Below are 72,089 nucleotides of genomic sequence, written 5' to 3'. Positions count from 1 at the left end.
ACCTTGCATCTTTATGAAATGAAGTATTAGATGTAATCTTCAGGATCTAGGACTATCTACACTATGTTGAAAGGAAAAGATCAGACACATTCAACAAGACGGAAGTAAGTAGCAAGGCAACAATATTTCAAGGCATCATTTAAGATATTGAAAATTCTATTCAGACCATTGAAAAATCCTTTCTTTATCAATAAGAACAATACCATTACCTATTTTTGAAAGATTTAACAGACTAGACAAAGGCTGACTCAAACTTAACTTTATACCTCCAGATCTTACAGCTCACCTTCTACTAGCTGGTCCAAGGAGGAAATCTTCTTGGAGCCATCAATTGTGTAGATTGTTCTCACTCCCTGGGGCAGGTTCACATTGTCGGACAGAGTTCGGGTCAGATCAGCCAGGAGAGCTTCAAAGGACCTAAACCGGTCAGGGGAGATGGCATAAACAATCCCTTTGAAATACCGGTCTCCATTACGATAGAAACGAACTTTCTTGGCTTTCTTCTCAGAACTCAGGGTCTGTAGAGTACGGGTTCGGTAAAAGCTGCAGTGGGCACTGTGAGTAGGGCTGGGTAAACCATTCACCCGGGACCCTCTACCATATCGCTGCGCTTTATCACGCTCATCAAAATGCTCCAGCTCCATATCTCTCCCAAGGGACATCTTGAAGTTCAACCTAAGGAATGCACAAGAGGAGAGAAAAAGCTTAAGAAACTTAGAAGTTTTAAGGGAGCTCAATTTAAGACTTCCTGTTCTATACAAGGCCCATACAGAGGATTACTTTCTAGGTTAAGAAAAATGTTTGAATAAAACCATGCTACATTCATATGGTCATTTTACACATAAGCCTCTTGCCATGCCTTAAGGACTGCATTTAAGTTAGACATCACAACAATGTCACTCATGAACCCAAATGCTAACGATATGCAAGCACTGAGAAGTGTTCGTTCAAATTCAGTAACTTGGAAACTGAGGTGACAAAGCTGACCTACTGGAAAAAAGGAGCAAATGCATCAGCTTTCTACTTTTTCTCATGTTATATTCAGGTGCTATTTGAGTCTCATCTACCTTCTAGACTGTTTGCCCCCACCAAACTCTTGGTTCCCACTGTGATCTCAAGACCTGTTGTTTCAGAAGGGCAGCCAGTCGCCAACAACTAAGCAATTAAGAAATCTTCAGAGGAATAGATCTGGCAGGTTGGCCTGAGAATCAGGACTATCACACCTAGTGGGTCAATTCCAACGTTAAAAACTCCCTGCATGTTACAATTACTGGTTTCCTCGTGGCCTAAGCTTTGTAATAAATTACTTTAGTTGTAAATGCCTTACATACTCTTAACCAACAAAAGGGCTCAAATGGCATGAAGTTAAATAAAAAATATATTAGAGGGAGACAGTGTTTTTCAATGAAAAAGTTACTTCAGTGCTCTGTAAGACTTGCAAGATATATTATTGATATCCTAGCCTAATATTCAAATTGGTTAAGGCCAACAGCTTTTTTTGCCATCTCCAAAGGAGTGATAAAATCAGTCTCATTGAGCAAATCAGCAATTGGTGTCTCCCATGCTTGACAGTGAGAAAAACCTGTCAACCCTGACCAAAACAATCCAGGTTGTTCAATACAGTTTACATAAACAGAAGTTCACATGTTCTGAAATAAAACCAAGGACGCAAATATTTCTGTTCCTTTTTACAACCAACACAAGACTAAACACTACAAAGTACACATTAATCTTCACAAACAGAAGACACAAAAATACAAAAAAAGTAGAATGATCAAAAGAGCATTATGTTCAAAACATACTCATTTTAATTTAGGAGCCACCTAGATTTGCAGTTGTCTGCAGAATAGTAAAACACAGTAAGTTTATTTATAGCACAGATACACAGACCTAATTTAGAAGTGGCCTCTCTCATTGATTTCCAATAAAAAGACAAAAACCAGCAAGCACTAGCTTTGCTTCAACCACTCATAATGATGTGACCATTAAGGAAAAAAATGTATTCAGACCAGCTGAAGAACAGTGGGAGGACATAGAGAAAAACTTGCAGATGCTCTTTGGCTTGCAGAAGTCTGTATTAAACCAATGATTATACAGCTGGACCCTGATGCTGCAAAGCTGTAGGTGATGCACTCAGCAACTTCTCAGAGCAGTTCATGTGCTGGGCTAGCACAAGCACCTAAGGCAAATGTGGGGCCCTAGCGGAAATTATTTACTCTACTTTGGTTACAGCTCACAACTGACTTTGTTACATTGACACAGGATCATATGCTTATGTATTAATGCAGGATTTATACTTGTAAATCCTGTAAAGGTACCTACACAGAGCGCAATATACATGTGTGTGTTTTCTTACATACATATATAAGAAAAAGACTAATCTCTGCTTTTCCCATGCACACTACATCCCACTTCAGGGAAATGAACAAGAACACTTGCTGTGGCATTTCACTGATGCTTCTCTATAGGTTAAACGCAAATTATAGCTTAGTGGCCACATCTTAGGATTGAGAACACACCACCACTGCTTCCATGTTAAAAAAATTATGTCAGTTATTTTAATTCACATCCAATTCCAGTGAGAACCTGCTATTCAGATTTAAACAATCCCAGAATGCACAATTCAGAAACGGTATCTCTGAAGCAATTCCTGTGCCAAGAAAAATCCATTTTTCTTAGGTCTGCTGTTTTCTTTGCTGAAACCATCTCAAATACACACACACACACAAAATAAAAGTTTAAGCAAAGATATACTTTTTAAAGAGTCTTTCAGCTTTATTAATTTTGGATGAGAGGAGGAAGAAGTGTGAGTCACTGTCCTTTCTTCCACACGTATATGCTTTTATCAATAACGTCTGAAATTCCCAATTATGTCCTTAAAACCGAAATAGATCTCCCCTTTAGTTCCACAGTCCTGGTATGTATAGAAAAGCGTGTTTAAACCACAAGGTCAGAGCAGACAAAGAAACCCTAAACAATTTGATCCGACATTTCCGTTTGTGTGTATAAATATATAGTCTTATACAGGCAGATACGGGAAAAACGAATGGACACGCCCCTGAAAAACCACCGTGCCAACACTTCGCACCCTAACATCTGTTAAAGAATTATTAATAATACAGGTGTGGGTGAGCATTTCCATGAAAAAAACCACACATGCTAAAAAAACAAAAAAACCCCAAAAAAACCAAAAAAAAACAAACCAGAAAAACACATCACGGCGCGATGTGACTGGGACGCAGGGCAGATCATAGGGCGACTAAGCAGCAGGATGACCACTAGTCACCGGGGAGGGCGGGGGTTTTGGTGGGGGAACACGGATACATGCAGCAGCATGCTCACGAAAAGATGGGGTTGATTCTGCTGGGGTGGGGGAAACGCGTGTGAAACATCCCCGTTCCGCTGCAGGTGCCACCGGGCGCCCCAGCCAGCCCCCCGCGGGACCCGCAGGGTGCCCGAGCCCGCCCCCGGGGCCGCACCGCGCTCCCGCAGCCCGGACTCGCTCCGCACCCGCGGAGGCCGCCGCCCCGCACAATGGGCACAGGTGCATCGCTCCGCGCCGCGCCCCGGCGGCCCCGCACGCCGCAGCCCCCGCGCAGGGCAGCGCAGGGCAGGGCAGGGAAGGGCAGGGCAGGGCAGGAGCGGCCCCGGCGCTTACCTGCTCTCCGCAGCCTGGCGGGCACCTCCTCACTCAGACCTGCCGGCCGGGCGCGGAGGGAAGGCGGCGGCTCGGAATGGGAAGCGGCCAAAGAGCGGCGGCTCCCGCCCTCCCCCCCGCGACCACCCGGCTGCAGTCGCAGTAGTTGCCGCAGAAAGCGGCTCTGCTGCCTTTGTTACGCCTCCCCTGGCTGGAGCGCGCTGCTGGGGAGCCCAGGCTGCAGCTGCTTCGCCTTTCTTCTGCTGCTGCCGGTTGCAGTGATTTGCATTAGCCCGGCCCTCATTGAAATGCGGCTCTTCACACCAGCCTCTCCCAGGCGCTCTCCAGAGGGCGGCGCCGCCGCCGCTGTCTCCCCCTCTCTCCCTCCCGTTGCGGGCCCGCTCTGCCATCGGCGCTGCGGGAATGCCGCCGCCGGAGCCGCTCCGGGCAGCGCGCCCTGCCCGGGCAGCGCCGGGTGCCAGCCAAGCCCTGCCGGGACCATGGGTCACCATCCTGGCCGGCTCTCCCTGGGCTACATCCCGGCCGCACCGCGGGTCGCTGCCCGCCCGGCGCCTCCCTCCGCCCTGGCCGGTGAGACGTGCCCGGTCGGGACCTGCCTGTGCCCGGGGCAGGGCCGTGCCTGGCGAGGGGTGCAGCTGGCCCGAGTCCGAAAAACGCCTTGAGAAGTAATTTTAGCACATGTGTCTGTTGGCGTTTCCAGGAGGTTCGCCTGGTCGCGAAGTACTGAAATCCCACCGAGTCTCCAAAGCCCCATGACACAGTTTGGGTGCTGAAGGTGGGATTGATGTGGAATTTAGGTATTAAAAGCAGTGGAGCCATGCTTATTCACACCACTCGCTTAGTTACAGCTGATCTTGGAGGTGACTAACTTCCATAGATGCTACAGTTTTAGGCTGAAATTTCTCAGAACATGTATTTGGCCAAAGGCATCTCAGGCTTCATCTGACTGAGTCACTCAACGCCTGAGCCCATCAGGTCTCGGAGCGTGTTTGCTAAGTGAACCTCCACACAAAAATTCAGCCATACTTGATGCTTTCTCCTCATAGGCTTGGTTATTCTTCACTTTAATGTAAAAATTTCAGTGGCGAGATCCTTCTCGAGGTGAAGGATCTGGTTTACTCTCTTTGTGCAACAAAGACTTCAACTCTCTTCTGCTTGTCAGGTAAACAGCCTATGGTCCAGGGGGACATGGAAGGGAAGAAAATACAGTCTGCCCCCTCTGTTGGAGCTGCTCCACTTTGAAAGAATTAAAAATGCATTAGATCAGAGAGAGGGAATTAGTCCGTAACCTCGTGGTTATGGCACTCATTTGGGAAGGACAAAAGATGGCTTTGTGTGTCTGTATTACGGACAATTTATGTGTTTTATATCCATAAATCCAGAGACAATCAGTGGAGCAGGGACTTAAGCCCACGGTGCCCTGCTCCCATTGATAGACCTTTAATCAGAATAGAGGCTCCTGCTTAATCTGTCAGAAGGCAAACCAAGCCTTCAGTCTACAAAGCATGTAAGAGGCTCTAAAGAAGAAGGGGATGGAGCACTCCCTTTCTTTTCTTTTCCCCTAGAGAAGTCCATATGCAGGGTCTTAGGAGACAGGAGATTCCCTAAAGGAGAAAAAGTAATTGTTGCCCTGTCTTCATCATCCTGGAAGAGTTTCTTAATCACTACAGTATAGAGCAGACAGGAGTCTTCTGGCTACACTTTTTTCCTTAGTTTTTGAAAGAGAAATGAGCACCTAAAGCCTTCAGAAAAATTTCTGCTCAAATGAGTAATAGTATTAAAATACCTGAACATCAGAAAGATTCAGAATTCAATGTACAGTTGTGTCTGCAGCACACTCTTACCACCTAGCTTAGCTTTCGTGGATCTTGTTCTAATGCACTTAATTCTTCCCCTATGGGCAGTGAGGTGCAGAGTCACTTTACTATAAAAACTGTTGTTTTTCAGGTGCAAGTTCCTAAAAAATGAGCACCTCCACACTGAGTATTTCACCAGCTTTTTATTCTGTTGGGTTTGCAAATGTCTTGGTCTGTGCTTAGACAAAAGAGATACCAGTGATATTGGTAATTTTGGTATACTTGGGGGGAGAATTGAAACTAATATTAATAAAGAATTCTGGTAGTCTTGCAACAAAACTTTATTCTTTAAACCACTTCTTTTGTAGGTCAAAAATCAAAATATTCATGACAGTCTTAAATGATAAGAAAAAATGGGAGATCACAAAGATTAGGGATGGAAAATACCATTATGGTCTTGACAAAGGAGTGTTCTTTAGCATTCTTCAGTGCTATTTTGTCCAGTTCATTTTAAATGTCTCATTTAAATGTCTTGGGACTTCTGCTCCCCAAAGGAAACAGCTCTTCAAAGTTGAATTCCTCCATTTATAAGGTTTGGGGCTTTTTTTTCTGATGATCAGGTTAATGGAAGTTTCTTACGTTTCAACTCATTACTTTAGCTATAGTGCCCTGTGTTCACGTACATAATTTATTTCTCCCATTGGTGTTTACATCTCTCTGACATGTATTATTTACATCTAGCCTAAGTGTGCAAAATATTCCACAGATGTTCAAGAAAGACCTTCACTCTGACTATATTAAAAAAAAAGGTAAAAAGAAAAGAATACAATATAAATCAAGGCAAAAGTATAAACCCAGTAGGAAAGTATCTTTTAAAATGCATTGTTTTGTTCATTTGAAGTTTTGTTTCTAACATGAAGACAACACAATAATGTAGTCTGTTTTCCTTTGTCAAGCATGCTTACCATGCTTTTATTTTAAAACACTTTAAAATACTCTTTTTCTTTACCTTTCTTTCTTGTTTGTTCTCCATTTGAATTAAAACAATGCAATTCCAAATAGAAACAAAGCCTGAATAAGACGGTTCAACAGTTATAGAATCATATTGTTTTCGTAATACAAAATTCTCTTTCCTTGTTGGACAGACTTTGAAATATTGCCTTTTTCTAAGACCCCTGTGAATGCATCTTTATAAATCACAATACAGTCATTTCTTAATCTCACTTCAGATAAAATAAGTAACTTTGACTTCTCGTGTCTGTTAATGTTGATCAAGATTTTCAGATCTAAGAGTCTTCCAACAGTTTCAGCTTTTCTGAACATTTGTAATTTTTAAGCACCTTTGTCAAAGTAGAATTGGATACAGTTATGTCACCACCCAACACTCCTGCATCTGAAGGCTGTACCAAATGCCTTGGAACATTGTTCTGGGAGCTTCTCTTTAGTTGGCTAACCACTGTGACCCCTAAATCCTTTTCAGAGTCACCGCTTTCCAGGACACAGTCTCCAGTCTTCTAAACGTGACCTACATTCTTTGTTCCTGATGAATGACCTTGCATTCAGCTGTCTCAAAAAGCATGTTCAAATGATCCTGGCTTTCTAAAGGATGTCAATTTCCCTACAGAAAAACTGGTTTTTCTTTGCATTATTTAGTGCTTTATGCATTTTATGTCATTTGAAAATGTTACCATTAATGTTGTTAAACATTTCTTCAGATCACTCATAAATTTATGTAGTAGCAGAGGACAGCATTTTCTGACATGCGGGGCTCAATCCCCCAAGGCAGTGGTGTCAAGGGTGTGTTTACAGCTCGTTCCACTTCTCGTCAGAGAGGCACTCAGCTCTCGGGATGCCAGGCCAGGCCAAGGGAACTGGTGCTAAGGCTGCCACATATGCCCAGTGCATCAAACAGCCTGTGCCAGCTCCCAGCAGTGATCTGAGCAGCTGGAGTGGCACCAGCCAGCTGGGCACTGCAGAGCCGGGGGCTGCGCTGGGCTGGGCTGGCCTGGGAGTCCTGGCACCAGCCACATGTCGGGAAAAACTCACTTAGGAAAAACGGCAGAACTCTATAAATTCCTCAGGAATTACCCAAGGGATGATGATTAGCTGTTTATACTTACTTTCGTAGGTCTGCCATTTAGCCATTTCACAATTAATTATTATGTGTTACACTGATTTTGTACAATGCTAATCACTTAATTAGCTTGATATACTGCTGTATGTCTGTTGCTTTACAGAAGCGTATGTCAATGCAGTCATCTTTATCAATCATATCTGACAGTGTCACCCAGAAAACTGCCCAATTTGATATGCTCATTGTCACTAATTACACAATCATTTTCTGTATTGATCATGTCAGGTATCAGGACTCCATTTGTTTTACCTTCAAGTGATTCTGGCATAGACACAATTATATAATCAAGGTTGTATTTTTTATGTTGTCCAAATGTAACCCTGGCTTTATCCATGTTTTTATTACATCCTAGAATTCCTTGAATAGCAACATTAATTGTTCAGGAAGACGAGTAATAATTTCTGTTTAAACTACTCATGTATTAAAATTTATTTCCATATTATTTTAGGTAAAAACATATGGCATTCATGACTGGGATGGGACCATATTATGAAGACATTCAATGTTAGTTGAATATTCCTGTCTGTTCTGCATTGTTATTGAGAATTTCTCCTGTTTCCTTTTAATAACAGTCCTCTGATTTTGCTAGGATTAATTTTTTTCAAAGTAATTTTTTTTTAATACCTCTTTCTCCTTAGTATTTCTGGTTGTAAAATTTCTCTGATAATTTCTTCTATGTTTGTTGTTGCTACTTCACTTGTCCAGACTTAAAATAACGGGCAAAAGAAAAGTTGTTGCTTTATTATCTGTCCTTCTGTATTTCTCTTCATTGAGGCTGACAAAAACACAATATTCTCTCTAACTGCACAACTGGATTTTTGAATCTGGTAAAATCATTCACTGTTACACACTTCTTTCCTCATTTATTTACTTATAACTGACTTCTTCAAGAAATTCATCTTTTTAAACTGCAGACCAATAGTTAATTCTCTTTGCATCGAGCAGATGTAATTACCTGCTGGTCATTGGATAAAATATTCTTAAAGTTATTTCTACATCTTTGTCCAATGAAAAGAGGTCCCATTTTAAAGCAAACATATTCAGTACTGGAAAGTTATCTTATTTCATTTTCTGATATTCCATGAATGCTTTAACTATGTCAAAAACAAAGACCTTCAGCATGGCTTGTCAGACTTCTCTCTCTTGTTTTTCTCTCAGATATTACTATTTCAGGTAGGATTAAGGACATGTTGAAAGAGCTGTTTTGCTGATTTGATTTGCTGGTCTTTGGTTTAAACTAGTTAAAGGGAACTGATATTATTTTCTGACTGGTAACCTTTAGCAGAAGCATTTTAAATAATTTAGAATATGTATGTTAACAATAACCTCGACTCAGTCTCAGTGGTATTCACATGCTCTAGGCTGAAGATTTCAGGACTGTCTTTTTCATTTGGAGAGACAGCTGGAATGTTTTATGAATATAAATGCACGAACTGGTTTTTTTTTTGAACAACCTAAGAACAGCATATGTGGTAGTTTTTTTCACCAGCATTTTAAAAATAAGTCTGAGGGGCTAGGGTTGGGATACAATTTTACAAACATTACTTTTAAAAAGGAGCTGCTTCCCAAAAGAATTTAGTGTGAAATTCTTCACCAACTATCATCACTTTTGAAGTAAATCCCCAAAAAATATATTTTTGCCAAGTGGGTCTTGTCAATCAGAAGAGGGTTGGAACATCACAGTAGCTGAGGTGGGATTTTATGAGAAGAGGGAAGAGTAGAGGGAAGCTCATCCTCAGGTAGGTAATCAATCAGCCAGTGTGTGTCCCAAGTCACTAAGGGATGTCTGAGGGTCATAAACAGGAAACACCAGGGAAGATCTCAGGCCATTCAAAGAGGAGAAATGAAGTGGGAAGACTTTAGTGACCTAGGAAGTGTCTCAAATTTTCACTGCATAGGAGTAGTTTTTTACCTTCTAGATACTGTTTTTTGTGACCCACAGGCCACATGAGGTTGCCAAGCAGTGTCTCCTGGGTTCCACAGCTCCTGTTAACAACCTGAATCAGATCCTTTGGGCTTTTTTCTGAGTGAAGATTTGGATGCCATCCCCTCCCACAGTCCATTCCCAGGTTAGAGGTGTAAGACAAAGCTGTTGCTGTAACTAGGCTACCACTTCTCTCCTTGAGCGGGTTGTGTACTGTGGGGGGATGCTGGTCTGCTGCTTACATGGTCTGCACTGATGGGCCTTCCACTCAACCACCACAGGAAAAAGAGCTTCAGCAGGTAGAATTAATTCCATTTTCTTTCATTAAAGATTTATCTGCACTATTGCTGAAAGTAAAATTCTGATTAATTTAGACGAGATTCAACCCTCAAACTATCATGGTAATCTTAGAGATTTCAGCCTGTCTAATATCATCAGTGCATGCATAAATAGTAAGTATTATTTTAAGATGCTGAGCAGGAAATAATTTTATCTCCAAATTATCCAAAATATAAGGTCTAGAGAAATGCTTTTTAATAATATCTCTGGTGATGCTAATTTAGCCATTCTTAGCTACCATAAGGTCGAGTACTTCTGGAAGGTTCATCAGGTAAAAGACAAACAAAATGACCACAGGTATCAATCCTAAATATTGCTAAAAAAACCTAAGGTAATATGCAGGCAGTAAAAGTTTTATGTCTGACAGAGTGGACTGGTTTAATTAGCGGTGTTTTAATGAAGGAGTAATTGTGACTCTTGTGGTAACATGGCTCAAGGTAAAACCAGATCGAAGTATAATATTCCACAGTCATAATAGATTGTGTGAGGGATGCACAGACAACCAAATCAGCATACACAGAGGGAAAAGAATGAAAGTTAGAGACTCTCTGAGAGAAACTAAACAGCCAGTAAATGGAGAAGGCAACTAAATACAGCTGACAGTCTCCTCATCTTCCCCCAGAGAAAGACCTTAAAGGCCTAAAACTGGACTCAGACTTTAGAAACCTAAATAAAAAAACTGAAATCAGCCAACAAACTACCCCTCTGGACAGTTCCAGGCACCTCCAGTTCTATTGCACCAAACCAGAATTAGCCCAAAATTCATCAAAAACCTGACCTTGGAAAGTCTTCAGCCAGTCTAAATGACAATGATCTGGGATGATTCAACATTAAATATCTTTAAGAGTTGCTATTTTAGAATTACTTGTTAAAAAATGTACGGCAAAAGCTCTGTGCTGGCATAGATTGATGTTTTCTGTAATTTTTACACTCTCTGGATTGTCAGCTCAGTCCTTTGGTAATAAATAGGGCCATTGTAATCTTTGGGGTAACCATGTTTGTTGGGGGGAAATGAATGAGGTCTAGAAGAGAATAGGGTAGCTGGCCAATAACTCTTTTTCTGCTTACATGGGTATGTGGTTACATTTTGAAAGTTTAGGTATAGTCAATGTGAAATAAACTCACATGTAGTTGTACACATGAATTTTGATAAGAAGATGCTTTTACCATTAATATCCATAAAGAAGTCAAGGACAAATCTTAAGATTACATTCAAACCATTGTTGATAGAAACGAAAGTGGTATTAAAAAAGTTAATCCACATCCTCTTAGATAGTAACAAAGCAAAATCTAATTTGCCATGAAAGTGAAATTCAGAGTCCTCTGTTTTGAAGAACTAATTAATTTTGCTTTAGTATACAGAAATTTAGTGTAAAATACCCCTTGAAAATTTATGGAAAAGGCTGTTTTACATAAACAGAATTATACCTCATTAAAGCTTTAAAGAACCTTAAATCGTGCATAGTTTAAGTTTGTGAAGTGTCAATAAAGGAAGTTTTTGTGGAAAAATAGCATTTCTTTAGGGTTAACAATTAATTGATGATATTGCAGTAGATAGTGACACTAAAACTTTTCTTTCTTCCTTTTTAGGTAGTGTAGACCTAGGGGAAACTGCCTCCAAACAATTATTCTTGTTTTTTTCCCTCAGTTTAATTTTACCAGGGTTATTACAGTAAGAACGGTTTGAACAACAGAAAACCTACTTTTAAGTTAAAAAAAAAAAAAAAACACCTGGGTTTTTTTATGCTCCGGAGTGCCATTGTGGAAGGAATCAGACATTATGTAGATATGTGGAGCTACCATGGACCCAGAAGCTGTCACACAAGCTAGTTTCAACCATCTTTCAATCTTGTTAATTTCACAATTATCAGAGAAGAGGAAGATCTTTTCTTTCATTTGTCAGGTTCCTTTTCAAGTATTTCTAATTCTTGAATTATATTTCCTTTGTAGGAGATCTCTCACAGTCATGTCAAAATTTCCATGATAGGTCAAGTTTTCCCTGTAAAGACAGGACACAAACACTCACTTCTCACTCTGTAACACCGCTGTCTGCTGTGATGGTAACATCTCACTTTTCTAAGTGGCAAGTTATTTTGGGAGTTGAAGAGTAACCAATGTGAAGGTTGCAGAGAAAGATTCAGCTAAGCTTTTTTCTTGGTCACTCTGAGCCTTCCTTTATTTGTCCTCTGTGGAATCTCACAGTTCTCCTATCCCTCAAGCAGTCTCGGAGCTGAAGCACTCTATGATCCACGACTTACGCAAAAGGCTTGGGTGAGTTTGAGTCAGCAACCTGTGAAGTGTCACACACTGAAACAGGTTCTGCCTCTCTTCTTTATCTCTGTCTGTGTCTCATGCATTCATGCAGTGTAGCACTTTGCTTTCCTAGTCTGACTATCATGTTCCTCAGAGGATATCTTAGCTCTGCAGTTCCTTTCTTCTCTCCCTTCCTCCCTCTGCTCAATCACATGCTATAAGGTGCCAGACACATCCCACACCATACCCCAATCTGTAGTGCTCTCTCATGCACAGAAGAAAATACTTAAGGAATGTACAAAGATGTGAATCCTTGTCAAAAACAAAATATGATTTATTTTTCAGAAGAAATAAAGCTCTTAGAAAGATTTTTTTTTTAACAATCCAAAGATATGTTTACATTAAGACATATAATTTTGTGATAGTCAGCTGTGAAGCCTCAGTATTATCCTAATATATCAAGAAGTGTTGACTATGTCTCAGTTTTGTCCTTGCAAACTTGTTTTTTGCCTCTGGCTTACAGGGTCCTTTTTTGCCCTTCTATCATTCTTTCAGCCTGTGTTCTCAAGCTATGACTCTTCTGACCTTGTCTTCTCAGCAAGAGTCTCCAGGACCTATGGCTGTGGTCACTGACCCTTAACAGCTTATACGTCTGTAAAAGTGGCTACACTGAGAGAATTTCTTCTCTGCCTGTTTCCTCAGGCATAGGGCTGCCAGATCAGTCTGAGTATACCAAACATCCCATTAACCAAGCAACACACATAATCTCTCTCAGAACAGCACTAAATTTAACATGGTCATTAAAAAAATGCTGCTAGGGATTCATCTCATAGACCTGCTACTATTCTGCAGCCTACAAAATAAAAGACTAGCACGCCATCTTAATTATACCAAATAATTATGAGTTGCAATCAGAGACTCCTAAGACACATTTACTCCAGAAACTGAGGGGAGCATATGAAAAGGGGAGGGAATTAAAATGAAGTTGATAATAAAGCTCAGATTTTCCTTACTATGCATGTTACCATGTCAACCTGAGTTATGCAGCATCACATTTGAGATCTATTCAAGACCCCTTCAAAACCTTAGCAACTAACCAGGATATTATAGATGGATTTTCAGCTGATTTTGACATCTTTTGCATGATAAATGCTACTTAACCACATTCTTTTTTCTGGTTTAATATCAAATACAACTGAGCAAATGTTTAATTATATCCATGCAGATGGTTTATTATGTAAGAGATAATTACTTGTCCCACTTTTGAAGTACTAAACCATGCAGAAAACATGAAGCTCAATCATTTTAAGATGGCAAGTAACTTAATGTGAAGTATTATTTCTTGCATATAGCAGAGAAAATCATGAAACCTCAATATCCTGTATGTGTATATATCTCAGATGTTTTAACAGGGATTCTTTTATGTTACTATGTGAATATTTCCCCTGTTCTAGCTGCCTTCTAGCATACCTTTCCCCTGCTGTCTGATAGTGGCCTAAAGCCTTTTATTGAAAATTGAAGCAATGTAAAGTCTGACAGCTAATCTTTCAGAAAAAGCACCTTTCTTTATCCTTAAGTATTTAAATATATATAATGGTCTTTATAAGTAAAATACCTTACATATGTTATGAGGTTAGTTACAGTTTCAGTATAGATTTGAGCATTATATAAGCTGGTACATAACAGAGGTTGGTAGATAGATGTTATTAAAGAATTACAACATTTTCACCTGTTAGTTGAGCTATTTAAATGTTTTGAGAAACAAAAGATGCAAAAAAAAAAAAAAGACTTAAAAGCAAAATAATTAAAAGCAAAATAAGCTTGAAATTGTTTAAATTTGCACTCTTGGTAAAGAACATGGACTTTTTTTCTGTAAAACACTATATTAAACCTGCAAAAGGGAATAACTCCATAAGTGATAAATCCATTGCACAATGTTATGAAAATCACTTAGCTAGATGAAAGTCACCAATAATGTAAAAGCGATTAAACACAATTTACCATCAGATGCAGCAAGTTCCCTCACTCTTAAGGCAGATGCTGAAATAATTGTTCTCAAAGCAGCAGAGCAAATGGAGTTTAGCCAGCTGCACATCTTGCCTATATTCCTTATTGGATGTCCAATGGTGAGAGAGCTTCTTAATCTTTTCCTCAGCACAGACACAAATACCCTTTCTCTCTATCCAGGTGTCTTATTTCTTAACATTTTCAGGAATTCAAAATAGTTGAGCTCTCTCCTCTTCTCCAATTTGATTGCAGTTTTCAGTGGCTGCAGATGGTCAGGAGGCAGTTGATGGATATGACTTGCTCACCAAGGGCAGCAGGCTGGCCGTGATCCTCCAGAGAGTGTGAAGAGTCTCTGTGGGAGAATGGACACCTCAGCGCTGACAAAGACATGCTGAAAGCTCAGGTAGGTACTCAGGTTGACAATATTTGCTCCTTATTTTAGAGGAACTAATTTTTAATTGAGCATCACTGAATTTTATGAGTTTCATGTCTTTAGCTAAACCAGTACAGAAAACCTCTACCTCAGCAAATGTCTGCCAGACAGATACATTTATCCAATCCCTGCATGTTCCTTGGGCAGCTCAGCATATTCCCCAAACACCCATAATCTCAGTAAGAAAATTGTCTTCCTGTGCTACTTCATATTCCAGAATGAAAGTAGAACTACAGAATAATCAACACTCCCCTCTGGCTCACTTAAGTTATGTTACATTTGCACACAGATAGCATGCAGGAGCATAACCATACTGCCTACTTACTAGTGACTCAAACATGTAATTCCTGGGCTGTGGTTTCCAGGGATCCCATATTTTATCTAATCCCTGATGATGCTGGATACAGAAACAGTCCAGCAGATAGTGGATATCTGAACCCAGGATTACTTCTGTTACTTGCTGTTTTCTCCCTTTCCATTGGCAAACAAAAATAGGGACCAAGAGGGGGAAAGAAGCAAGGGGCAAAGGTGGATTAGCAAGAAAGAAAAAATCAGAATAATGATTACTTTCCAGCTGTGTGAATAGTTTTGAAAAATGTACCTATAGCAAAAGCTGTGCTTTTGTCAGGCTTATGAGATAAAAATAATATTGTTAGAAGTTGATAGCTTTATTTTGCAAGGGAGCTGAAGTGACCCTATGCAGACTAAGGCTGAACTCCATATTAAGATGAATCCTTGAATATCTGGTTTGAAAAATGTTTTTTCCTCTTTTTTCATTAAGCGGGGATCGCTTTATTGTTGCTGGGCATACACAGTGAGTCCTTCAGTTTCCCTACGGCCACATACTGTATAGTGCAAAGCTGGAAGAATTGCCCTAGATTCTGCACCTTTTCTGCCATTCTGTCTGTGTAAGAAGCCATGAACACTGCAGAAAAAAATGTTGTAATAGCGATTTTCCTGAACTCCCTGCAGAGTTTTTGGTGTTCGTACTTTTTCATTCTTGAGCTAGAGAGGAGACACAAAGCTTCTGGGTGAGAAAAGATAAAACAAGCACAAAGCTGGGTGAAGAAAAAAGAGGAAACAAGGTAAAGATAGGCCTTTAAAACATATGCTGCTTGTTATAGTATTATAACTGTGCTTGATAATAATATGCGTGTAAAATGCCACTGGTCTAATCAGTAGGAATGTGTGGTCTTATGTGTATCTACTATCATATGCTCTCAGAGATGCAAGTTAAAATGAAAATTGTGAGTACAGGTTTTAAGGAGCACTAATTTCCACCTATATTGGGTCAGCCCCATCTATATTTCATGGTGTGTCAACATTAAACAAAGAGGTGCAATGTGTCTACCAAACTTAAGCAAAGCAATTTCATTAGATGATAGTCTAAATAAATCATGTATATGATTGGTTTTGTTACAAGATACTATGGATTAAAATACTCTCCCTTAGGTACATAAGGAATCCCAGCATGTTTTCCCACAAGTAGAATCCAGGAGAACAAAAGCAGGACAGGTATATTCCTGAATTTATGAAAGTTTACATGTGTGTATGTGCTGAGAATTGAGGGACTGCATAGCTACATGGCAAAGAGGGGGTGATTGCCATGTGGGGGCTGAGAGGAAGAAACAGGCTGCTGTGTTGAAAACTGAGGGGGAGAGTCGTTATGTAAAGATGAAAGACAAGGTGCTGCCTACAAGCCTGATATAAGGAGATGTACTTTGGGAAGAATCAGTGACACTGGGAGAGGAACAGGAAAAGGAAAGGATATATATGTATGCCCATGTACACACATCAGACACAATGCAAAATAAGACAAGGAAGGTTAACTGTTTTGTATTTGTACAGATCCTCTTATGTTGTACATCCTAGCCTCTCCATCCTTTTATCGTGAGTTTCTTACATCTCTTGTTTTTTCCCTCATGTATGAGAATGAGTTAAAATTCAAAGGAAAGCAAATTGCCATGTTTGGGTGTTTTGGATTGGTTTTGTTCTTAAAATGAAATACGATACAGCAGCCTCAAAGGGAATTTAGTCTATCCCAAGCCACCATAAATCTACCCTTCAGAGAGCCAGGGTCAAACCTATAATGTGTATAATATATATAACATACCTGCTGTTTGAGAGGTACAGCCCATTGGTTTCTCAGGCTTTCATTTGAAAGTGTTTGCCACAGTGTGATTTGTGCAGCACTTGCTAGCATATGCTTCCTATCTTAACAGTGCTAAAGAAAATACTGCCATTTATTTTATGATTCAGTATATTGCAGTGGGAGCCCTTTGCATGTGACTGTAATACAAATGGCATATAAATCACCCCTAAAAGCAGGGTGGGGGGGGGTTGTAGTGGGCCACTGGTATGAGGTATTCTTTTATCTTGTTAGTCCCAGTTCATGTTATATTCAGGGAGTTCTTATTCTTGCAAGTATTAGGTTACGTGTCAAGTATTAAGGAATTTATGAAATTAACAGTTCTATTACACCAGCAACTGGAAACTGGCATCAGTTGTTAATCAGACCAGTAGCCTGTGGAAATGAGTACTGTGTGATAATGGGAGAAGGGGCTATGTGTGTGCACATTCATCTCTGCCTCTCCCTGCTGAGCACTCTGGAAAGCCTATTGTGACATTTTGCCTGGGCTTTAGCAGAGGGAACATGGTTGTGTCTTGCCATGACCAGCAGAAGACAAACCTTTTATGCTTCTGGCCACACAGTTGTGAGTTAAAGGACTCAATACAGAATGATGATACCAGGTCTGCCCCAAGTAATGACAGACAGCATCTTCTCAGGCTTAGTCTCTACCCTGGATCCTCCTAAAGCTTTAATCCTAAAGCTTGTCCTTCACCCTGGTGTGTCTCTGTGGTCATCAGATACTGGCAAATTGTCCCTTTTGCTCCTATTATCCTGGTAGAATATATTCGTGAAGTATTCCTATGTATCCTTGATGGCAGGCTCAGTGTCTCTGCTGCCTTCTTTGAAGACACAGATTTGCAATAAAATACAATAAAATGAAGAGCAGTGATGATCTCTGAATATTTTCTTACTTTCCCCAAAAGGGACAAATGAAAACTAAATAGGAAATTAAAGTTTCCACTCCTCTCCGAAGGGTTGCTGTTACAGCACTTGGTTATGAAATTTCAAGGGCTGGAGGTGTGTGTCTGCAATTACATTTCAGATTTCTATGAAGTATCTTTAGAAGATCTTTGCTGCAAATTTTCTCCTAAGATTGGATTTGAAAGAGAGGTGAGGAGATACGTGTTATGTTTATGTTTCATGTTTTATCTTGACTGCAGCAGCAAAAACGCATCATCAGACTGAAGATGACTGAAGATGTTTGGAAAGTAATATTTCTTCTGATCATATTAATTGTAAAATAAAACCAAGACTATTCTCCTTAGATTTGAAGCATCTTCCTCAGTAATTACAGATATTGAAGTTTGATCTTTGTCAAGTGATAGAATGACTGCTTAGGTGGGGAATCTGTAAAACAAAAGGTTTGTTTTCTAAAAGTAAAAAAAGAAGCAGCTTCTAAATAACTAAAAAGACAAATAGAGAGCAAATATTAGAGGGATAAGATGAAGAAGACATCCAAAAATAGACCTGAGCATGGATGACATAGTGTCCTGACTAATACAGGACATATAATGCAATTATTAAAAAACAAATCAGAATTATGACTTGGAAGAACATTTACCTATATGCTTATTGAAGTAAACACTTAAGCCGCCTAAAAATCAGTAAACCTTAATTACTAACTTAAATCTTTCCCTTTCGTTAAATTGTAAGAATCACAGAATTTTACTTTGTTTAGAAATAACATAAAATAGTGTGTATGCTTAGTAGCTTTAAGAAAGTGCTAGGGATTGGAGAAAAAAGGGTAATTATATAAGGAAAGATTATATATGCTGCTTAAAACTGTGAAAACAGCTCTGATGAATGAACTCAGCTTCTCTAAAGCATAGCCAAGTTTGCAGAGCTGAAAAGCTGTGTTGAGCTGCTCATCTTATGTTTGCTCATTTATATTAAAGAAAATTCCACCCTGATTCAGCACATTGCTAACAGTAGCAAAATTCTTAATAAAATTTCAAGGGTTGCAGGAGCAGTAGACCTTTGGCATATGAATGAAAGCTGGGGATAGATATAACAAAATGTAGTTTAACTGGACACTGTTTCCCCAAATCAAAAAAGCATCCATTTTCCTACAGGTAAGTATTATGAACCAAAGGGACCTTGAAGTCCCTGGACTGCAGACATTTTTATTTAGAGGTTTTGGTGGAACAAACCTATACCAGTTTTACTCTGAACATAGCTTGGGACCATGTGCAAAAAATACCTAAGTACACAACTAATCACCGAGACCCAATGGAGCCACTTGCATTGGAAAAGTAGTATTGCTGCATAAGTGTATGTCAAAGACAAATACTTTACACATTAAAGTGTGTGGGTACCTCAGCAAGTACAAAACCTATGAAACAGGTTCTGTGAGACCAAAGTACATGTATTTTCTGCAGTAGGGTGGAGCAGTGGAGGGCAAGTTTTTCTGTTGGTAGTTTGTTGCCAGTAACACAATTGTTTGCCATCAGTTGCCTGAATAACTGGTAAAGCTTAGTTTCTTTGGCTGTACCTGCATTGCTAAATGCATTTCCTACACAGACAACCTTGCACTACGAGGTGCAGGATGGCTCCTTTCTGCACAGGGACTTCCCCTGCCTGAACAAGCTGGCTGCATCCAAACTAGCCCTGGGCTTCCTCCTCAAGGACCTACATGGTGCCCTGGCTGCTGAGAAACATAATTGGTTTTTAATAGCTTGTATATTCTAGCAGAAATTGAAAAAATTGTTTCAGCCTGTCAAGGTCTGTATTTTTACAGCATGAAACAGAAAGAGTGTATTACCTGTTTTGGGGAGACATGTAGGGCTTCTTGAGGCTGTAAAGCCCACTGAGAGTGGGTTGGAAGAATGTAATGCAGGAGTTAATAGCTTGTGTAGGGTCACACCATCTTTGGAGAAGACTTTTTGGACTGAATTATCCCTAGAACTGCACCTAGAATTTATTTTGCGGGGAAATAAATGTTTCCGTCCAAAGGAGTGCTTACCCTGAAGCAGTGTATATGGTATTGATGATCAGGGAGCCAAGACCCAGAAGACAATTGGAGGAGTAAGATATTTGGTAGTTCTGAAGTACCCCTTGAGAAAAGGTTATGAACACACAATTCCCCATTAACCATTCAGAGAGCCTAATAGTTCTCTGAAAAAATCTAAACAAGTCACCTGTGAAAAATGGCAATATGAATCTTATTGCTCTTCCCCATTCAACTGCTGCCATATAAAATGCTTTTTGTTTGACAATGTCTCTCTTATGGTCTCCCCCTAGGATTAGAAATAAATGCATTTAAAAGTTATTTTGCCATCTCCTCTTATTATGGGCTCAGGCTGACTTTTAAGAAGAAATACAGTTTCAAAGAAATCTAACTCAGTGCCTTGCTCTAAATTAATTACAATTGTTTGCGTCTTTCCTTTAGCACCACTCGCGTCACTGGAATCCACCACTTAAATGGCACGTGAGTTCCAGGTTTCAGCTTCACCAATTCTGTAGTTATGAAAGGCAGTGTTTTACCTCCTGTTTTGAGAAGTAAAAAAATTAATTGATCATACAAGTAGGTATGAGTAGCACAGAAAGGTGTGAGCTGGGTACTAGGAGATCCACCCTTGACTTAATTTGAAAGTGAAGTTTAAAAAAGTTGCTTGTGCTCTAGGCTTCTGAACCCTTTCACATGTGCCTGTGCTTCCCATAAAGTACACAGGGGGAACGAGGAATATCAAAACAGGCTGCAAAGCTGGGTGAAATGAATGTTGCCCCAAGTTTGTAGCTCTCAGTGGATTTGAGGTGTGAGCCATGCTGAGTAGTTCATCCCTGAAGACTGATGGTCCTGGACACACAATGCCACAGGGTGTTAGGGCACACACAGAAAGCACTGCCGGCCAAAAAGAAAGGATATTAGTCAACTTCAGGTGCCCCAGTCCTTAGTAGGCAGCTGTATGGGGAGTTGCTGGCATAAGACTTTCTTGCTATTCTCCATATACTCAATGAGAGGAGAACATTAGCTAAAAAAATCATTGTGATCTGTGAGAAAATGAGCAGCTGATTGCAGCAGACTACAGCAGATTTCAATCTACCAGGCACACTACAAAATAAAATGTATTAAGATGCCTTTAGCTGCATAACAGTGCAGAAACACTGTACTCTTTGATACTCTATTTCACCGTTATCTAAAAAAATTAAATTAAAAAAATTTCTTCAGGATCAGGAGCATTTAAATATTAATATTTCCTATAGAACTTATTAAAAGTACATATTTTACAAATTAGATTTTGTGAATGAAGAGCAAATGTAATTCACATATTTCAAAGTTACTTAAAATTTATTTCCTAATGGACGGTCTTATTATCAAATTGACTTTTTTAGCAGAACAAGGCCTCATCAGAGATTAAAAACCATTTGTTTTATAAAGAGTTCTATTATAGTTACTCCAGAAATCTTCAAAAACTAGTAGAGCTCTGTATAAAATTATCTATTTTAGAAACTAAAATGTATAGGGTTAGAATGCTAGATGATACTGGGAAAAATTTCAAGAGGTAATTGATTTGTTTTAGTAGAGCTCTAAAATAAGTTCCATTAGATCAAGCAATATTTATAGAAAACAACTTCAAGAGAAATCAGCTTCATGGCAAAAATCACTACATATTACCCAGCCCCTTGAGAACCTCTATGCTGTTAAGCACTGTTTTAAAATTGTGCTTTCCTTCAATTAAATCTCAGATAAATGAAGCTCTTCTTGAATAACTTAGAAAATAATTTTAAAAGTTGGTTGTTCATGTCAGATCACCATAGGAAAAAAAAAGATACAAAAATTTCTTTACTGGGTTATGCAACATATTCAGGGGCTATTGCAGTCCCAAAACCAAGAATGAGTCAGAAAAAAATAGGGTAATAAGGAGTTACATGGTATATGACAGCGTTCAACCTCCAGCCTTGTGACCAGGTGTGACACCAGCAAAATACCTGTATTCCAGATTAATTCAGAATTGCAAAAAGCAGACTAAATTAGAATGCTCAATATACTGCTTCTCAGGTGACTTGGATAACAGGTAAGACACCAGGCTTGGATAACAGAAAAGACTGTACTTTAGATTAGCAGAACTCCTGCATTTCTTGCATTCCTCCACTGCAGTGTTCCTTAGCAAGAGAGCAGCTTTGTTCTCAGTAACTCTGAACTGTGATAATGTGGCCCTCATAGAGAGAAGAACAATTTCAACTTTGTAAAGGAAGATCTGTAAACAATGAGTAGCATAGCATTGTTACATTTTTGTTAAGTATTAGACAGTAAAAAGTTTACTGAATCATACACAATAATCTGTCACTTCACTGGCCTGAATTTGGCCCATTGCTTTTGTCTAATACCCTGTACATGTCGGGCCCTGCACATTCAAGTTCACAGTGTAACAGGCATTTGTGCATTCCAAATTCTTTGGTTGTGTAAAACAATTTAAATTTCATGTATAGTGTAACAGGTTAATTGTCTGAATTGGCCATAAATCACAAAAATCTTAGCATTTTAAGAATTATTTCAGCACAACAGTGATTGTATGTCCCATTTTCTTCACACAAAACTTAAAAAAAGTATGAGAAGTGCCTTATTTATATACTAAAAAAAAAAAAAGGAAAAATGTGTCCATTCAACCAAGTTAATGGATTTAACTAAACTGATTTTAAAACATAGGTAATGTTCAGATTAGCCTTCCATCTTGCATTCCAGCCAGAATCTAGATTGTCTTCTGTGCTCTTCTGATGTACATGATGATTCCCACAGGATTCCATAGTGACAACACTGTGTGTATTTGTAGACTATCTTCAGATTCCATTTTGGTGGCTTCTAGAAGAATCTGTCTCTAACTGTGCATGAATCTGCCAATTCCTCACATCAGCACTGACAGTCCACTGGCAATCTAGTGAGCTGAATTATTTAGGAAATGTTTGGGGTTTTTTTTAAATTCTTCATTTGGATACTAAGTCATTTTAGATGCTCTTAGTCATCATGCCTGATTGCTCTTAGGCATGTCACAATATTCTCAGGCAAAACAGACAAGGCTTTCAGCACTGTAAGGTGAAATCTGACCACATATTTATCAATCAGTTAAAACTTCTATGTGATTATTTACTTCATTCAATACACTTTTATAAGTTAATTGTTTTAGTGTCTTTATTACATCCACTTCCCACTTTGACAATGCTCAAGAACTACATGAAATTGTTTCAAATTAATATTGGGCTTGGTGTGTCAAACTGATTAGTGCTTTTTACTAGGATTTTATATTCCAGCACTGTGAGCTCAATTGTTTTCCAGTACATTGCATGTATTATTTTACAGCAAAGCTTCAGAGACTTTTTTGCTGATGAAAGCTTCTTGCAAATTCATTCTGTTTTGACTGGACGACAGGATATCAGCAGGGGATGACTAAAAACCAGCAATAAGAAAAAAAAACTTTTCCCTCTAGGAGACTTACACTCAGCTGGAATGCAGACTTCCCTTTGGATGGGAAAGAATTTTTAATTATGTAGAAAGATTAACTGAATAAAGGAGAAAATGTAGATAATTTATGACTGGCTTCACCCAAAACCAGCAAGAATTAATCTGATTGTTTTCAAACAGACAGCAATTATTACAATATTCAGAGTATAAGCAATAAACTACTTCTTCAGGTACTCTTTTCTGTTCCCTAGGATAAAACACCCCAATGTGACTGTGTCACTTAAACTTTTGTAAAGGGAAGAAAATCCTCTGAGTCTTCTTATGCATATTCTGATCAGCTCATGGAAATGTCAGAGTCTTCCTTCAAACAAGTAACTGGTGTGTGAAAGTCTTCAGCATTCAAAGGAAAAGGGAAGAAAAAAGCCTGGATAGTCTGCCTTCACTGTAATCACCCAGGTTTACAATCAAATGGTACTATCCCAATTTAAAGAAGTTGAAGAGTAAAATCCAGAACAGAAGTTAATCAAATAAATGGGAGAGCAGCTGTTAGAGCTGGCCTTCTTTGACACAGGGGTGTACTGCTGGCTTTTGGTCATCCTGTCCACTAAAGCCACCACATCCTTCTCTGGAAAGATGTTTTTCAGCTATTGATCCCCAGCCTGTGTTGGTGTCTGGAGGTTTTCTGTTCCAGAGGTTCAAGTTTGAATTTGGTGTGGTTTTGGGGCGGTTTTTTTGTTTGTTTTTTGGTGGTTTTTGAGGTTTCTGAGGTTCTTAAAAATCCAAAAGTCAAGTTATATTCAACACTAAGCTAACTGAATTTTTAATAGATTTGAAAAATAAGCTAAAAATAAAGGCAATTAAAATATATTGTCCTTCAGATGGAAAAATTTCTTCACTGAAAGGCTTGTCAAGCATTGGGACAGGCTGCCCTTGGAAGTGGTTGAGCCACCACCCCTGCAGGTATTTAAAAGACTTGTAGATGTGGCACTGAGGGACATAGTTTAGTGGTGGACTTGCCAGCGCTGTGTTAACAAAGATCTCATCCGGCCTAAAAAGTTGCATCATTCTATGATTCTACAGTTCTTGGAAGCACTGCAAGGCTGCATTCTGCTTACCACTGAGTAATGTCTGAATGCAACTGATGATCCTAATAACCCTTGGTTAGAGAATTATTTTCAAGAAAGAGGTCAGTAACTCAGACCCAATTCTTTAGCTCATCTTCAGATCCACTATTTTGCTTTGACAGAGCAGCAGTGTAAAGATTTCATTTTCAGAGGCACTGTAGGGCTGAAGGAATCTTCTCAGTTATTTTTTCAGGCTTCAAGCTTCTTAGATCAGACATTTTCACATTGAAAGCAGAGATTCTTACTTATGAGCCTGATATCTGTTCTCCTTTGAGAGACTTAGCTTTATTTACAGCCTGTAGGTATGGGTAGGTACAACCATTTCAGGAAAACAAGTTACTGGTATCTTTATCATTATTATGCAGGTATTACTGGTAAAATATTTTGCTTTCAGGTTCTCCATGGACTACAAATGATGGTGGTCTAAACAGCCTTTAATCTTCTTATTGGCAATAATTATATTTCTCTGCAAGCTGACAGTGTTTTGCCTGGAATAAAAAAAAGGACATGATCTTATTATTGCTATTATTACTTGCAGCACAGTTTCTCCTGCTGATGGCAAGGGTAATCAAGGTGATGGAAACCCACATACTTGATTCTCACTCAGTATATTAAAAGATGTGAAGAGGCAAGTCCTGAGCTCCTTAAATTAGATAAACTTCAACTGAAAAAAAGGGTACCTGAATAGTAATTTACACTTAAGATTAATTTAGGTACATAGCAGGCATTAATAAAAGTTCAATAAATTTTTAAATTTGGCTCTCATCTCATATTTATGTTGGTACTGCCATATATAAACTGAGTAAAAAAAGAAATATCATGTTTTACCTTGCCCAGATAACCAGACATTTAACATAACACATTTATATGATGTGTTAGGAATTTAATGTCACAAATTGCAAAATTTGCTTTCCCCTAATAAACTCTCTCTACATACAGATGCATATTTCAAACTGTTTTGCAGTGCTTCCAAACACCAACCGGGAAAATATAAGACTCTTTAAAGGCTAGTGATAGATAAATTCCCTGAGGAGAACAAAGGGATAAGGAAGGTCCTTGAAAGACACTGCTGAGGCATTTTCAACTGACAAGAACTGTTGGCAGCACCAGAACAAGCAGAAATAAGTGACCTTGTAACCTTTTATTAATGCTTACATTTTTTGTGCCTAGATCAAGCCTCAGGACAGAAATGGCATGCTTTTGTTAGGTTCTGTTTGTTATTTCACTTTTACTGATTTCCTGTTTCTAAATAATCCAGAGCAAACTATACACACTGTGCTAGAAATTATCGTTGTGGTCCATCCCATGCACACCACAGCAGGGAAGGAACTCTGGTGGAGATGGCCTAACCTATCCAGAGCATCATCCCACCTTCTCCTAAGAACCCTTGAGTTGTATGAGTCCATTCCTGTGGCTGTCCTGCCTGTAGACATCTGGGCTGTGATTGTTAGATGGAAGCTGAATCTAATGGACAATTGCCTCTCCATTCCAGATAGCTATATGGCCTTTACTTTCCCTGCATCATTTACCTTCCACATAATTTTTCATTCCACACATCCTAACACACATTGATGACTTGTTATTTTATGCACTCAGCTGAGTTTTCTCAAAGGTGAGAGGGAAACGTCAGTGAAAATCCACTTGCCTCAAAAATTGAATCATTTTCTAGGTGCAACTCTCTTTCTTTCTTGGTCTTGAGAGGGGATTTTAAGACTATTTTCCCAACTTAAGAAGGGATTATAACTCCCATAGGCTGATAAATGGATAATTTCCTGAACATGAGGGAAAAAAAACCCAAACCCCACACCAAAAAGCCCCCAACAGATTGCCTAAGTCTTTCTAAGATTTCTGGAGTTCACTGAAATAATACCTGAAACATGATTTCATGTAACAGGATTAAAAAATAAAAAGAAAAGAGTCCTGACCAATCAGATTTTGTCATATCCCTGACAGCTGTATCCTCCTGCATGCACAAAGTGCTTTCACTCATGGAAAGCTGTCTTAGCGAAGTTCAACTAGCAGATATGGAGAAATGAGAAGGTACTTGCTTGGTACTTCTGCACACTTTAAAAACTGCCTGAAAAGCAGGGTTGAGGGCTGAAGTTAAGGAAAGTGGGATTCTGGCATGAAAAACTGGATTAATGCAACCTGCATATACCCACCATCAGAAAAAGGAGTAACTTACTGTCTTTTAAACTGCAACTGCTTTACTCCTTTTTCTGTATTTCCATGGAGCTCAGCTGCAGACTGGCTGGCTGACCTGATGGGAAGAGGAAGATTGGCACCTATGTAAAAAAAAATATTACAGTCACAGACTGCCTGTAAACCAGCCCAGCCAAGGCCTTCAGCAAGATCCTCAGGACAGCTGAAAGCCATACCCATGCTCAAAGCATCTTTAAATTTGATTATTCCTTTTTGTTTGTGAATGGAAACCTAAAGGTCATTTAAATCAAATCTGGTTTGAGACTCGTGAAGTAGCAGTGCAAACTATCAACATTTCTTTGACAAGTGTATTTCTAGTGGCTTGCTGCAGCCTTGCATTGCCTCTCCTGTTGGCACAAAGCTCCTCTGGCAGCTGTGATGAGTGAAAATTCTCCCTCAGTGGCTGTTGTACAGTCGTTTCTACTAGGTTTCTGAGCTCTGTATTCTGGAGTGTTTTCCAGCTCATTAGAGAAGGTGATACATAATCCTGAGACAGAAGTCTGGTCCTAGTTTCTGGAGACCAAAGCACTGCACAACATAAACATGAAACTGTCAGAGCTGCTTGTGGGAATGCTTCCAGGTAACTCCCAGCAGGGTGCAAAGGGACTTGGTCCCAGGCAGCATCCATGACAGATCTGCATATACTTGGTGCCATTGTGATGACATGTACAGCCACATAAGCAGCACTCAGAACAATGGCCTAGGCTATTATAAGATTAAGAGAAACCGCTCCTGACAAGGAAGAGGTTATACACTTGCCAAGATCATAGAACCATAGAATCCTAGAATGGCTTGGGTTGGAAGAGACCTTAAAGACCATCTCATTCCAAAGCCCCTGCCAGGGGCAGGGACAGCTTCTCTAGAGTGTTGATCTAGGTTGATCAAAACCCCATCCAACCTGGGCTTGAAGACCTCAAGGGATGGGGCATTCACAGCTTCTCTGTGCAGCCTGTGCTAGTGCCTCACCACTCTCACAGTGAAGAATTTTTTCTAATACCTAATCTAAATCTACACTCTGTCAGTTTAAAACCATTACCTCTTCTCTTCTATCATTACATGCCCTTGTGAAAAGTCTCTCTCCTACCTTCTTGCAGGCCCCCTTTATGTTCTGGAAGGTTCTATAAGGTCTCCCCAGAGCCTTCTCTTGTCCAGGCTGAACAACCCCAACTCTCTCAGTCTTCAAGGGCATGATGAACAGACCTGGTGTATTGACACTCAGCAGTGAAGAAGAATGATAGAGATACAGATCCCAAAGGACTCACATCTGTCAGGAATACCTCTGTGACATGACACAGGCTGGTGGTGACAGAAGTCCAGGCACCAGATGCCTCTTATGAGTCCTTTCATTGCTTTGAAGTGTTTTTGCAGTGTAATGATAGGGGGAAAAATCAGTTATGTACAGAGACATATTTTTAGGCAAGGTGTACAGTACAGTAGAATATCTAGAATGACTTCTGAATGCCTGGAAAATCCTATTTTGGATATACTTTGTATAACTAGATAGTACTTGAGGAATTACTAAAACATGACTTCCCCCTTTATTAGCTTCAGGAGATCAAAGTAATAATTTCATAGTAATAACTTCATTTGATCATAGTTGGAATAGTAATAACTTCATTTATTTTCTAGTTAAAATAATCAGAAGAGCTTATAGTCTCCTTGGAAGCAAGCTGTGTTGTAGTAGCTCCTTAATGAATTAACAACAGCTCTCACCACCTTGGCTTCTTCTGGTAGGGGGAAAGCAGCTCAAGTTCTTACCAGGGAAAATAATCCCATTTCACTACATGTGCCCTTGTTTTGTACCACAGTGGAGGAGCTCAGAGGCAAAACTGTGCACTCCTTGAATCAATGTTCATAGAAGTTGTATATTACAATATCTTAGCATCATCCAGTTAAATTTTTCCAATTAAGTCAACTTAAATATATTGCTTAGTCTTCTATGTCTTTTACAGTCATATGTAGTATTTGCTCTTTACTCTTTTCATTATTAAATTATGAGATTGTAAAACCAGCATTTAGAAACTTGGTAAAAAGAACAGCCAAATCAATGATGAGTTTGCAAATACTTTAACCTTCATTTTACATGTTCCATATTGCAGTGACAAATCATAATCTGATAGTGGGAGACCTTTCACTGTGTTTAGGTTTTGGTTTTTTTCTAGAAATCTTGCATATTGGAAGTGATTTAAGTGCATTGCCTCTTTCCCCTGCCAACACATGGTAGTTTCAAACCGGCCAGGCCGATGTGCATGGCAGTTCTGTAGGGAACTCTGCAGTGGCAGTCATGGTGTTTCGTTTCTGACAATAAATTCCTGCTAACTCATTACTGGAAGTTTGAAAGAAGGCAGGCCTGTGCTTTCATCCTTCCAAAAGTTGGGGGGAAAGAGTGTGTGCTATCATTACAGTCATGCGGTTTTTATTTCCCATCTGGCTAAGTGTCGGTCTTTTAAAAATCCAGCTTAAAGACTCATTTTACAGCACACATCAAAGGCAGATTCTCAGATGAGCTGGATGGTGTGGAAAAGCAGGCAACAAACAATGATTTACAGCCATGGAGAGAGTCCAGCTGTGAAACCACATTTCTGTGTTAAAGGGAGTTCAGGGAAAGTTGAGAGTTTAATCTGATCTTTGTGCTTCTGGTCTATTTTTGCTTTGGAATGGGGAAAACGTTGGTTTCACCTTTCAGTTCTTATGCAACAGAACAAATTTATAAAAATGTTTACATTTTTTCCTGAAGGTTTTTGCTCTGACTGTGCCTATTATAAAAGTGTTGTAACAACAAGAGCTCAAAAAAATGTTTCTTGCCCTTAGGTTGTGCAAATAGCAGCACTGTGTGCCCTCTGCCAGCACAACTCAGTGACTTTTAAGATGAATAAGAGGGCCTTTATAACTTAGTTGGTTCTCTTTCCTCAATAACTACATTCTCCTAAACATACTGATTTTTTGTCTGATGTAAAAAATTTCAAAGAAAAAAAAAATGAAGCAAAGAAATGGAGGAAAGCATGGACCATAGGCAAGGCTAGTTCATTTGCCAGCTCTTCGAAGAAGGAAGCAGATGGCAGAAAGCAGAACTTTGCCATATAATTTTTTGTTATTTCCTCCACTTTTCAAAGCACCTTGGCTATTTGATCTCTAGCAGAGAGCCACTGTAGCCATTTTTACACCAGAGGCTTATCATTTAGAACTATATTTTACAGTGAATGGCCAGAAAAACTACTAACTGATCTTGAAAACAACTTGCAAGCAAAGTGGCAAGCTATACACCACTGTTCTCTTAATTTTTCTTTCAGAGGCTCACTTTTGCTTTTTTCCTTTTTTTTTTTTTTGGATTATGCTCTCCCAATGAATGTGGTGCTACTTGACCTTTAAATGTCAAAATCCCTTTGAATGGCATTACTGTGAGCTCTGGAACCAAGCGCCACATGTGAATGGCTAATATACATAGGAATCAATAGATACATTTCATGATGCACAGCCAGGCTTATGAATTCGTTTTATTATTCCTATCACCTCCCTACCCCCATGAAAACAAATTTTCAACTAGCTACTGCTGTTTTAAGAAGAGAGTAGGGAGAGTATATACTGGCAGGCTGATTGACATAAGTCAGCCAACTCTTCCAGCTAAAGGTCTGAGTCTGCAAGCTGTTTCTTGTGGGTGGATCTCTGTGCTAAGATTGAGAAGCCTGCAGGTTTTAAAATTAAATCAGCTACAGCTAACTTACAAGACATAAACTCATGCTTTAAAAGTTATTTAAGTGAAGAAACAAAGAGTGAAGTCACTTTACATACTGTTATTATTATTATTACCGTTTTCCATTTGGTCCTGATCAGTTTTAATATACCAATATTCTCTGTAATTTTTGTGTGTGTTTCTCTCACTTAACGGCAGTAAGAAGAGGTTTCCATCGCTACATCTACCTGGATGAAATCCAAAATCTGAGCCAAGTATCCTATGGGTTTCCTTCAAAAGTTATGGAGAAAGGCAGAGCAGGGGAGCCAGAGATGAGGAGGGAACTGAAAATATTCCCAGTACAGTTGACAGTTTCATTCAGGCTCATCTCTCAAACCCAAGGGTGTTTGGCAATGATTCAGTCATAAGGGATGTTCTGTACCAATCTCAGTTAGGACAAAAGAGCAGATTTTGTCCAGTTCTCATGCCAGTAAAGAAAGGAAGATTAAAGGGCCTTTTTCTCCATCAGTTTCTGAAGCAGAACGTGGCAGATTTTGAAACCATTAATTCAAAGTAATGCCCATGGCACACTGCAGAAGAGAGTATGGCTTTCTACTTGTGGCTGTCCTTTTGCCTGCAAATGTAGACTGCTCTCTTTTACCCTTTGGAGGATCCTTATCCCTACAGAGAAGACATTTAGCCTTCAGGAAGGGAGGATGAAAAACATTATTAACTTGCCATGATTTCTCACACTCACTTGGTCTAGACTGGTGGAAGTGGCTGTCACAAAGAATCAGGATCAGGGCTCTGCTGTGCTGCAGAAGCAGTTCATGGCCTGAGCAGCCTGCAGGAAACTAGGCACTGCAGAAATCTGGGTATTACATCTTTCCGGGTGGCCAGCCAATAAACCCAAATAATCCCAATTTTTGGTGTTCAAAAAATATAAGCATGCAGTTTCCACCATTCATTCAAGTTTCTTGTTTAATTCTTGTTTAAGAGTTGGAGAACTCTTGCAGGATTTAACCAGTAATGCCTGTCATGTTGAGCTGGAAACACCTCTAGAACATGACAGAATTATAGTGCTTACAACGCCCCCAGGAAACAGTTGTTATCCCACAGACAAGTGAGAAATTGAGTCACCATATCATCATCATCTCCTACAGCCCAGCCGAGTGTCCTAATTATAACATCATTCCATATTCAGAACTGTCTAAATAAGATGAAGCCTTAAAGGTAAGTACCTTTGTATACTGTGTTGTCTTGCTGTCTCATATTTAAAATATGGATACCTAGGCTGGGTCATTACCTGCAGGGTGACCTCAGGAGGTGGTATAGACCAAAGTAAGGGCTGTTCAATATTCACCTGATGAAATGCTTTATCCTGAAGGGAACAGGCCATGGCCATCACTGGGAACTTTCCCCCCAGCCATGCAAACCTCTGTCCTGTGTGCTCACTAGTACACATGCTGACCCAGCACTACATTGGTTTACTGAGCTTTCCTCCCAATCAAAGGAGCTCATTTGATTACTTAATGGCCCTTAGAAAGCAAATTTAGAAGTAATCATCTATTCTTAGCTCAACCACTTCTCCTTTTAAAAATGTTTTCCCAAGAGCCCAGCCCAGATGAATGGGATGTCATCCATGGAGCTTGCCTGCAATTTCCACACACCAGCCTGAAGAAGGTACCAACAGTTAAAGGTACAATACAGCAACAAGAATGAAACCCCTCCTATTATGAACCCAAGAAAATCCTCTTTCAGCTAGATAACTGTCACCTGAGAACAAAATTACAGGTGTTGCAGATTTTTGTGGTTTGTCAGGCACTAACTTCAAGTTTTCCCATGGAATGCACATCTCCTCCAAGTGGGCTGTACAGTCACTCCCTACCAAGCACGATGCCACTGGTAATGGTGACGGCAACAGATAATCCCAGAAAGCAATACCTCGATTCCTCCATGCCAAAAACACTGCTTTCAGCAGCTGAAATGGTGCCTTCTGCCTGAAAATTCAAGGACAAAACCAAGACTCATAATTATGAGTCATTAAAAGTCATTCAAAACTTTTGGTATGAAGTACTTCCCACAGATGAGTCCATTTTTAAAATTGAAAATTAAACACATATTTTAGAAAAATAAGCATCAACATTTGGTAGTGTATTTTTTTTTCAATTTCCTTTTTTTTCCTGATATAAAATAGTCTTTATTCCAGAAAAGCTGCATGCACATGTTGTCTAGGCTGACTTCAATTTCCTACCTTTTCTACCAGAAAAATCAAGCAGTTTTTCTTGAAAACTGTTTGCATTTCTCAGGTTTGTGTTTCCACTACCCAGTTAAGAGTCAGGTGCCACAAAATAACTTTAGATATCAGCACCTTTATTGCTTCCAGCACAGTCTTAGTTTAAAAATGCAGGACAAGATGTATACAAACAGAAAAGGCTTATTTGATAACAGTGTCATACCTGGAGAGAAAATCTTCTGATATTTCTGCACACACTGAAGAAGCCTGAACTTACCAAGAGTCACCAGCCTGACTAATCAGCTCATAGACAAAACACTTTTGATATCACTGCTTTGTTAAAATTGTCAAAATCACAACTTCAGGCTCTTAAATATCAGTTGTGTTTAAGGTCAGTGAAAAAATAGAAGAGGGAGACTGACCTGTTATATTTAAAATAATGATTCTTGGGCAACAATGAAGTGAAATAACGAAGCTGGTAAGAGCATCACTCCCAGAGATGTGCGTAATGGAAATGTTGATTTGCCTGTTGATTTGAGTGGGTGAAAAGGTTACACAAAATCTCTTCAGCATTCCTTACTAAGGAAACCTTTTCCTTTCCCTTGATTATGATTACTCTCAGTGTTCTTATATACATACATTTCAAAACGTGAAATGGTATTTAAAAAAAAAAGCAGCTGACAACCTATTTTATTTAACCATTTCAGCAGAGTATTTTCTGTTTGTCAAACACCAGAGAATTCTGGATGACTGTGAAAAACACGTGTGTTGCAATGTACATGCAATGACATCAGTGATGCATTTATTTCTGCTCTGTAGAAAACTCCAGTAACAAGAAACTCTCTAAAGGCTGAACTTTTCCAAAGAGGCTTCTGAAATGGAGCACAGTGCAGAATTTTCTGGTTAAGCTGCATTTCGTCATGAAATGGCCAATAACTGAAATGGAAGCTCTCCCCACTTGGGTTGGATAAGAGAAAGCAGAGTTGACAGGGGCTCTCCACCCTGGATGATGGTTATCACCCTGGACTACTGGCTGGCTGGATTAGGCTTCCCCCCATTCAGCATCCAAGTGATGCAAATCTCATCCCACACTTTTTAACTTTTCCCACGCAATGCACAGAGTGTCAGAAGCAAATTCCCCTCCTAGAATATAACTTGCAAGTACTATATAATTCAGTCCCTCATTGAATCTACTCTGTTAAGTCCTTTGAAAATCTGGCTCTTAACATAAAACACATTCTATATTATCTGGACCATATTTTAAGGGTCCAGAAATCTACTAGATACTTTTAGGCAGTCTTCACACAGTTATATGGGGCAAGTACCTCAGCTCTGCTTACACTCCACAGCTCAAAAAAATGACAAAAGCATGCAGGTTTACTTTAGAATATTTCTCTCTTTTTTATTTATATAACAATTTACCAGTCCATTAAACTTATTAAAGTTTACAAGTAAAGAAATTATGGCCTTAGCAAACCTCTTTTGTTCTGTAGCAGAAGTACCTTCCTTGCCCCTGAGCACCATTTTAGATATAAAACTGTTCCTCAAAGGTATTTCTTAAGTAAACCTTTCGAAGGCTTTTATAGAGTAACCTTCCTCCTCTCCCCCTGCTTTGTACCAATGCTTATTTAAATTTGAAGTTTATATGAATTTTGATTCTACAATGTTTTTATAGCCATGCTGAACTTTTCCTCAAAACAACTCAAAGCTTGTATGGACCAGTTCTGTCTTTCATTGCATAAACCTGCTATCTAGATTTTAGGGGGGTCATTTTGGGTTGGGGATTTTTTGGTGCTGGTGGGCTTCTTTTGTTGTTGCACCTCATCAGAGCACTGGCTGAGAAAGCAGCAGGGTGCTTTGTTCTCTGTAGTGTTAGTACGTTCTTTTTCCCATTTCCTGTATCTTTGGGCACAGACTGTTCCATCTTTCCTACTTGGAAATGCCATGGGCACTGCTCCTGAGTGATAGTTGCCTGAGACAGACAAGTGCTCCCTGGAGCCATACTAAGCAGTATAATTCAAGTAATTTCCAGTGAAAGTTTTGATGGTCAGAGGACAGACAGTTCAGGAAGGTCACAGCAGGCACCACTGTGGCTGGTGCTGGCACTAGGAAATAGATGGTTACCAGGCCAGAAAATAATTGAACTCTTCTACGGCTCAGGCTGCAGGTGACCAACTTTAATAAAACAAGTTTAAGGACTAAGTTTGCAGACCTGTGGAATGCTACAGTGAGAAAGGATGTGCTGCAGACATCAGAAAACAGAAGAACCAGCAATTAAAGCAATTAAGTAGGCAGGGGATATTACTAGGAGGAGTGAGACAGCTATTTTTGCTAAGGGTTTTGGAATATGTGCCCTAAAAACTGCTGTAACTTCCCCCACTGAACGCCAGCCCAGGGGACAGTGTGAAATGCCAGATGTCTGCAGAACCTTTAGCACAAGTTCCAGCTTTGTATCCTTCTTAGCCTTCTCAGGAAAGGCTAATTGGAATGATACCCACATAGTGATAAAATGACCCAACGGTGGAGAACGCTCTGCTATTCGGAACCGTGAAATACTGTCAAATGCTGGTATCTACCATTAAAAGCCTGCATGTTGATAAAATTGTTCATTTTTTTTCTGATTGTCACATGTCTAAAACATGTGGCTTCCAGTTACATGTGAGATCTGAGCATGAAGCAGGGTCGTGGAGAGGACAGAACAAGTGCATGAACCCACGACCCCTGTAAGGTAACTCTTACACACGGGCCATGTGCTAACACTGTAAACCCCGGGCTGCCAGGAACAATCTGGGGCATGATAATCCCATAATGAGCAACAGCAGGTGCTAAAGTGCTTAAAGTAAATCAGTCTTTCAGTCAGCGAATTGTTATTTATGTCAGCACCACCAAAGAGTGCAAATCTGACAGGATGGGTGGCAGCCAGCGACCCCTGGAACTGGGGTTTGGGAGCTGCAGGGGATCCCCAGGCAGGCAGGGCAGAGCAGGGACCATGTCACAGCCCCAGCCAGGAGCAGTACAAACCAGGGAGGGGGTACCAGGTGCATCTCCCTGGGGACAGGGACAGCCAAGGCTGGGGCAGGACATCTGCCTGCAAGTGGAGTTGGGGATCAGGCCCCGTGAGGGAAACCAGGGTCAGGCCCAGCCCAGGATGGCTGAAGCATCAACACAGAGCCAAGGAACTGAGTATGGTTTTATAATATCAAGTTTGTTGTTTTCTAATTTTGATTAGGTTGGAAAGAGAGATTTCTTCTATCTCCTTCAAGCCTTTTGTTGATTTGGATTGTGAGGAATTCCCATTATTTGTCCAGCTTAACATGTCTGTGGGTACACCCAGAAACTACTGGAGGTATTAATACAATATTAGTCAAGGCAGCAATGAGCACAGCATGACTCAGTGTGTTTTCAGGATTGGTGCTTTGCTCCAGATGTCTGGAGTGGAAAACTCAGCACAGATGTATGGTCCTCCATTTCTCTCCTCTCCAGACAGTGAAGGACATGGGGTTCTCACACCCCTCTGAGCCACGACACAGGAGCAGTGTCCATCCTAGCTGCACAGGTGTCGAGGAGACTGAAGGTTTGGCCTGATAAGTGCTTTCTGATGGCAGCCTAAGGCAAGGCAGATGATTTCACCCAAACATTTTAAGTGTATTTGGACAAATTATTCTTGTCCTAGGAATATATTATACTAATGAAATTGCACTGTCAGCCATTGCAGGCCTGGCAGGAATTGCAAACTATTTTAATCCTCCAAGAACATATTTGCCCAGGCAATAATTTGACTTGTCATAAGTAAATTCTTAGCTCAGCTTTTTAAGAGACAGGAACACACAAAAAGGTATTGATCTCTGGGTTATTGATTCATATCACAATTGCATCAGTTTTCTTCTAAGGTCTGTAGCAAACTGATCTATGGGCTGTATTTTCCCACCTGTATACTGGAGGTCCACAGGCTTTAGGGAGGGCTTTTTAGCATAACGCAGCAGCTTGTTGGTTTGATTTCAAAAGAACATGGAGCTTGCCAAATGCACGCAAAGGGAAGAAAAAAAAGAAAGGTAATTTGTCCTTGTAAGCACTGATGCAACATGAGAATAGATCTGTGGGCCTTGTAAATTCAATGCCTAAATAATAGGTCCTCTGTTGAGTGTTGGGCTGCTGCGAGAGGCAAAGATCAACCCAAAGGAGAGTCAAATTGCAGCTCAGTATTACTTCTTGGCTCAGACCCTCTACTGATCTTGGGTGTCACTGTCCCTGACCAGAGCAAGAAAAATAAAGACATTTACAGGAACAGGGTTCAGCTTACCTTTCTACATGCTGGACAGGTTATTCTGAATTTGTCATTCTACATTCTCTTTCTAGTCAGGGGAAAGAAATCTAGTTGATGTATCATCTGATCCATTTTAAGCATCTATGTTAGAATGAGAGGAGTTTCACTCTGAAGTTGTCTGGGTTTTTTTCCCATTGACTACTCATTGAGTATACAGTGATTAGCTCAGACTTAGATGTATGACTTTTAAGCTGCAAACTGGGACAGATTATTCCCAGGCTAATTTTCCTTCTTTTCATCTTTTTGTAAGATGTCTCAGTATCCTATTCCTAATCAGCACAGGATGAGTCAAGAGTGCACAGCCTTGTTGCTTCATTCTTCCCCCGAAATAACCCTTCAGCTGTGCACAATTTCTCTGGTCCCCAGTCTGTATTGCTCTGTTACACACATCATTCCTTAGCAGATTCCCCACGGGACACTTGCTTTTTGTGTGGAGGGATCAGACAGGTGCAGGGGGAAGCGACTGTTGCAGCGAGTGATGTGGGAGTGAGGCATGTCCTGGATCTCACATGAGGTCCGTCTCTTTTCAGGGCTGGCATTTTTCCCTAGGATAAGACATGCACAGCAACTGGTGTCACTACTGTGTCACACTGGGTTGTGTTCATCAGGAAACACCCTGACATCAGTCTTTACTAGTAAATCTTTTCAGGGAGATGCAGCAGCCACAGCTGTTTCTGCACCAACAGAGCACCAATATTATCCATCTTCATTGTAAGACAAAAGAAAACCCATTTGATTTAGGTCAGACTTACTTAGATTCATTGTGGTTTTACCATCTGGCTTCCCTCCAGCACTGGTGTATTTATCTTCATGTCACTTCTCAGCACCAGAAACACACTGTTCTCCCCAATTTACAGATGGGTTCCTGAAGCAGAATTCATTTTCTCCCAGGCAACAAGGAGAGGGGTGAGAAGTTGCATGGGAACCAGAGCATAGGAATTTTACCAGCCTAGAAATGAAGCCTAGGAGAGTCCTTTCCGTGGGGTGGTGCATTGAGTTGGTCCCAGAACCACAGGGAAAGCCTGGCCCCACCTGCATGCTGCTCCTGTAGACATGAGAGCCTCATTTGGTCTCTACATGGTTCTTAGTTGGTAGTTTATGGCACAGATTAGTGAAGTGCAGGAAAACTGGATTCTAAGCTGTAACCTATAAGGAACTAAATCCAATGTTTATATTTTTGGAAGAGAGGGTTAAACTGATCTGACAAGTAAATAAGGTACTGACACCTTTGAAAAGCCTCATTATCCAGTCTAGAGCTGTCTGCCATTAGTGTGACACCTGTGTGTAAAGAGATAAAACTGTGGCAATTAGCTATGATTTCAGCCCCTGCACCTTATATCTGTTTCCAACTAGAGTTAGTTCAAAGTACAGCTTATGTTTGACACCAGTCTAGCAAAACCAGCAGAAGCTTAATAACACAGAGGTTTGCTCACTTATTTATTAATTAATTTATTTGCCTGCTACTGTGTCTGCACCACATTTGTAAAAAGGCCTGCACAGCATCCTCCTCTACTAGAAATGTATTAAGGCTAAATTATGCGCCTCATCTTTACCAGTGGAGATGGAATATCATATGAATCAGGGAAACTGTCAGCTGTACCACCTCATCAGTTTAAATACAGAGAACTCACTAAACAAAGTATTTAAGCAACAAAATACCTTGCTTATTATTAATAGTGTCCTGAACATGAGGAAGCTCATCACCCCAGTTCTCTGGAGCCTGTGGTTATGCTGCACAATTACATAATAATCAGCCACACAGTCAATGCCTGTCCAACAAACATTTTAATTTTATTCCATCACTGGTGCTAAACTGATTAATTAAAACCAAATATCATGACTCAATACCATCTTTAATAATGAGACTTTTAAAAAGAAAAAAATAAAGGGGCTTTTTGGAAATAAGAAATGTGTGCCAGCATTTGAGATTTTAAATTTATATCTTCCAGAAACACAATGGGTAAATACTTAAAATGCCTTAGTTACCTCAAAATCATGACTCATCTGAAATTAGTGGAATTACATGAGTAACCATGTATAGGAAGCATACCCTCAAGTGCTGAGTTAGGATATCAAATTTCCCAGTCCATCAGTTAAAGTCACTTACACACTACAACCGGTATATCTGGAATCCCAAGTACCTTCTATGTTGAAGGAAGAAGTTTGGCCAGACTCAAACCTTCACCTCTGATCCTGTCTTCCTCTGATGTTTAGCTCCATTCAATCACTGACCACAACTGTCAGCAATTCAGTTTCCCATTTTTGGTTTCAGATTCCTTCATGGTGACATATGATACACAGAGACTTTAGAGGAGGCAGACTTTATCCTGAAATGGTTGGCAGCATTACAAAAGATCACTCTGTTGTGAAATCAGGGGAAAACCAGACATCACTACACTCCCATATCTACTTTAAATAAACCTAGCTCTGTGATTCTGTCTTGTAGGCCTAAAATAATCCTACATACTATGCTTTGAAGGATTAATTAATCCTAAAAGTGCTGAAATATTCATATAGAAGATATTATATAAAGCCATCTAACTGTTCATTGCTGCAAACGTCAACAAACCGCATTTCACAGGACAACAAAACAGTAAGAAAAGCCCACACAAGATAAATCCAGAAATTTCAAAACATTTCTTCACCCAAGCCCACCAAATCAAACTAAAAATTCCTGAATGTTTTGGGAAAGTTAGAAGAGTAAAAGTTTTATTTAGGTCCAAAGAGACACCACACTTTTGAAACCAAAAACTCTCTTTTTGCTGTTGCAAAGAAATTGGAGTCATCAAACTTAATTATCAGGTTCATTCTTATTTGCAGAAAGCCAGGAAGAAAATGAAATGCCAAGTAATTCAAAGAGTATGAGTAGAGAACTATAACCATTTTGCACAACAAACATTACAGCTGGACATACAATTAAAGTGGTCAAACACCACATGTTTTAGCAATTAATTATCATACTACTGCATTTCAAATCCTGAATTAAATCAAATTGCTCCTGGCAAGCTGAAACAGGAACTAAATAGGATATAGTCTGCTCTTCTCCCGGGTCATTCCTGTACCAATAAATGTCTCTTTTTAGGCTTCAAAAAAAGCCTCTTTTTAAGTCCTCAGTGAGGACTACCCTTGAGGGAAGCATCCAAGACTCCTGTTGTGAAAAAATGCTCTGTCATATTTGTGCAATGTTTCTGGTTATTCTGAGGTGCTACAAGGACCAGACTTGAGTGCACTAACATTTGATTCAGAGACAGAAGTAGGAAATGTTTGCTGCATGAATCCAAGAACTGGATCTCCTTTACTACTGCAGATGTCCCTTGTCTTTTATGCCAATAGAACCATTATGGTGATTTTTCCCCTCTCCTTCTCCACAATGACAAATGCCAGCACAATGAACGTTTGGAAATTTTTCATGTGAAAAACACAAACAGAAGAGTGCTAACCTAACCAGCTGTGCTATGCTGTGAGGAAAAAACTGGCCAGGCAGACCACCCTGCTTATGAAAGAATGATACCATGTACATCATAACATGACACATATCTGCAATGAATTTCATACTATGTAAGAGAAAAAAATTGGATTTCCATACTGAATATGCTCTACCATGCTGCAGGTCTTTTCTCTCTGCATTTTAGAATGACAGACAGACCATTGGTCTGTCTTTTCCTATGAGTTTAATTACTGTGTCATTTTAATGCTGCCAGTAATAAGGAACTATTAGTACTGCTCTTAAAGAGGCAAAAAACTTTACTGCAAAGAGTTAGGAATGCTCTTAAAATCATAAAGGGCAGTCAAGCAACCACATTTGCTCTGCCAAGAGCTTTTAAGCCATAACCCAGAGGACTGAAGCTTCATTACCAAAACATAATGCCGTTGCCACTTGAAAAAATTCTGCCGAAGTTTAATGACTAAAATGTAGGTAATGAAAACTGCAACAATAATTGCATGCTTAAGAATGAAAAGACAACGTAGTTCTACTTTCACTGAAGAGATGACTTTTAGGACTGGCACTATTTTGGACCCTAAAAGCACAAGGATCAATGCCACTGAAGAAGACAGATATTTTTATGACCCCCCAGACTGTGGATACAAGGGTTCATCTGAGAGTTCCAATTTCAAAGAGCCACATACCAATACCAGAAAACATAACATATATATACAGTTTAAAAGAAACAACCCCTCCACAAGATAGGCTCTGAAGATTTCTTAACAAAAAGTGATCAATTTTTCTGTCATTTCTATCCATTACTAGTGCCTCAAGCAGCTGGAAATGGTGCTGTGCTTCTAAACCATGCAGACAGAAAGTTGTAGTCAACACAGGATCTGTGGCAAGCTAGCTTTTAAAAAAAGTTATATTTAGACAATACTTCAGCTTACATCAGTCTGCCTTTTTCTTCTTCTTGGTTGAGAGGTCAAAAATGCCAGAGGCTTGTTTGTTTTCCATGGCTGCTGTGCAGTCAGATAGTTCAAGGATCTACACAGTGTATAAAGATATTAAATATTCTCCAAGTCTCCCAACACCCTCACACTCAGAATCACTGACGTGAACCAGAATGGAAAGGGTCAAAGATGGCAACTAGAAGAGCAATTCCATTAGGCAGAGGAACTCTAACACTAAGGCAGCCAAGAAGACATTCCAGTCTGGGTCTGGCACTGCAATAAGACACGAATACTTTCATTTTCAATTTAGAAACTTTCAGTTAAATTAAATTTTTTAAAAAGTGACTTGAAGTTCTTGGCATTAATATTAAATCAGCGCTTTAGTTGTGGAAGCTGGTTCACTCCTACAGTCTTTTTAATTGATCGGTTTTGAGGATTAACCATCTTTGGGTTTCCTGGAACACTGTGTCTTCCTCTGAAATAAAATGGGTGAAGTTAGTCAGCAAATGTCACATTCCCTGCAAGTTTTAACTGCTAAAAATGAGCATGCTTTCTATATTTGCATAGCTGATTACTATTGTGAATTAAGAAACCTGAGAAAGGAAAAAAACAAGCATATTTCTAGGTTCGCAGGTTAGCAGAGCATCTAATTATTCTGCAAACTCAACCTTCATCTCATGATTCTTGTTACCTAAGTGATGTCATTTGAAGTACATGAACAGAATACTAAATATTGGTGCTAGGAGAATGATAACTGGCTACAGAGACGTTTTCATCAGTTAAAGAATCCCCATCAGAAAATGGAAAACCACTTCATGTAGATGTAGTTACAGTTCTCTGCAGGTATTCCACTCTGGAGAGCCAGGCTTTGAGTCCATCATCGCCAGAAATGCCTGCAGGAGATGCTGCCAGCAGACTTTTGAAGTGGTACTCATTATGGATATATACACCATATACATGAAACCAGCTAGAGCTTCGTCTTGATCTTCTAAGAAATCAGAGGGAATGTAAAAAAATCTCTGGGGAAAGAATGGTGCTTCTTCAAGCTGGAAAGGTCATTCTCCGGACCAAGAAGCCTGCATCTCTGCTCCTATGCAATGTCCCTTTGTTTCTCTTCCTGTTCATTACTGCAGAGGACAGACAGCACTTTACAGACTCTAATAACAATATACAGAGCTTCAGTGCCTTTCTCAAGCAATGGCATTTTGAAGGAAAATATATCCCGACATCACACCATTACATTTGTCATGATATCCAGGTAAGTGATATGATGATGGTATCTGTGCAAGTTTCAAATTTATGGGCAAAGAGCCAACAAAGTCAAACCTAGGTGTCTTGGGGTGACTTTATGATGTGTATCCCCTATCAAGCTTTATGCCCAGAAATTAATTTTGTGCCTTTCTATGCCTTTAAACTAAGCCTGAGAGGGGGGAGAGGGAAAAAAAAAAACCCAGCAAAACTTTCAAAGCCGTTTACAGTTTGTTTCAAGGACACAGATAAAACCTCTCTGCGTTCTGCTGCGGCGAGAGAGAGGAGCGGGAAAGCACTGCTTGCTTTCCAGCCAGCTTTCAGCTTTCTTCTTGCCCAGAGGGAGACGGAGCGTTGAACTTTTGTTTTCCTGGGACTTTGTTTTTTTCCTTCTTTTTTTGGACTGCTTCAACATCAGAACACATTGGGACTTTTTCCACTGAGATGGAGGCCCTGGAGGAGGGCCCACCCTGTCCCAGCTCCGAGGAGGAGGAGAGACGCTACCTACGGAAGGACTCTAAAATTTTCCCAGGTTTCTCTCCACAGTGAGAGGTTTCATTATTTAGCATTATTATCCTTTTCCTGTGTGTTTGTTAAATAAATAGTTTTTATCTATTTCACTTTCCTTCAAGGAAAAATTTCTTTTTTTTTCCCGAACCTGGTGGGGGAGGGATGGTTGTAATCCGCCTTCTCTCAGAGGATGTATTTTTCCTCCAAATTTGTCCAAACCAGCACAGTAGGGCTCACTAGTCTTCTTGAGATTGACACATCCTTTGTTCCAGCTCTCACAAGCAGTCTTCATCTTGAAGAGAAGAGAACTGTGCCCATATTCAGACTTGGAAGATCACAATCCAAGGCCTCAGTGTGCTCAGCAATCAATTATACAAATTCAAATCAGTTGACTACTCAAAATCAATTGATTAAACTGTAGATCACTGTACAGCTGGACAAAGCAGACAGCAAATGCCTGTGTGGAATTCTGCAGGCAGCAAAACCTCTTCCACTCAAAACCAGCTGGACTTACGGACTTAGAAACCGGGTAATTGCAGCAGTGCAGTGTTGAAACTGAGCTAATAAGCCCCACCTTAAGTCTCAGTGTAACAGTAAGGGTCAGAACAACAATAAATTGGCTGCTCAGATTGCATCAGAAATATGAGCCATCAAGACATCCATGTTCTTCCCAACTGTCAGCTAGCCCATCTGCTTGTCCTGTGAATAACCACAAAAAGGACCTCTACTGAACTTGCTTTTGTGTTGGGGCAGCGAGGAAACTGAATGCATCAACAATTCACAATTACTACCCAAAAATTTTTTCAGTGTTGCTTTAATACACAGATTGGGCTTTCCACACCTGTTCCTATAGTTAAAACAAGCATTAAGCAGTTTCTTAGTATGATTTGAATTCCAGTGCAGGTATTTTGTAAAAGGGCAACAGAGGTGAGGTAAGAACTCAATACAGAAAATTTTCAAATTATTCTCAAGAACATGCATGTCTTCTCTTATTTTAATGAAATTATTTTTCATTTATATCAGCTTGAACAAACAACCCCCAGGCTATAAATCAAAGCATAACTAAAAAGGAATAGTATAACAATGGCTGTAGTTACCTTGTGAAGTTCAAGGGGTGCATACCTATATTCTAGTATTTTCTTGAAATACAAACTATGCTAAATCCCCACTCTTACATCCATGTTGCCAGCAAAGATCTAAGTTTGTCCTGAAAGTTCTAAGTCACTGGTTATAAAAGTCAGTCCTTTGAAAACTAGGTCCTTTTGTACTAAGGACAATTTAAAGGATGAACAATTGTCTTCGTGTGTTTAAAGCATATTGAAAAGTTTAAAAAAGATCCTCTTAGGGAAAATGGACTGAAAGGGAATGTTTTGTTATACTACACATCTTCTGAGACCAGCAGTTATAGGACACTTTATTTTCTTTTGCACTTTTTTTTTTGTTTGTTTGATGTAAAGAAAATTACCAGAAACACACTGTCATATAATTTCAGGGTAAGTAATGGTGTACTAAAATAGATTGTAAAAAAACCCCACCATTATCACAGATCAGTGCTAACTCTCAGCAGACCTCAGTATCTGGCTGATGATATTTAATCGCACTGCAGAGGCAGTGAATCCTCCTTGTTCTAGCTTTCTGACCTTCATATCAACCATGTTAAATATCACTGGGGCCAGCAGTGATACAGTGGCATATAGGGCACTTCAAACCCACACAGTGCTTTTTATGTATTGAGAAACTTCAGTCATAGGAGTGAATTCATATTGTACTGCATTAATTCATATTCTGCTAATATTCTCTCCTGGAACATGAAGATTCACAGTTCCAGTTTATGAAATCCTGTGATTCTGTGCTTACACAGAATGAAAGGAAAAGGCTGGTAAGCAAATATGTCTACACAATTTCATGTTTATAGTTTACTCATTACATTTTTAGATGATCCCAATATATATTGTGTATGCTCATTTTAATAATATAGGTAACTGGGTTTTTAGAAGAGTATTTACGGTGAGACACTAAACACATAGAAACCACACTAGCTTAGGAAGTCTCTAAATGTAAAGCATTTGAGAGAGTTCCAAAATCAAGTACTATATCTGCTTGCTTTCACACTTTTGCAGGCATCTGTTTATGTTCACTGGAGGCAGGTTACTGGGTCCAACAAACTTTTCATATTACTCCCTATATCCTTCACACTTTATATTCTTAACATATTCAGTTCAGCTAAAAAATAAATCTCCTCCAACTTCAAGCTTATCCACAAGCATTACAAACAGAAATTAATTTTATTTCTATATATCTCAAAGCAGGTCAATTGTTTTCAAATTTATATTTCTAAACCATATAACTAAACAGAAATCTGTTAAACAATGATGTAAGCATTAAATAAAACTGATTGAAAAGTAATACCAAAATTACATTGAGCAATACTTTGTCAGTGGGATTATGTTCTGTGATATTTATCATTAACAGAAACTTGCAATGTTCAAAACATAGTACTTAGCAAAAAATAATAAACCAGAAAACAGGGAATGTAAAGGAAATTTACCTCAGTATCTGTTTTTCTCCCTTGCCAGTCAGAGCATCTGGTTTTTGCCTTTCAACAATTTTAAGTTTAGCTGAGATCTGCAATAGCCAAATTTTCACAAAACAAGTTAAATCCTAACCACAATCACAGTTACAGAAGTGAAAAGGATTTTCACAGATTTACTTTCTTGAAGGCAAGAAATTTTTGTACTCGAGGAATTCCAGTATTAAAGATGATGGCTAGTATAATTTATCATCTTATCATATCCGAGCAGATGAGATTCTGTGACACATGAGGCAAGAGCAATGCCAAGCTTGCCTTCACTGTTTTTGTAATTTATATGAATATAAGAGTGCTGGTATCTATGGTTACTATCCATAGTAGTTTTTGCTGGTACAGTTTACTCCAGGCCTATCCCAACTAAAATCAGCCATTGCTGCACAAACAGATTTCCAGATGTAGCAATCTATAACCCTGGGCCTTTTCTGCAAAGAAATCCCAGTCAAAAGTCAGATCCCACTATGCAAGCAACAGTTTGTGGCAAAAATCTGGCCTGAAAGAATGGCCTTTTTAAAGAACAGCTACTGTTCTTCTTTGCTTGCCTCAAACTGATTTCTGAATACCACCAGAGAATGCCTTTAAGATTTGTGAAGTCCAAATCCCAAAACAATGATTTGTCAGATTGAAAACAAAACAAGAAAAGCAAATAAGAATACACTGTAAACCATTGGTGCCTCTAGCACAAGTTCTCAAGACTGTGAAATTTTTAATTTATTTTAAAACTATCATTTAAAACTGACTATACCCTTATGGACCAGACAAGCTAAACATCAAAAGCACTCAGAAGATAAATATATTCTGTAAATACAAAAAAAAGCAGAAAAACACTCAGTAATAAAAAGGTAAATTAAAGAAATGGCTGCTCCGCAGCATCTTTCTCTTTTGCTTCTGCCGCAGGCTTCAGAAGGGATCCAAAACAGAGCAGGAAAAGCCTAAAACGCCTGGGATTTTTAAATATCTACCAGTAAAAAACTTCCATTCTATGATATTTTAAATTTTTTTTTAAATTTTTTTTCTGCTGTAAGCTATAAAAAAATACAAACATAATGAGGGAAAACAAAGGCTTAAAAGAACACTATATCCAGCCTCTGTAAACATGAGAGTGTCGCTAGAATACATTGTTGTTACAGGATAGCAATACCCAGTGGTATATTTACTGTGCAAGGTATGGAAAATATTAGCCCATAGGTAAACCCTTCTAACTCAACAGCATCCAGTATCAGTGTGCAGACTCTAGAACATTGATATTTTAACACAGTTGAAAGAGTCTGGACTGACTGTATGTTTAAACCTGCATCTATTGTTAAAATGAACTGTTAAAAGAGAGGGCATATATATGCAGATTTTAAAATAATATAAAAGCCAAATCAAAGTAATAGCAGAAAAAGACTTGAAGGGAACAGATAAACCACTGATTCTTTTGAAACCAACAGTGAACCACAGAATCATAGAATATCTCAAGTTGGAAGGGGCCCATAAGGAACACCAAGTCCAACTTCCTGCTCCTTGCAGGACTACCTAAAACTAAAAAGTGGAATCCAGTTGCTCCTTGAAGTCTGACAAGCTTGGTGCTATGACCAGTTCCCTGGGGATCATGATCCACTGATTGACCACCCTTTCAATGAAGACTCTTTTTCTAATGCTCACTCTGAACTTTCCCTCATGCAGCTTCATTCCCTTTCCTCATGTCCTATCAGTGGTCACTGCTCAGATCAGTAATGTACAAGGTAGGCATTTAATCTAAACTACTCACTTAGGCTTTGCTTAGAGCTCAGGAGGAGGGACAGAAAAGTCCCTGGGGAAATTAATTTCATATTGACCTAAACAGGTGTGATACTTTGCACCTTAGACATGATTCTTTCTCCATAGATTGCAGAGGATTCCTCTACAATTATTTTAGAATGGCTATTTGACATTTAGAGAACTAAAGGTAGGAATATTAATCTTAAGATGACTATTTTGCTCTTATATGATACTGAAATCATGTGGGTAAATAATTAATTGCTGAAAATATGATGCACTAACTACCTTGAGTGTTGATGGCAAAATCCTAGACCCCAGTGCCCCACTGTGCAACATGCCAGTGCATATACCTCACTTCAAATAGTGTTTTATGCATATTTAAGTGTTTTTATAGGGAGCTGAACATAGGCTCTCCTCTTGCTAGCATGTTCAGTAATAAAATCTGCTTTTGTTTCCTACTTCTTCCTCCAGAAGTTCTCAGTTTCACCGTTAATGTGAAGATATTAACAGTTATCATGAGAATTTCCCAGGCTTTTCTTGGTCTCATGCTGGAAAGTTCATTTAAGCAATTCTTTCAGATTTCCCAAAGTAGCAATGAACCATGCAAGAGAATCAGTTACCCACTGCGCAAACACATGGAAACACTGCTAATTACAGGCTTTTACCCCAGTTAGCTATGAAAGGGATTCAGTGACAGCCATTCTTGAATTTCCCACTAAGCTATTACTTTTACATTATTTAGGAATTTAGAGCTTTTCCAGAATAATAAGTACTATAAGTCTTTACAGATTCCTTTACAGGTTCCTCCAGTTTGTAGTATAAAATTTTATGTATTACATAATTCGTAGCAATAAAATTTAACTTGTGACTTCACCAAAACAAGGTGTCTTATCCCTATTTTACAAAGTTAATAGAAATATGCATTGTATTTCATTCTGAACTGGTTGGATAGTTTGTCTTTAAAAGAAAAAAGGAGAAATATGAAAAGGAGGAATTACTACTTAAGGTGGGTGTCACTACTGCTAATAATTTGCTTCTGTTCTATTCAACTGCATAGCAGTCTTGTGACTAATGGATGGCCAAGCATCTGAAAATTGTTTCAGCTTTCCCAGTTAAGGGCACTTCGACTGTGCTAGGGAACACTGAAACTCCAATCAATACAAAAGCAAAAAAAGTATTTAAAATAAATAAGCTGTAGCAACCTTTTAATTTATGGCTCTTAAAATTTTAAAAAAGCAGCTTTTGTAACATATTTGATATACAAATGAAGTGATAAAACACCCTGATCTAATGGCGTTAACAGATGCTGTTGTTATATTAAGAAAGGATTAAAAGTTACTGAGTCACACATTTTTCTTACCTGTAAGATCTCTGAGAGGTACATGCGCCGCTCATCATTAGCTTTGTGGTAAGCCTACAGTTAGAACGAGATATAGGCTATCATTAAGCATAAATTTTAAAAGTGGAATCATACAGAAGATTCAAATATACAGCAGAGCCTTTTTCCAGTAACACATTTTCTGGAACTATTCTATTGTGTGTCCCACACACACTGTCTATCACACAACATAAGAGCTCTTATTGTCTAGAGGGATAGAATGACTACAAACCTTTGCTTCTTGCTCTAGTCTAAGTTCATAGTCCTTTAGCTGATTCTGGAGACTTCTCTTCTCTTCTTCTAGATGTTTAAGAACCTCCTTTAACGAACCCTGTGATTATGGTACATAAAACAATGTTTTACAACTATTTCCATTCTGTAGAAAGATGTCATCACCATAGTGCTTATTCTTCAAGCATTATGATATTTGTCATTCTCTTGGTTCCTGTGCATTTTTTGTTTGCATGGTTCTGGCTGGCACACTGCAGAGACAAAAGCAATTAACCGTATGCTACAATTATCAGCTATGCACTACACAGTTTTCCACACTGCTGCTCCTTGTCAGCTTAGCAAAATCACCTTGCGGTGACCAGTCAGAATTGCTCCTTGGTTCTGACCAAAATTCCCTCTGATGGCTCCTTTTTAGTAGGAAGAAGATTTCACATCTTACCAGCACATCCATTTTCAAACCACTTGCTGAGAGAGCTGCTGGGCTGGTGGAAGTGGCACATGGGACATCAAAGGTAACTCATACCGACTTGGCTAGAAAGCAGTACTTTGTGGGGAGACTTGGGTGTGTTTTAGGTGTGCAGCCATCTACCTTGTCTACAGCTGGAACAAGTAACAGCAGTAGAGTCCATTTTTGGTTACTGGCACTGGCCAAATCTTTGTTTTCTGCGTAAGGAAGTAAAATCCAAGCAAGTCCTCCTCTACATCTAACATAGGAAATCGCGTTTCATAATCCCATTCATAATTTGATCCATTCCATCCAGTGGAGACATTCTTATGGAAGGCTCTAATGTAGAGTTTCCTCCTCCAAGCCCAGGAACACTGCATTACAACAAAGAGGAATTTGGGCAAACATGCCAGGAGGCCTGCTTGGATGGACAAAGAGCTCCTGAACAAATTCAAACACAAAAAGGAAGCCTAGAGAGGGTAGAAACATCGACTGGTAGCCTGGGAGGAATACAGCGATTGTTTGATCAGCTTAGGAAAGCCACAGCCCTGACAGAATTAAACATGGCCAGGGATGTCAAGGGCAACAAGAAAAGCTTCTATAGGTACGTCGGTGATCATAGGAAGTCTAGGAAGAATCTGTATCCTTTTCAGAGATTGAGTGGTCTTGAGAAGGACGACTTGGGGGTATTGGTAGACAAAAATCTTGGCATGATCTGGGAATATGGCTTGCAGTCCAGAAAGCCAACTGTGTCCTGGGCTGCGTCATAAGAAGTGTGGCCAACAGATTGAGAGAGGTGACTGCTCTCCTCTGCTCTGCTCTCTTGAGACCCCACCTGGAGTACTGCATCCAGCTCTGGGGCTTCCAAGATAAGGATGTCGACCTGTTGCAGCAGAGAAGAAGCAGAGAAGGACCATAAAAATCACGGGGCTGGAGCACCTCTCTTCTGAAGACAGGCTGAGACAGTTGGGATTGTTCCACCTGGGCAAGAGAAGGCTTTGGGAAGACCTTATAGCACCTTCCAGTACCTGAAGAGGGCCTGCAAGAGAGCTGGAGAGGGACTTTTTACAAAGGTATGTAGTAACAGGACAAGGACTAATAGCTTTAAACTGAAAGAGTACAGGTTTAGATTAGATATTAGGAAGAAATTTTTTACTGTGAGGGTGGTGAGTCACAGGTTGCCCAGAGAAGTTGTCTGCGCCCCATCCCTGCAAGTCTTCAAAGCTGGGCGGAACTCTGAGCAAGCCAGTCTAGTATAAGGTGTCCCTGCCCATGGCAGGGGAGTTGGAATAATGATCTTTAAGGTCCCTTCCAACCCAAACCATTTTATGATTCTATGATCATTCAAGGTCAGTTTATACCTGTTTGTTCTTGTACTAAAATGTGTTTTAAGATAACTGTTCTTCCTCCCTGGTGTTTTCCCCCAGCATGTATAGATTGAAGACATGAGCATCTTTTTCCACATCCATTTTACTAGGATGATTAAGCTGAACTTGCAAAAATTATCTTTCACACAGCAGGCTGTCCTTTCATCTAATCATCCTAGTAACACTTTTGTACGTCAGGCTGGAGATCAACCTTCTTATGTCTGGAGAACAGAACTGGCCTATAGTATGGAGTACTCCAAAAGCCATCTCACTGCCTTGAACAATATCAGTGATACTTCTTTACCTATATAAATTTTAGGACTGCATTTTCCTTTTGCACAGCTGCACAATGATGGCTCACAGTCAACAAGGCATCAGCTAGAATGTCCAGATGCTCCTCTGCAGTTGTATCAGTTCTCAATTCATAACATAATTTCTTTACTATTTTCTAAATCCTTTGGTCTCCACTATTAAATTTTACTCACATTTTTAATAATCTAGTCTCCACTGTCTTTCTTTTTCTAAACCACATCCAGATACCAATTATATAATTGGTTTCAGGAGAGAGATATCACAATCTAATTCTACTTTGTGTATCAAGGTCATGCATTAAATATTAAGATTCATCCTAAACCTGGTCCTGGAAGAGTTCTGCGTGTACTCTCCCAGCAGATCCTTCACTAATCACCACTATCATGTTCCATTTGACAGCTCGTTACTCCTTTAACAAATCTACTCATTTTCATTTTCTCCAAATTAATCAGTCACTTCCCATGTGACATGATATCTTTATCAGAGGTCAGAGTGAACAAGATTACTCTCTCTCCTGAGACAACAAATCTATTGTTTTAGCACAGAATGTCAACAGGTTTGCCTACCCTTCTAACATATCCATGTTTCAATTTCATTTTGCAACAACTATTCCTCTCTTTATCTTAAAACTGAAAAAAGGGTGCTTTTCTCCAGTGTACACAATGCGCACATGCTTATTAGAACCATTTGCTATCAGATCAGTGATGTGACAAGCCAGTCCTTTCAGATATGGATTACCCACTTCCCTCATTTTAAGCATATCCAGCTCTTTGAGTTTCCTTAGGATTTGGTTATCATCATTTCTTCTTCCAAGCACTTGCTGACATTAGCTATTTTTTCCTTTGTCCTGCATTTTATTGTTTCTGCCTTTACTTAAAACTTAGGCAATATATACATGTTTAATTTAGAGTGAATGAATTCATAATCACTTGATCTGACAGGTTTTTTGACTGTCTTTTCTGCAATGTTCTTGTAGATTTTAAAAACATAAAATATCATTGTCTCCCTTTTATCTAGTATTTTCTGATAAAATGTGTTAATTATCCACTGAATTTTGTGCCTCATCATTATTAGCACTTGGTTTTTAGTCTTTACTTACAAGTATAGCATATCACACAATTTCTGGCAGCAATCTAATAATATTATATCCAAATTCATCCATCCAAATACTATATTTATATCTATATTTGACTGGATGGGATTCAGTCGGAGGTGAGAGTATCTATATTTGAGTGTCCAAATGTGAACTGAACTCCTACTAAAAGTCACAGTAAAGACTATCAATGATGTGCTGTGATTCACTCAGCCAAGCAACTGAAGAGCTCAACTCAGTTCCATCTGAGATGTTCTAGTGAGTCCAAGACATTCATGTGTGGCAGATACGACACATGGGTTAGGCAAGACACGTGCCCTTCCAGAGAAGTACTGGGCTACTGTGCACTGAAACATCTTCACAACTCTGTTTTCACAATTATTCCACTGAAGATGCCAACAAAACAAATCTAGATACAAATCTCTTTACTTAGCTGACTGTATTAATAGGACCTGTAACTGCCTATAGTAGGAATTAAAAGACCTAGCCAACAGGTAGACAGCTATATATAGAAAAGTAAATATTTGTGTCCTAATATTTAAGAGAGTCATACTGTTTCAATGTACATTTCAATATTATTTCCCTATATTATGCTGACTAAACTTTGTTTTCCAATCTATCCTCAAGATGAATTCATCCAAACATCTGATGAAGAAAGAATCAACTACATTATTGTCAAAGTCTCTCCATCTGCTACATACCACATCTATCTCTGTTTTGTTCTTTCCTGGCAAGTGTGTTCCTTTAATACTTGTTATCCCTTCATGTTTTTGCTATCAATGCTACTACATTCCTGGTTAGTCGGGTTCTTCCATTTGTTTGCTTAGGTCCCCTGTGTAAAATAAGAAACTGTTTCAGAATTGTTGTTTATTTTTATTTCTAACACAAGCGCCTCCTTAGTCAGAACAGATGAACCCTTTCCTTTCTATACTGATTACTTGACCATTCCCTTAATAATCAGTTATTTCTTCTCATGACCATAATGCTTTGCTAAGCCTTTGTTTACCAGAGTTTCATGGTAAACACTTAAAGAAGATAACAATTCTCAAAATATTTTCCTCTTCTTTTTCCCTGGGAATTTTAAAATTTTTCCCTATTTATCATACTAATCTCACATCCAGAAGGCCAGTATCTACACATTTATTTCTCAGAGAATTTATGAATGCTTGCTGCTGGTAAAAAAATTACATCTGCCTGTTTTAAGTCTCTAGTCTTTTCTAGCATCTGCCAATTATTGCAACTTTTATTCTTTTGCATAATTTTCTGCATATCATGTTACTTATTTGGCTCCAAATTTTATTTTTCATTTAAAAAATTCTGGGCTTCATGAAGATTTCCCTAGGAATGATTTCTGTTAAAATCAAGATTTTGCAGGAGCATAGCGAAAGGCGCAGTACTTTTAAAACATTGCAAGACAAAATAACCCCTTTCACTGTTCAAAAGGAAAAAAAAAAGAGATACAGAAGAGCTGTATATTTGAAGAATATTTTGACCCTGCTTGAATGGTTATTAATTTTAATCTGTTACAACAGCCATACTGGAGACATTAAAAGAACTGAAGGGCTGTTGCAGGGGCTTTTTTCCTAATTAAAGAAGAAGTACCTTGGATGCAGATGAAATCTTTGCCCAAATACAGAAGGCTCCTACAGTCAATTCAGGCAATGTTGGCCAATTCAAGGAGAAAAAGTAAGCTGCAGATTAAAGAGAAGATTTGGCTTAATTCCACTAGGGTCATGCATTATTTCATTTCGACATCAGTGTCTACAGAATTAAACAAGACAGAGAAGACCTCAGCATTGTCAAACTAGCAAACTAAATTTCTTTGACCTCACTGCACATTAAAGATTATAACCATGTGACCGCATCTTTTGTACAGCATCTTTTGTACCACCTACTACATATTTTGTATCACCACAGCAAGCTCAAATATAGTAAATACCAAAGTTCATGCTGGTCTCCAGATTTGTTCTATGTAAATCCACAGCACACTATTTATTTCCTTACTAGACTGTCCATCAGTGTTTTATAAGACAGCAAGACTTGGTGTTGCAGCTGTTACTTACAACAGAGCAATTTGCTATCTCCTCAGTGATGGTACTTATCTAATTTCTTTGAGTTCTTTCACTTAAAAAGTAAACTACTTTTAGATTTTTTTTTTTCATTAGTCCTTTTGGAAGCACAGTCTATTTTTTGCTGCCAATGCAGCTGGTCCACTGCAGATGCCTGGGCATTCATTCAGCTTTGGAGCAAGGATGCTATCCAAATGCAAGCAAACAAACGGTACACTACACTGCTTTTGATGAGCAAGCAGATGGAAATAGGTTGAAAATGTGACTAATAGTATACAGTTACCATCCCTACCTCATTAATTGTAATATACCCATGCTTACAAATCTCTTGTGAAATAAAAAAGCTGTGAAATACTCAAAATTTACAGATTGGGAAGTGAAGCCCAAAATCAAAGCAGGACTGGAGCTGAAATTGCACTTCAGGCAGAATTTAACATCCTAGTGCTAATAAAGCAGTCTCTGCAGTGTCTTACATTCTTCACATCTGCTTTTATCAAATAACAGGGAGACATATGAGCTGTTGCTGCTGTGGTTGCCCACAAGCACAAGCTGAATCGAGCTGCTTGGTTTGCTGCTGAAAGTCTTCAAAGACTCTCAACACAAAGCTTCCTGGTGGTCATCCCTCTAACAGGGCATAACCTGGCAAGGATGCTCTATGCATATTACCTGAGGAAGAAAGCCTCTTCTAACAGCCTAAAATTTAACTCAGAAATAAACTAGTTGAGTTAAATTGTAGTCTTCTGCTTCCTCATCTCATATCTCATAGCCTGAGAATGTCCTTGCCACCATCATATTTAACCAGTGCTGAGATAATTTTTGAAGCCAGGCTGTCAATGAGTCAGAAATGCAAATATTTGCAGGGAGGACATGGAAAAAGTGAGAAAGGCTGAAAAGTCATATCTATTTCTGGAAAGGAGGCAGGATTTCAGGCACACTTCTTGGGTTTTTCTTACCAACTTCCCATTGGTTTTCCATCTCTAAAATACAATCTGTTTGAATCCCAATCTAGCTGCCTTTCTCACAGCTAATACCTAGGAAACTTACTCAGCTAAGTCAGCCTAAGAACTTCTATTCCTGCATCCTAATTGATGACACAGAGCTCAGTATGGTAGTACTGAAGTTCTTGTGGAAATCTCATGACACAGATGTTCTTGCTCAACTAGAAGACCTCTCCAACTCCCCAAACACTATAGAATGCAATGTCAAAACAAGACACTAAGAAACTTTAAAGGACAAATACTTCAGAGAGGTTCTAGAGGTCTACTTTAGCCAGGACTGCTTGTAAGTTATCTCCCACTCCTACTTTCAAGGCAGTAATTGGACAACTAGCAGAGTCCTTGTATATCTGAAGTTTTTAGCTGCTGTACATCAATACAAATCCAGAAGTGAGAAACAACAGCATATAAACTCAGCTAAATCATTAAGAGCTGGATTTGACTTCCTTGAATTCTGTGGGAAACATGCAGAAAGAAACCTCACCGAAACAGATTCAATAGTCTATGATCATGGTTGTATAATCAGCTAAGTGCTTAATATTGTAAAACAACACAAAGTTCACAGAAAACACAACTTAAAGCATACAGTTACACCGACTTGTAGCAGAGTGCTTACATCACAAAAAAGCCTGAAAACAAAGGAAGGACCAGTGAGAGCTCAAGAGAACCAGAAGGAGCTTCCCAGCTATGAACATTTCCTCCAGAATGAGAAATTGTCAACAAAACTCCAGGATGAACCAGTATAAGTTCTGGAAAAGCTTTTTAGAAGTAGTTTAACTAAACCCTGATTTTTTTTTTTTTTAAGATAGATTCATTACAGGTTCTTCTACTAAGCCTTGAATAGCTGGACATCATATGCCTGAAAAGGAGACATAAGCTGACTAAGGCATTTAACCTGAATTTAAGATCCTTAGTTTTCAATACATTATCCATGTCAAACCACTCTGAGCAAGCTGGTAAAAAGCTAAAAGACACACTGAGATTTTAAAAGAATACTTCCTTTATATAACAGAATTTTGCAGTGCTTAGGCATGATTCGCTCTCAAAGACATATTAATCTTGTGTCCAGCAATGACGAAGCCCAGAGTTTCACAAAGGGAGCACCAACTCTCCAGTTCTTGTTTTCACACCATTTCCTTTTCACTTGACTGAAGTTACACATTTGGCTTAACATTATTGCAAGAAAATGAAATTATATGGAAAGCAACTGCAAGTGAATTTTAAGGCCACACATATAAGTTGCTCTCATTCTGGATTTCTTGCCTTGCTCTCAGTGGCAACAGAGGTGACAATTTCTAACAATCATTTCACAACAGACAAGATGACAAATCCATGACATCATCAAGCCGCTCAAACTTGTTTTCATCAGAGCTCTGCTTGTGCAGACTATTGATCCTTATGTCAATTTGCTTCCTCTTTTTCTCCATGAGTTAGAACAGAAGCAGTGTATCTGTCAGTTGTGTTGAATAAAAAAAGCAACACAAGAAGACTTTTGCAACTCATTCTACTTGACATTTTTATTTAAATGAAGTTTTGTCAAGAAAATAAGCTCCCTTCCTTCCAACATGGAGCTGACATTCACCAGCTGATTTAACTGAATCTTTTAACATAATTTTAAACTCATTAGGAGCAAAAACTAATAATACATCTTTAGTTTTACTAAAATGAAAACTGATTTTAGATAGATATCAATAAATTCACGAGTCATATATTACAGAAAAAATTCTACCTGAGAATTATTTAGCATAGCGTATTTCTTCATGCAACAAGCACTCGATCCTGTAAAAGCGTCAGGGCAGGCGAGGAAAGGCTCCCTGTACTTGCCTAAATGCCAAGTGCCCCCTTGTGGCCAGCATCATCCTTAGATTCCAAACCAGACCCAGAGCGGAGCTGCTTTAGAGCACTGAAATAAGGGTGGGATGCTCGCTTCCTACATTCTTATTTCAGTGGTCTCACGCATTGCTCGCAGGGGTTATCCGCTGACCTGGGCAGGGGAAGTTAAAACGGAGACCTCCAGCGCTGTGGTTCAGATTGACAGAACAAGACATTGCTGACTCTGAAATGTTTCACTTAGCATCTCTCCTGGTAGGCCCGGAAAAGGCTGGATTCCTTACACATTTTCTCTGGAAGATATCCCAGAATCCCCATCAATTGCTAAGGAATTCTTGAGAACAGACAAATAGAATATCACTTGACTCCAAGATTTTTCTCTGATTGTTTTCTTTGAAACACACAGTGTATTCTGCCTCTGGGCACACCACAAAGTGATTTGAGTAAAACAGTCTCCTGGTTTCAGCAAGGCCACCAGGAGGAACAACTAATGCCAACTTGACAAGGAAAAGAAAAAATTCCAAATCAAAAAGGTATCTTGGAGGCATTCAAAGTATTTACTCAAAGTCAAATGAAAGGAGTAGGAAGGGGAAGTCTGTGAGGAGGCAGGATAACAGTTTAGGGCAGTCAGACCAGAGACAGAACTTATCCAAAATGCTTCCAAGTTTCATGAAAAGCTAGGATATGAGATTTCTACTTTCCATACAGCCACTGATGACTTAATCCAAGAAGAGCAAAAAGGTTCATTTAACAGCCACTTGCTAGGAGAATTGTCAACATTTCCTATGCCATTACAAGTGCTCATGTTCCCTACAGGCAGTCATCAGCGCCTACGGAAATACAAAGTCTTCATCGCATGTTTTCACAAACCCAAGATTCCCTTCCTGTCATATTGCAGTCACATATGTCTCCACTGTGACACTGCCACACATTCTGCTTAGAGTTTAATACTGACAGCAAAAACCCTGAGGGGCTTGTGTGAGGCTATTTGTTCTGTGGTCACTGCCCTCCCAGAAAGGCAGCTTTGCAAAGCAAGTATCTGGCCCTTAATGTCAGAATTTTCTCATCTATGGTGGTGGACATGGTGAAAAAATGGTGATTTATCACAGAAGCCCTGGTTCCTGGGCTAATCTTAACTAGAGCGTTGCTAAGGCAATGCTATCAGGAGTATGCTCTCCTGAACTGATTTTGCAGTATGCTTTTCAGTATTTGCATACTAAAGCTGCTATCTAGGGATTGGTTCTTGCAGAAATGGTGATAGAGAAAGGAAGTTTTCTTTCTGCTTATATGGGAAATTATGCTAAGCAGAGAACATGTATTTTACCAAAACTCATTTTATGAAAAAATGCAAACAAATGAAAGTAGCATGTTTAAAAGAAGCAAGTAAAATTCGCATCATGTTATACTTTAGAGAGGATGCATTCCTTCTGTAATCATTTCTGAAGTACTGTATGACATTTGTATTATTCATTGGGACATAAAGGAAATTACTGACTAAACAGTTTTCACTGTTGGAACTCCCTTGTTCTTGTCACTGTTATTTGGCCTCAGTACACAAAAAATATTTTCTAAACCCTGGCAGTAAGAATTTCTGTGTTCAAGGTATCAGTTCCGCATTTATTGCTATGTGACATCTACATCATTTTTCTGAATCAAAAAAGAAAAAAAAGGATTATCTCATATCAGTATAAGGACTTCAGAATGATAACTGTATATTTAAATGGTTCAGGGGTTTTTTTTAATAGAAAGAAATTACTCATCAGTACAATTCCAATTCTAAAGCAAAAATAGTGCAAGCCATCTGCAACAATTACTGCAATTTTTCATCACAGAAAATCCTCTGTGATTCCTTGTTCATCACTCCAGAATTTGCATTTGTATTCTTCTCTTTCATTCAGGTTTTTATAGCTTGCTGACTGCCAGGGTCCCTGATGACTAATCTCTTTTTTTTTTATTTTCCCTGTTGTGCTTGATAGCAAGAAAATATTTTATGTTACCTATGTCTAAATGGGTTGAATTACTCTACAGACATGTTTTTCTCCCTCTATTCACTATAGTAGGACTGTAAATGACTAGCTGAGTGAGCTAAATCTCTTTAGTATCTTTGAGATAACTCCTCTGTTAAATACAGCTGAAATTGTTTAGTAAATTAAGAATTATTAGAGGACCTTCTAATAATCCTAATTATAAATTTCTTGGGAACACAGGTTATAAATACTTGAAAATAATATTTAATTTTCTAAATACGTTGCTTAAAACAAAATCTACTGTCTACTGCTGCCACATTCTAGAAATTGTATCATCTTGCTGAAAGAACCACTTTTCAGTCTTTCCACAGAGCTTCACACAATCACAGAATCAACCTTTTTGTGATCATCAAGTCCAACCATTAACCCAGCAGTGCCAAGTCCACCACTAATCCATGTTGCCAAGCCCCACAATACGTGTCTTTTAAATACCTGCAGGGATGGTGACTCAACCAAGTCCCTGGGCAGCCTGTTCCATTGCTATTCCTATGCAATACGCTTAGGAAGTATAGTTTCATATAGGAATATATTTCCTATTCATATGCAACTGCAAGTTGAAAGCTGAATATCATAGTGTACTTTTGATTTTACAGACACACACGCGATGCTTTATATACCCACTCTCGGCATTTTTACTTTGAACAAATGTATATTGATGACTGGCTGAAAACTCTTTGTTTTTCTACCCACTCACATCTGCTCTTTATTCTCATCTGTGAAGAAGCTAAATATTCTCCCCCAATCCCCTGAACAACTCTCAAAAACCCCAAAAGAATTTTAACAAACCTAAATGCTTAAACACCACAAAATTTTTTGTGTATTTTTACCAAGGTTTTCTCTTCTAAAATTATATATTTAAAAAGCAAAGCAGCTCTTCATTCTCCAAGAGTACCTGTAAATAAACACTGACTTTTCTGATGGCTTCAGTTAAAAAACAAAAACAAGTCAAAACCAAAAGCCAGCAAAGCCCACATAATACCTCTATATTCTTCTGCTCTTTCCATCTCCCAAAAATCATAACACGGAAAAAATGAAACATTTCGCTAAATCCCTAAAGCACTTTTCTTTCCTTCCTGTCTAGCAAACAGGAGGATTTATTAACTTTAAGCTGGAAGAATGAAGGAAGGACTTGAAACTGCATGGCATAGCACATGGGCTCCAGACTTTCCCAGGCTTCACTAAGTGAGCCTAGGACTCTTCAAGCTGTCTTCTAGACTCCTTCTGGCAGTATGAATCTTTCAGTTGTGCTGGCATTCTTCCCTTTACGGGAACAGTAATCAAACCTCTCAGAACCACAGCTCATTGATGAGGAGGCAATGCAGTACTTAGTAGGGATCAGAAATACACTGGATTGGTGGAAAGGAGATTATCTCACAGGTAATGCCTGCTGGCGTGCCTGGCAAGCTTGGTTAGGATTGGTTAGAAGAGTTCTAGCAATTGGATGGAAATAAATACTTGTGATACTGTAACTATGCACACCAGTCTGCACTTTACAGGCTGACAGGAAGAACACTGTCCAAAGCAGACTGCTGTAAATTTTCTAGATCAGTGTTTTGTCGTCAAGACTTTTCTTTGAACATAATCACAATTGTATTTTCAGATGAAAGTGAAACAGGAAAGTGGGATTGGGAAGATTCTGTTCTCTTTTTAATTAGCTGTTAAAGAAAAAATCTTGCCTACCTACAAAACACCATGGTCTCTAGGACAACACTAAAACTGGCAAAAATGTAGACTCTCTGAAAGCCATGGAACAGACCAGAAAAAGCAGTTAATTATTCACACCCTGCTTACAGCACATAATCATCCTTCCCACTAATAGAGCATGCAGCTTCCTTTAGGGTCACTGAACTCCCATTAATCTTCAGAATCTGAAACACCAAAAAAATTCAGATGGTAACACTTCTGTAAACAGGAATAAAAATCATAACAGCCTTGCTTCACACTGTTCATTATCCCTGCTTATGTTACAAGGCATTATCACATCTTTATCTACCTTCCCTATTTCTAAAAGTGGGTAAGAAGCAGAAAAGGTGTCAAATATTTCAGCAGATGACAGGCTAAGGAAAAAGCAGTTCTGAATCTAAAATGATTTTTACTTCATTTACTACCTTAGAAGACAAAACGGCCATAATATTTGCTGGGTTTTTTTCTTGCCATTTTCTCCTCAAAATTGCAGAAAAAATATTTTATGCTGTGTTGAAATAAAGGACACCAAGTATGAGCGCATTAAGGAATAAAATTTAAAAAATTAAAAGATACTTCCTTCAGTGATGCAAATATTTACAGTAATATGAGGAGTTTTTCTGTGACTATATTATGCAAAATGTTACTGCAACTATTCATCTAGGTTATCACAGTTGATACAAAACTGGGAGTATTGACTGATACAACAGAGGATTGTGTTGCCATGCAGAGGGACCTCAAGAAGCTGGAGAAACAAGCAGAGAGGAATCACATGGAGTGGAAATGCAGAGTCCTGCCATTGGGGGAGAAATAATCCTAGGCACCAGTATATGCTGGGGCTGACCGGCTGAGAAGCAGCCTGGGAGACGATGACTTTGGGGTCCTGGTGAGCAACACGACCACAAGAAAGCAATTCACTCTTGCTGCAAGGGTGGCCAGTGGCTGCCTGGGCTGCATTAGGAAGATGTTGCCAGCAGGTCAAGGGAGGTAATCCGACCCTTATCCTTAGCACTTGTGAGATGTATCTGCGGCGCTGGATCCAGTTCTGGACTCTTCAGTACAAGAATGATACAGACTTCCTGGAGCAAGTCCAACATGGGGCTGTGAAGATGATTAAGGGACTGGAGCATCTGACAGATGAGGAAAGGCTGAGAGACCTGCAACTGTTCAGCCTGGAGAAGAGAAGGCCCAGGGATTCTTATCAATGTGTATAAATATGTGATGAAAGGCACGAAGAAGAGGGAGCCAGGCTCTTCTCAGCAGTGCCCAGTGACAGGATAAGAAGACTGAAACAGCCGGAATTCCATTTGGTCACAACTGAAGACTCTTTTTACTGTGAAAGTGGCAAAGACTAAATGATTCCACGAGGTTTAATGTTTTCCCATTTATTCATAAATCTAGTCCAGCTATTCCACCACGCATGCCTTACTGCAGATTCAATTATAAAACCTTCACTCAGTTAAAAATTTCACCACATAACTCTTCCCAACAGTCAGGTCTTACGTACTTCCTACTCAAGGATCTTTTACTCTTTATTTTATCATCTTGTAAGCAATTGAATGTATGAAACAATAAAAACATAAGCAGAACTGATTGTTTTGGCTTCTAGACCAGGCTGCTGATATTTTTTGTCATGGAGAAACAAAGACTACACAAATTTTCCAATCAGACTGTGATTTGTTACTAAGCCAACTGAATGTCACAGTACTCACCACAGGCATTTTATCAAAGGTGCGAACAATGAACAGTTTATCTACAAATAAGCAGAAAATGTGACCTGTTGATATCATTTCAACATGTAATCACTAATTCTATTGAAAAAGTTACGAATATCCATTTCTACCTGCTGGATTTCTACGAATAAGCTCCACCTTATCTCGAAGAATATTAATTTGTCTTTCCAGCTGTTTGTTCAATTCTACTTGTGTCTCATATCTGGTTTTCCACTCATTATCTGAAAAACAAGTACAGAATTATTATATTTCCCAGATTAGTTAATGTCATTTTCAGCAAAAGCATTTTTATAAAACTGTTCCTTTTAACTAACTGGAGACTCAGAAAGTCTCCACTTAGTAATCCTCATAATAAGAATCTTTGCATATAAAAGAGCTTGAAAATATAAATGAGGAAAATTTTCACTAGACTTATTGTGGTCAGAATATTAGCCAACTCTTGTGAATTCATACTATTCATAGTTTCATTAATAATTAACAAAAAAAAAGCTACCATGGCCACACGTAGTATTCCTTAATTTCACATGAGAAGCACCACAGCTATAATAGTCATGTTTGAAAAGTGAAAACTTAAATTTCTAAATAAAAATTTGAGCCCCTGTAAGTCCTTCCCAAAAGAATTATTTTTCTGCGTTTCCTAATCAATTAGAAAGACTGCTGTAATTCACTTACCTTCCTTTTCAACACTGTTAACACTTTTTTCCAGTTCTGTTACAGTGTTCCTCAGTTCAAATATTGAGATTTCAAGCATCTGTCTGTGGTATTAAAAGAAGTCAATAAATTGCTACAATAGCCAATAAATGACTCTTGTACTAGTCCTATTATTGAAATCAGAAAAAAATAGATCAAATATATTTTCAGAAGAAGTATCTATTGGTCATTCCTACAGAATTACATTACCTTGTCCACTCTTAAATTATTTTTCTCCATGGATACTACAGTGCCTTTAAAACAATGAAGCAGTTTTACTTTGTGAATAAAATTATTTCCATAAAAACCCAAGATAGACATTTCCTAAAATACAATAATTTTCTAGTAGATTATCAGAATTAAAAAAATGTAGAGGGGACATTGACCCTAATTTTTCATCTAAAAGAAGATGCCCAATGAGTATGTTTTTTAAAACAAGAATATGCCTGAGAGATGTGTTATTTGAAATTCTGAATTAATTCTTCATTTTGACTCACTGCTCAATGATTAATAGTAATTTTCTAAATTGTACCCATATCAAAACCAACCAAAACAAACCATGTTTTATGACTATCAGAAAAGAAAGTGAGTAATTAAAGTAAGATGAGTGCTAAAAAAAATGCAGGAGCCAAAGCCACCATTTTTTTCAGTACCTTAAACTTAATATTGTAGGAAAATATATTTTTGCCCTAGAATTAATCCTGTATACTGGTCAGCCAGAAAACTAAAAAGTACCATGAAAACCAGGCTCTTTTTTCCTTGGAAGGTATGACCAGAAGCAGAGGTAGCAGCAGACTTTGACGAGAGCACAACCCACCTGCATGCATCAGTCAACGTGCTGAGTGACTCTCATCCTTCAAAGTGGCCAGACAGTAGTTTAGTGTCTTACAATGATTCCTATGATCTTGATCACATAAAGAGCAAATTACTGGTAAGTTATTGACCATATTCATGCCAACAGCCTGGTTCTTTGAGGAGATGTCTATGGAGAAATGCTCCTGGCTGTGAGATGCTGGGAAGTCAGACCACACCGGGATAGGTGCAAGCAAAACACAATGCACCAACAGTCAAAAGCAGTTTGTGGATTTGTCCTTTAAAGTTAAGTTTGGAAGGCCAAAATTTTAAAAAAACAGTCAGTGGTTCTCGGGTACCTCCATTTTTCAGTGCCCAAATTGAGATATTCCAAAAGAACTGAGAACCCGAACCCGACAAAGAAGGCCCTTTGGGAAATGCCTTACAATACCAATACGATGATTGATGTCTTTGAAACCTTAACCTCGTTCATTAAAACATGCAAGAGAGAAAATTATTAGGCTGCAATATTTGGGGGGGTGGGGTGGTGTTGTTGGGTTTTTTTTTATAGGAGAGCTTCCACTGTCAACACGGATATTCATTTTCTGAACAAGTGCATGAGAAATGCTCTTCAAGTAGTTACCCAACCTCTGAGAAATCAAAGCTCTGATGACAGAGATTGATTACTGAGAAATTGCATCACCTCTTGCACTCCTTGTGCTCACATTCAGCTGATGACGTCTTTTCATAGCTTGAAACAACAGATTTTAACTGCAAGCTGCAGAAGCAAACCAACTGATCATAGGGAGTTGAATAGGTAAGCTTGTACTAAGGAGGGCTGAAGAGCTGAAATCACAAAGAAATATAAAGAAGAGTAATTTAAGGTAAGGTTTTCAGTGAAAGAGGCACACTGGGGAACAGTAGGACAGACCTCTTTGAATGGCAAGGGAGAGCTGGGGCTTCCAAGCCCTCCCTGCTCCATTGCTCTTTTTGTCTCTACCAACATTAAATTGGACGGGGCACACTGGCAAAGAAATAATGTCAGCACTGGTAACTTGCTAGAGACAAAAAGGATAAGGTGAAACTCAGCCAAAGATAGCCTTGAAACATGACTCAGAAACTTAGATGTAGGAAAACCAAAGGAAATCTGATTGCTGCTGCCTGTCTTCTCCCACTCCAAATAAAAGAGGCAGATGGCTTGGAAGAAGAAAGACAAAATCTTACTACATTGCTGCTATCATTTCAACACAAATAGGTAAGGTTTCTGCAAAGCAGATTTTTATCAACTTCTCAGAGCTTAGAAAAGAGGAAATTATGATGACAGTGAGTGCTAAAATGGGATTTTTGAAAGGAAATAACAGTGAAAATTAGAAACAGTCAAAGCCGTAACCAGAGCTGCACCGTATCAAAATGAAATTGTTTTCCTTTTCAAAGAAATCTTAACTAAGTGCTCAGATACAGAGGGATAACACAGGAAGAATGTTCTTTAAATCCAGTGTTTTCAATTTTCAATTTCTGTTACCATTCCAAGACTATATGCAAAATTTCTTTCATTAGATTTTATTATGCTTTCTACACAAATTAACAAAACCGGAAGCCAAATTCCAATTATATTTTGTTCTGATGAATACATGTACAGAAGCAGTAAATGGTCAGGTGTCACACTGTATTGCTACACTGACAGAAAGTCTTTTTTCCATGTGGCAACAGAAACCAGTTGTTAAAAATATATATAATTGTTATTAAACATTTAATACTCCAGTAGCACCCAAAATGCATCCAGGGTGAAACCACTCTATTTTAGTCAGTGAATATTCAGTAAAATGCAATCCCTGCCCTGACAGAGAAAGGATGTAGAAATAAATCCCTTCAAGGAGCTTGTTAAATCTATCTGTGGTTTAATGTATCAGAGTACTTTGCATTTCTGGAGTTACTTCTAATAGTGATAGGAAGTGAAGGTCATGCGATGTATCTGTTAGCATGAATTTAATGCAGCTATGTATAGCTGCCTGCCTGCCCAGAGACTTGGTCTGTGCTTAGAGGGACTGCACTGCCCTTTTTACCTGCAACCTCACGTGTTAAACATAATTAGACTATTCAGGGCCTATAAATCTTCTCCATGTCAATGGACAATTTACAGTCATCACAGAAGAAAGCCTGTAAATCCTGAAACCTCACATTTAAGTCATTGTGAGAACCTAACAACATCCTTGCATACCTAGCATAATAAAAAAGCTCTTGTGAAGAAAAGGAAAAAAACCCGTGCAGTTCAGATAAGAATGCTCTGACTGAAACTACAAAAGATAAAAAAAAAGCTAAATTTCTTTTTAAGGCTGTCTACAGGTGTTATTTTACTTGACAACGGCAGCTACTTAGGATGAAAACCATTTTCCTGCACATTTTGCTACCCAGGTCTGGATATCTGGAACACTTATCAGGCAAAAGCATGCCTGAAGCAATTTTCTATACTGGAGAGAGAAACTCAGGAGAAAACCCTGGAGAAGCTCAGGGCAAGTCATCAGTTCTAGGACATCAGCTCTATAATATGGCAGACCTTTACTGAGTCCTGCATAAGACGAAATGCACAGGTGCCTTCAGAATCTATGAACAAAGCAGAAACAATATTGCACAGTGCAGCGGCACAACATGGAAGAGTACACACACTATTGAAAGCTATGGACTCCTGACACAGCCAGCAGTGTGCTGGGAAAATGCTGCAGCTTTCCTGGCAAGGAAAGCCACAGGAAGTGAAATCTCACGAGCTGAATTAACATACATTTCCATCAACATTGCTGAGTAGCTGACATGCATAAATAGATGTCTTTAAGACCTCTTTGTCTAATAAGAAGTACACTGCAGTATTATATGCCTTCTCTCTCTCTCTCCCAGAAGCACTTACCATGACATTTCCCGATCAGAATGTGTACTGAATCTTGATCACAACAATTCAGAGTCAGATTCAAGCTGACTTTCACTAGTCAGAAAAAATTTTGAAAGATTTCACGGTACTACATCTACAATCACTGAGAATCAGTAGGTATGTTAGACCCCTTATGGACATGGATGATTCAACTTATTCCATGAAGTAAAAATCTCTTCTTCATGACTGCTAAATGAAAGTAGTAGGTGGCCTGTTAGCAAACTGCCTAATTGGCACAATAATCAGATATGCCAGTAAAAAGACAGCAAGAGTGAGATGGCAGTGAAGGAATGCAGACTTCTATCTGCAAGCCAGTCATCCTCAGCTTGCTTTATACCCAAGGGAGAGAAACTGGCACCTCCTAGGGTGTGAGTCATCTCATGCTAGAACAGCCAGGCAAAGTAGATCAGATGAATCACACCTCCAAAAAGCCTTTCTGTACTCATTGACTATACATGCCACTGGTTTAGATGGGGATGTCTAATAAGCCTGGTCATTGGCAATTAGGCTGAATAAATAACTCCTGGGAAATAGACAATAATATTATTGTCTATTTGCACACAAAGGAAATAGCTGTAGAACCCACCTGGAGCTGAAAGTCTTCTACTGTCACGCCATCATAAGAAAGGTTTTTATTAAATATATATTTTGCCTTTATCCATAAATAAGTCACCACAACTCAACTTTTTACCTGAACACCAATAATATCAGGATCGTGTGTCAGGTAAAAGAACTGGTGCATGCAGAGGATAACAGATCTATTTACCCTGAGACACTACTAAGTCAGGAGACTTATTGAAGGTTCATATGCTTACATGGTGGTGCAAGTATGTCCAAGCTCCTTTTTGTGTCATTTTGAATACACAAGGTGCCATTTTGACTTTGTTAATATTGGGTTTTCCCATTCCATTTATGAATGAACATTTTATAAAGTCCACAACTGCAGGACTAGTTTGAAGATATCTGCAGCTCAGACACTGGAACAAACATTGTTCAGGTGAAAAATCAGTATGAATAGAATGCTTGAAAAAAGTATGCAAATGTAAGTACTAAGGGTCTGAATTAAGGCAGCACAGGAGCTTCTGACATTTCCCGTTTTCATTTATTAACACTCAAAAGGCAATCATGTTTAACACAGAGAAAAATGTGTAACTTCCTAAGCAAACTGGGGAAAAAAACAATCCCACTAGTCATGAGCATCAACAATTATCACAGCACTGAAATGACTCCTGCTTAAGCAAGGGGACTGACAGCTAACAGGAACAAGTCCTCATCCCTGCAAACTGCAATGCAAGATACCATACCTTCCCTGGAGGTCTCTGAGATATTTACTGACAGTAGAGAAGGTGAAATCCAGCTTTCCACTTTTACTCAACATTGTGGAAAGAAGTGTGCATAAAGAGCACTTCATTGTCCATTTTATTCATCTTCCCCCAGCAAGGCATGCACCCATGTAAAGGCCTTCTCTGTTTTTCCACCAGTGTGGTTTTCCATCCCAGTGTACTGGGCTTGCCTTGGACACATTTCATTCTCCCTATCGTAGCTAGTATGGGACTATGTTTTGGCTTTGTGATGAAAACTGTGTTGCTAGCACAGTGATGTTTTGGTTACTGTGAACACTGTTTATACCGTGTCAAGGCCTTTTCTGCTCCTCACCCCATGAGTAAGAGGGCTGGGGGTGCACAAGGAGTTGGGAGGGGACATGGCCGGGACAGATGATCCCACTGACCAAAGGGATATCCCATACCACGTAATGTCATATTCAGAAACTAAAACTGGGGCGGTAGGGCTTGCTGGGACTGCCTTGCCTCGGTAAAGGCATCGGCCCACTGGTGGTGAGCACCTGGGGGGTTTTGCATTATTTGCTTTTCTTAGGTTTGTTTCCTTTTTTTTTTTTGTTCTTTTTTTTAATTATTAAAGTGTCCTTGTCTCAACCCGCGAATTTTCTCACTTTCACCCTTCCTTCCTTCTGTCGCCCATCCCACTGGGAGAGAAGGGAACGAGAGGCTGTGTAATGTGGAGCTGCCTGCCGCGGTTAACCACGGCAGCCGGCCCTATCTTCCTTTTCGGCTGACATTATTTATCCTGCTTCTTGGGGCTCCTCGTGCCACTCCCATCCCTTGGGCCAGCCCTTCCCAGAGCCCCGCCGAGGCAGCCGCGCTGCCAGCGCAGCCGGGCCGCGCTGAGGGGGCTGCGGGCAGACCCTGGGCCCAGCCCGCTCCCCCCCGCGGCGGGAGCAGCCGCCATTTTGCCGCAGGGGGGCGGCGGGAGCCCCGCACGGGCTGTGCTGCGGGACCGCTCCCGGAGCCTTCGCGGGGCCGGCCGGACTCACTGCTTCCGCCTCTCCCGCCCCAGCTCCAGCGCCAGGCGCTCCGGCTCTGCCGCCCGCCGGCCGCCGCCTTCCCCCATCGCCGCTGCCGTCGGCGCCCGCCCCGCTCGCATCCCCCGCGTCGCCGGCGTTGCCCGGGGTGATGGCTGCGAAAGGCCGGCGGAGCCGCAGGGAGCGTCGCGCTGGAGCCACCCCACCTCCCGCTCGGGCTCCCTTTTCTCCGCAGCACCCGCGGCTCTGCCGCTGCCCAGGGAAAGCCGAGAGGGGAGACGGGGCCGGGCGGCACCAGCATCCCCTACCGCCCGGCCCTGACGGGCGCCGCCCCGTCCCGTCCAGCCGCGTTTGCCGCGGCGCTCGCCCGCCGCTGCCGTGGCGGCCCGCTTTTGAAGGGGCTGTTCTGTCCTCGGTGCAGCGAAATGCTCAGCATGTGGCTCGGGCAGCACCACAAACGGATGGGGAAAATAGGTACAGCTTTGGCCCAGTTACAGAGTTTTGATCGTGTAGGTTGAACTATGTGCTGAGCTTTTCATGATCTAGGGAAACACAAATGTGTGCAGATTTTTTTAAACATTTCTGCTGCATGGGATGTAGCACGATTTTAAATAAGTGCTGTGACCCACATGTGAAGGCAGGCGCAGTGCAGTGGAGCCTGGCCTTACGGGGTTCCCAGCCCGTCTTTTAGCACTCGATAAGTGTGATCTGTGCTGTGCACAAATCAGTGTGTATGTCTTTAACTTGAGACGGAAGAGTTTAGAATAATCGGCCTTAATCATCATCACTGATCAAGTCAATGGTGTTAGTCAATATATACTGGAAAATATTTTAATTACCTTATGTTGGTCTGGATTGATGCCTAAAAATGTTTGATGCTGCATTTTTCAAACAAGGAATTTTGGATCAGTTCACGGGTTTCTCAAGGTAAATCTTTATGGGGTGAGTTAATCAGATTAATTCTGCAAGAGTGGTATCACCTCTGTCAGGCTCTCCCTGTCACCTTCTCTGGCTGCTTCAGTGCCAGCTCTTGACATTTGTGTGACTCTTCAGTGAGCCAGTACAGCTCCTGAAACACTGAAAACTTACATCAGGGAAAAAATGTTTAATGTTCTCAGTTTCTGCTGGTTGGTGATCTGAAGTGGCTCACCAGCTGCAATATAATGATCACTAGAGGAACTTTCGGTTCACTTTCTCAGGAAGGAGGTGGACTGTAATTCTCCTTTACTGATGTATTATGAAAAAGGGTATGGTTTTCTCAGTTCAAGTAATTCTGTTGCATGAGTAGCCAGGCAAATGCCATAGCCCTAACACTTGCTGTGTAACAGAGGCACTGCTTTAAAACATAGGTTATGTATTACCATTACTTTAACATAGCCTAAACCTGTATTGCCATCCACAAGTCAGTCCTGAAATGTTGTGAATTGTAATCCTAAAGTGGTAGTGTGTCCTGTTGGAATTGCCCAATCTAATGCCTCACTGATACTGCAACAGCAGGATCTAATGACTGGGAGTAGAACAGTAGGATGGAGAGTGGGAAGCTTGATTCTAAGAAGAAAAAGTAATTTTAATTACACTTGTCTGATATATCATAGAGCAGGAGATGATTTTTGAGTCTCAAGTTATAACTGATGCTATCAGCTAATCAGTGAATTATCATCTTTGGTGTGGGTTGAATTCAGAATTATCTGATATAATTTAATCAAGAAACAAATTTAGAAGAGTGCTGCATTGTAACTGCATCTAAATTCAGCTGCTCACTTTGCCTTCGTGTTTTATTGAATGCTACCTTTTTAAGAGTCATATTGAAAACTCATTTTATAACAAACCAATAATTTAAGTAATGACTTGGACCTAGGTTAGCATTCGTAACTCACTGAGTGTACTGAATATTAACAGCAAAGGTTTTAATCAGTAACCGTTTTTCTTGTTACCAGTTTTTGTGAACAATTGCTTCAAGATTAATTTAACCAGCCTGATGAATTGTTCTCAATAGGTGGGCACATTCAGAAAGCTCAAAAAGAGCCCTGGAATCACAAGGAAGCCTGAGAACAGAGGACACATGGGAATTGAGGGCTGTATCCCAGCCCACACTGTACTCTCTGCCCCAGGGGACTTTTATTTGACCTCCTCTCCAGGATACTTTCAGGTCCCACCCTCACCCAGGGATTACTAGGTGTCTTAACCAGGTAAGCTCTCAGGAGCCAGGTCACTGTGGACATCAGGATGAGCCCAGACCACACAGGTTGGGTGGGCACAGCGCAGCAGGGCTAACTGAGTGCTTCACCTGATGGTTTGGGAACTGGAGTGGGAGAAAAGCAAAAGTATCTTGTGGACTGATGTCTTGTGTGAGTGTGTAAAACTTCAATATTTTTAACAATCACAGCAGTAACATAAAACAACGCATGACAACTTTCCTTTATTTCTTTATTCCAAATAAATTGGTTAAAATTAGATATATGGACACCACTAAAGGCATTATCATTGTTTTAAGGCTTTTAATGGGTTTTTTTTGAGATCAAAAATTTTAGTAAGAACAGTTAGGAAACTTGGTCACAACACAATGTGTTTTGAAAACAGATTTTTATACTTAAACATGTAACTTCAGATTATGTGAAGGCATTAAACAGCTAGTTACTTAAAAGCAAGGTAGACCAGTTGCTGAAGGCATAAATTAATTTTTACAAAGAAATTATTTCTGTAGCACCAGTAACTAAGGTATGATGAAGGCTGTGTGGGCAAGGGGAAACTTGTGCATGTTGAATATTTTGACTTTACCAAGGACCTTGATGTAGTCTGCCACAGTACTTTTATAGCCAAATTGGTGAGTTCTAGATTGGTTAACTGGGTCATGTGGTTGCTGGAAAATTGGCTTGAAGTGTGGTGATCAGCAGTATGGCTGCTTGACTCTGGGCTCAATACCTGAGCCAATACCCTTAATTCCTGACTGACAGCCTGGAAGACTGAGCACTCGCTCAGCAAATTTGATGATGCAGATGAGCTGAGAGGAGCGGTTCGTGTGCAAGAGGAAAGGGTGACCATTCACTGCTGGGTGTATGGCCTGGAGAAGCCTAATGAAATTCAACAAAAAATAAGTGCAAAGCCTAATAT

General features: G+C 39.5%; 2 protein-coding genes and 1 long non-coding RNA gene across 8 annotated transcripts in view; 1 reads left to right on the top strand and 2 right to left on the bottom strand.

The window, feature by feature from the left end:
- Positions 1–3,995, bottom strand: part of DCLK1 (doublecortin like kinase 1) — a 238,109-nt gene extending 234,114 nt beyond the window's left edge. For 3 of the 4 annotated variants that reach the window (XM_042014366.1, XM_042014363.1, XM_042014368.1), the window contains exons 1-2: positions 3,659–3,995; positions 287–675 (exon numbers count right to left, since the gene is read on the bottom strand). In XM_042014366.1, coding sequence (XP_041870300.1) covers positions 287–662 — 376 coding nt within the window. In that variant the 5' untranslated portion in view covers positions 663–675; positions 3,659–3,995. Of the gene's footprint in view, positions 1–286; positions 676–2,754; positions 2,777–3,658 lie in introns of those variants that run through there. The other variant, XM_042014365.1, reaches the window with a different exon arrangement.
- A 19,957-nt stretch (positions 3,996–23,952) lies between these two features.
- On the top strand, positions 23,953–33,766 carry LOC121657947. Its single transcript, XR_006013797.1, has 3 exons — positions 23,953–24,032; positions 28,786–28,788; positions 33,757–33,766. It is a non-coding gene; the product is annotated as an uncharacterized LOC121657947 (long non-coding RNA).
- Positions 33,767–39,419: 5,653 nt separating this feature from the next.
- On the bottom strand, positions 39,420–69,404 carry LOC121657964 (coiled-coil domain-containing protein 169-like). 3 transcript variants are annotated; one of them, XM_042014286.1, is made up of 8 exons: positions 63,764–68,973; positions 62,929–63,011; positions 62,367–62,477; positions 62,236–62,276; positions 48,704–48,802; positions 48,454–48,507; positions 45,312–45,388; positions 39,420–41,480 (listed from the first exon to the last, which is right to left on the bottom strand). In XM_042014286.1, exons 2-8 carry the CDS (start codon positions 63,005–63,007, stop codon positions 41,378–41,380), a joined length of 564 nt encoding a protein of 187 aa, XP_041870220.1. In that variant the 5' UTR covers positions 63,008–63,011; positions 63,764–68,973; the 3' UTR covers positions 39,420–41,377. The 3 variants fall into 3 exon arrangements, with proteins under 3 accessions (XP_041870220.1, XP_041870218.1, XP_041870219.1); XM_042014284.1 differs by lacking the exons at positions 62,929–63,011; positions 63,764–68,973 and adding an exon at positions 68,991–69,401; XM_042014285.1 differs by lacking the exons at positions 48,704–48,802; positions 62,929–63,011; positions 63,764–68,973 and adding an exon at positions 68,991–69,404.
- Between the last annotated feature and the right edge of the window lie 2,685 nt (positions 69,405–72,089).

Source organism: Corvus kubaryi, unplaced genomic scaffold (assembly GCF_017639235.1).
Source record: "Corvus kubaryi isolate FWS band 111438036 unplaced genomic scaffold, C.kubaryi_AGA036_p1.0 split1-65, whole genome shotgun sequence".
NCBI classification, from domain to species: Eukaryota; Metazoa; Chordata; class Aves; order Passeriformes; family Corvidae; genus Corvus; species Corvus kubaryi.
Note: the sequence above shows the minus strand (reverse complement) of the source record. Positions and strands in the feature narration are given on the sequence as shown.

What these genes read in the sequence shown, in the direction of transcription:
- LOC121657964 (XM_042014284.1), bottom strand. Translation starts at nt 69,279, where the DNA reads ATGCTGGTGCCGCCCGGCCCCGTCTCCCCTCTCGGCTTTCCCTGGGCA. An exon ending in GGGCGGGAGAGGCGGAAGCA is followed by an intron (nt 62,478 to 68,990) that starts GTGAGTCCGGCC and finishes CTTGTTTTTCAG; the next exon opens with ATAATGAGTGGAAAACCAGA. An exon ending in TATTCGTAGAAATCCAGCAG is followed by an intron (nt 62,277 to 62,366) that starts GTAGAAATGGAT and finishes GCTTATTTGTAG; the next exon opens with ATAAACTGTTCATTGTTCGC.